Genomic DNA, 72089 nt, shown 5'->3' with positions numbered 1-72089 from the left:
GTCAGACCCCTTCTTCACAGTTGGACCTATAGATCACAGACACCTTTTCACAGCCTGCCTCAGGGACACCACTGAACTCATGACCTGACAGCCCCTTTGTCAGCTGCTTGTCATCGGTCATGAGGTTTATCCAGATCAAGGTTCCCCCAGACAGGGTTTCCCTGATCACATTTGGTGGCTACGGTTAGTTCACGAGGCCCCGCTCACCACCTCAGAGACCCAGAGGGCCTAGACTCTTCCCACCCCATTCACAGCAGGACTATTTCTCTTCTGCATCAAGAATATAAAATATCCAATGTATGTGACTTTGTATTGCAAAATACTAGCATTATGGGATTTGTTCTCTTAAATGTTTCTATACGTAACTCTAGCTCTTCCAAGGTAGAACGATGCTTTCTCACTTAAGGAAAAGGAGTTACCTTCCCAGATAATTGATGTTACTTCTTCCAGAGATTTAGACTTTGACTTACAGACTTAAATGTACCTTTCTCCCCATGTCACCTGTAACTCCTTCCCACAGACCTGTATCCTCACCTGTTACCACTTCAGTTCACTGTCACTATCTTGTCCCCCTCAACACCACTCCCTCCCTGACAGTCATTCCTGAGGTCACTCCCGTCTCCTCCAGTGCCCTCTCCTGACCATGTGCTCCTGCACTGCCGTTGGCTCTCATTTGATTTCTCTCTTCAAGGCGTCCTCGTAGTTTTCGCAACAACAAGGTTTTGCCTTATTTTCCGATGAAGTTATATCCTTACTCATTTTTTGTATCTTTTTACATCCTAACAATACTCTTTAAGGATTGGATCAGGGAAGAGAAACTAGCATATAATAGGTCTGTTGTTGTATTTAGAAGTCTCCAGTAACTTTTCCACTTACACGACTTTGGAAACTTTAAAGGAAAAAACTTTAAAGTTCTAGTCTCTGGTTCCTGACAAATTAGCACTGCAAGGTAAAATGAGAACACTTCTAGCAAATCTGTGCAGGAACTGTGGCCAATCCTGCTGTCTGCTAACTGGTGTACTTGGGTCTATATGGTCACCAGTGGGACAAGCCATGTTACCCGCAGAACAGGGAACAACGACACCTTGTGTTTGTGCTGTGGGAGTAGAAACCTGTGGGGTTTCCATGTAGCTGGAACTCAGCACCAGTAAGCAGGAGTGTGTGGAGAAGGCACCAAGCATAAGATTACATGTATGTCCCCACACTCTGCCTTCTTGACCTGGAAACACAAGCAGAAACCGGTCTCCATGTCTACCGTGACACCCTCTACTCATTAGGAAAAGCACAGCATGTCTCCATCCTGATGAGTATTCAAGAGAAAAACCAATGCACTATGGCCACTGCAATCATTTCACTACCGCCACATCCCATGTGTGTGTTCTGGAACTCAGAGAGGGGCGGTGAGGCCCACATCACAGAGCTGACCAATGGGAGGGCAGGTCTATGTGTCTCATATATGCACTCGTGTTGCTGTGTCATGGCCCCTTTGACCACACAACATGGGCTCATCCTATACTCCCAGTTACTTCTCTTTCTGTAGAAGGCGGTGGTTTGGCACAAAGAAGCAACAAATCCTGTGGAAGGAAAAGGGGTGGACATCAGAGGCTCAGCCACAGGTGAGAAACTTTGCGGTTCATGTCATGTCGAGATCCACCCAAAACAGATTCCCAGTTGTAAAATATCGTCTAAGAAGAAAAAAATCACCAACGGGAAATCAGAGCTGAGGACACCGGTCACAACTTTGTCTCTTGATGCCAATGGCTATCTTGAATGCCATGCCATTTCCATAAAAGTGGAAATAAAATAACTGATTTATTCTGATTGTTTTCTACACAGTGGACATTTTTAGACTGTAAACTGCTCATTTTTATTCTCATCTTCAAATCTGTGTTAGGAATTATTTTTCCCTGACCCTGCTCGTCTAAAAACTTTAAAAATGACAAATTTCTCCAGTTTCAGATGGCTTCTGCTTGAAAGGCTATGTGCTTCTACCAGCTCTCTGCTGAAACGAGTGAGAAGACTCTTGGAGGCAGGGAAAGCTTACCGTGGGACTAATGATCACTCACTCCTGGACACAGGGAGGAATTCTCTCAGCACGAGGCCAAGGGAATTTGATCTCACGAGCACCCACGTACACACATGCAGAAGCACACACACAGAAGCACACACACATACTCAGTCGCCAAACCATCTGACCACGCGATGCCATGGAGATAGACTGGGCCTGTCAACCTGAAGACAGGAGAGCATGTTCTTCACCCTCCCCTATGGCTTCCTCACAGATGAGGAACATGAGACATGATTGTACCTGAAAAAGGGACTTGACCCATCTCCCTACGCTGTTTGCATTCTGAGTCAAAGTGAGCTCTCTCAACCTCATCCCATCCTCGCTCGGTGCCTTCTTCTCAGTCTTTCTTAGAAGGCACCACCCAAACACCAGCTGTACCAGAACAAAGTCCAATGAGGGCATAGTCATTTGGGGGTTCCAGGTTTATGAAGGGAGAACCATTAATCGGTCTCGCATTTTGGGGATGGTCTGAGCTTTTTCTTCTCTTTCTGATTCCTGTGAAGCTGTGGAAAAACAAGGTCCTGGCACTTATGCCCTGTAGTCTTGAACTGTTAGTGCACTTGTGTCTGTGTTTCCTCTCAGTTCGAACTGCCGGTAGGCAGGTATCATGTATTAAGCCTCTTTCTACCCCCAAACTTCTAACAATAGTGCCATGTCTGGCAGGGTTGGTATTCCATAAACACTTTCTGAATAGATGGACAGGTGGATGGATGGATGGACACACAGATGGATGGTTGGATGGAATAATGGAGAGACAGACAGGTAGATGGATGGATAGAGTAACGAATGATGGATGGATGGGTAGGTAATGGAGTAAATGAAGGGAGGAATGCATGAAAAGGAAATGGAAGGCTAGGTGGATAGATTGATCAAGAGTTCATAGATGAAAGGATGGGATGATGGATCAGGATGGATGGATGGGGAGGGAATGAATGGCAGTATAGATGGTTAGATGGATAGGTTGGTTGGTCGATGGTTGACATTAGATGTCAGGTTAGACCTGTAAACGTTATCCCAACTCTGATTTGGGTTTAGGGAAGGTGGTTATAGGCAGTCACGGTGCCTTGATCATGTTGTCTTGGTCATGGAATTTCTTGGGTGTGTTCACTGAATGAGACAGCTTGACATTAAGCTTTTCTACTCCATTGATTTTCTTAAGAACAACAACAAAAACCTGTTGCTGTGGAGTCAGTTTGGACTCATGGTGACCACATGTATTGCGGAATAGAACTGAGTTCCCTAGTCTATAAATCTTCAAAAGTAAAATGCCTCCGAGGGGCGGAGCCAAGATGGCAGACTAGGCAGACGCTACCTCGGATCCCTCTTACAACAAAGACACGGAAAAACAAGTGAATCGATCACATACATAACAATCTACGAACCCGGAACAACAAACACAGATTTAGAGACAGAGAACGAACTAATACGGGGAAGCAGCGATTGTTTCCAGAGCCTGGAGCCAGCGCACCAGTCAGGTACGGCACAAACACAGAGACCTGCTCCACCCCCCTGAACTAACCCCGGGAGGGGAACCAGCCAGTTCCACGGGCGGCGTGGGACGCAGCCGGTAGGAGAAGTCCCCGGGAGGCAGTGACTGGTCTTGGAGCAGAAAGAGCAGCATCCAAGCCGGGGAACTGTCCCGCAGGGATTTGGACTGGACGCAGAGGATTTTCTGGAAAAACTAGTTTCCCAGAGATGGCTCGGAGACAACAATCCATATCAAACCACTTAAAGAAGCAGACCATGACAGCTTCTCCAACCCCCCAAACAAAAGAATCAAAACCTTTCCCAAATGAAGATACAATCTTGGAATTATCAGATACAGAATATAAAAAACTAATTTACAGAATGCTTAATGATATCACAAATGAAATTAGGATAACTGCAGAAAAAGCCAAGGAACACACTGATAAAACTGTTGAAGAACTCAAAAAGATTATTCAAGAACATACTGGAAAAATTAATAAGTTGCAAGAATCCATAGAGAGACAACATGTAGAAATCCAAAAGATTAACAATAAAATTACAGAATTAGACAACGCACTAGGAAGTCAGAGGAGCAGACTCGAGCAATTAGAATGCAGACTGGGACATCTGGAGGACCAGGGAATCAACACCAACATAGCTGAAAAAAAATCAGATAAAAGAATTAAAAAAAATGAAGAAACCCTAAGAATTATGTGGGACTCTATCAAGAAGGATAACCTGCGGGTGATTGGAGTCCCAGAACAGGGAGGGGGGACAGAAAACACAGAGAAAATAGTTGAAGAACTCCTGACAGAAAACTTCCCTGACATCATGAAAGACGAAAGGATAGCTATCCAAGATGCTCATCGAACCCCATTTAAGATTGATACAAAAAGAAAAACACCAAGACATATTATCATCAAACTCGCCAAAACCAAAGATAAAGAGAAAATTTTAAAAGCAGCCAGGGAGAAAAGAAAGGTTTCCTTCAAGGGAGAATCAATAAGAATATGTTCTGACTACTCAGCAGAAACCATGCAGGCAAGAAGGGAATGGGACGACATATACAGAACACTGAAGGAGGAAAACTGCCAGCCAAGGATCATATATCCAGCAAAACTCTCTCTGAAATATGAAGGTGAAATTAAGATATTTACAGACAAACACAAGTTTAGAGAATTTGCAAAAACCAAACTAAAGCTACAAGAAATACTAAAGGATATTGTTTGGTCAGAGAACCAATAATATCAGATATCAGCACAACACAAGGTCACAAAACAGAACGTCCTGATATCAACTCAAATAGGGAAATCACAAAAACAAACAAATTAAGATTAATTAAAAAAAAAATACACATAACAGGGAATCATGGAAGTCAATAGGTAAAAGATCACAATAATCAAAAAGAGGGACTAAATACAGGAGGCATTGAACTGCCATATGGAGAGTGATACAAGGCGATATAGAACAATACAAGTTAGGTTTTTACTTACAAAAATAGGGGTAAATAATAAGGTAACCACAAAAAGGTATAACAACTCTATAACTCAAGATAAAAACCAAGAAAAACGTAACGACTCAACTAACATAACGTCAAGCACTATGAAAATGAGGATCTCACAATTTACTAAGAAAAACGCCTCAGCACAAAAAAGTATGTGGAAAAATGAAATTGTCAACAACACACATAAAAAGGCATCAAAATGACAGCACTAAAAACTTATTTATCTATAATTACCCTGAATGTAAATGGACTAAATGAACCAATAAAGAGACAGAGAGTCACAGACTGGATAAAGAAACACGATCCATCTATATGCTGCCTACAAGAGACACACCTTAGACTTAGAGACACAAACAAACTAAAACTCAAAGGATGGAAAAAAGTATATCAAGCAAACAATAAGCAAAAAAGAAGAGGAGTAGCAATATTAATTTCTGACAAAACAGACTTTAGACTTAAATCCACCACAAAGGATAAAGAAGGACACTATATAATGATAAAAGGGACAATTGATCAGGAAGACATAACCATATTAAATATTTACGCACCCAATGACAGGGCTGCAAGATACATAAATCAAATTTTAACAGAATTGAAAAGCGAGATAGATACCTCCACAATTATAGTAGGAGACTTCAACACACCACTTTCGGAGAAGGACAGGACATCCAGTAAGAAGCTCAACAGAGACACGGAAGATCTAATTACAACAATCAACCAACTTGACCTCATTGACTTATACAGAACTCTCCACCCAATTGCTGCAAAATATACTTTTTTTTCTAGCGCACATGGAACATTCTCTAGAATAGACCACACATTAGGTCATAAAACAAACCTTTGCAGAGTTCAAAACATCGAAATATTACAAAGCATCTTCTCAGACCACAAGGCAATAAAACTAGAGATCAATAACAGAAAAACTAGGGAAAAGAAATCAAATACTTGGAAAATGAACAATACCCTCCTGAAAAAAGACTGGGTTATAGAAGACATCAAGGAGGGAATAAGGAAATTCATAGAAAGCAACGAGAATGAAAATACTTCCTATCAAAACCTCTGGGACACAGCAAAAGCAGTGCTCAGAGGCCAATTTATATCAATAAATGCACACATACAAAAAGAAGAAAGAGCCAAAAGCAGAGAACTGTCCCTACAACTTGAACAAATAGAAAGTGAGCAACAAAAGAATCCATCAGGCACCAGCAGAAAACAAATAATAAAAATTAGAGCTGAACTGAATGAATTAGAGAACAGAAAAACAATCGAAAGAATTAACAAAGCCAAAAGCTGGTTCTTTGAAAAAATTAACAAAATTGATAAACCATTGGCTAGACTGACTAAAGAAATACAGGAAAGGAAACAAATAACCCAAATAAGAAATGAGAAGGACCACATCACAACAGAACCAAATGAAATTAAAAGAATCATTTCAGATTATTATGAAAAATTGTACTCTAACAAATTTGAAAACCTAGAAGAAATGGATGAATTCCTGGAAAAACACTACCTACCTAAACTAACACATTCAGAAGTAGAACAACTAAATAGACCCATAACAAAAAAAGAGATTGAAACGGTAATCAAAAAACTCCCAACAAAAAAAAAGCCCGGGCCCGGACGGCTTCACTGCAGAGTTCTACCAAACTTTCAGAGAAGAGTTAACACCACTACTACTAAAGGTATTCCAAAGCATAGAAAATGACGGAATACTACCCAACTCATTCTATGAAGGCACCATCTCCCTGATACCAAAACCAGGTAAAGACATTACAAAAAAAGAAAATTATAGACCTATATCCCTCATGAACATTGATGCAAAAATCCTCAACAAAATTCTAGCCAATAGAATCCAACAACACATCAAAAAAATAATTCACCCTGATCAAGTGGGATTTATCCCAGGTATGCAAGGCTGGTTTAATATCAGAAAAACCATTAATGTAATCCATCACATAAATAAAACAAAAGACAAAAACCACATGATCTTATCAATTGATGCAGAAAAGGCATTTGACAAAGTCCAACACCCATTCATGATAAAAACTCTTACCAAAATAGGAATTGAAGGAAAATTCCTCAACATAATAAAGGGCATCTATGCAAAGCCAACAGCCAATATCACTCTAAATGGAGAGAATCTGAAAGCATTTCCCTTGAGAACGGGAACCAGACAAGGATGCCCTTTATCACCGCTCTTATTCAACATCGTGTTGGAAGTCTCAGCCAGGGCAATTAGGCTAGACAAAGAAATAAAAGGTATCCGGATTGGCAAGGAAGAAGTAAAGTTATCACTATTTGCAGATGACATGATTATATACACAGAAAACCCTAAGGAATCCTCCAGAAAACTACTGAAACTAATAGAAGAGTTTGGCAGAGTCTCAGGTTATAAAATAAACATACAAAAATCACTTGGATTCCTCTCCATCAACAAAAAGAACACCGAAGAGGAAATAACCAAATCAATACCATTCACAGTAGCCCCCAAGAAGATAAGATACTTAGGAATAAATCTTACCAAGGATGTAAAAGACCTATACAAAGAAAACTACAAAGCTCTACTACAAGAAATTCAAAAGGACATACTTAAGTGGAAAAACATACCTTGCTCATGGATAGGAAGACTTAACATAGTAAAAATGTCTATTCTACCAAAAGCCATTTATACATTTAACGCACTTCTGATCCAAATTCCAATGTCATATTTTAAGGGGATAGAGAAACAAATCACCAATTTCATATGGAAGGGAAAGAAGCCCCGGATAAGCAAAGCACTACTGAAAAAGAAGAAGAAAGTGGGAGGCCTCACCTTACCTGACTTCAGAACCTATTATACAGCCACAGTAGTCAAAACAGCCTGGTATTGGTACAACAACAGACACATAGACCAATGGAACAGAATTGAGAACCCAGACATAGATCCATCCACATATGAGCAGCTGATATTTGACAAAGGACCAGTGTCAATTAACTGGGGAAAAGATAGCCTTTTTAACAAATGGTGCTGGCATAACTGGATATCCATTTGCAAAAAAATGAAACAGGACCCATACCTCACACCATGCACAAAAACTAACTCCAAGTGGATCAAAGACCTAAACATAAAGACTAAAACGATAAAGATCATGGAAGAAAAAATTGGGACAACCCTAGGAGCCCTAATACAAGGTATAAACAGAATACAAAACATTACCAAAAGTGATGAAGAGAAACCCGATAACTGGGAGCTCCTAAAAATCAAACACCTATGCTCATCTAAAGACTTCTCCAAAAGAGTAAAAAGACCACCTACAGACTGGGAAAGAATTTTCAGCTATGACATCTCCGACCAGCGCCTGATCTCTAAAATCTACATGATTCTGTCAAAACTCAACCACAAAAAGACAAACAACCCAATCAAGAAGTGGGCAAAGGATATGAACACACATTTCACTAAAGAAGATATTCAGGCAGCCAACAGATACATGAGAAAATGCTCTCAATCATCAGCCATTAGAGAAATGCAAATTAAAACTACAATGAGATGCCATCTCACACCAGCAAGGCTGGCATTAATCCAAAAAACACAAAATAATAAATGTTGGAGAGGCTGCGAAGAGATTGGAACTCTCATACACTGCTGGTGGGAATGTAAAATGGTACAACCACTTTGGAAATCTATCTGGCGTTATCTTAAACAGTTAGAAATAGAACTACCATACAACCCAGAAATCCCACTCCTAGGAATATACCCTAGAGATACAAGAGCCTTCATACAAACAGATATATGCACACCCATGTTTATTGCAGCTCTGTTTTCAATAGCAAAAAGTTGGAAGCAACCAAGGTGTCCATCAACAGATGAATGGATAAATAAATTGTGGTATATTCACACAATGGAATACTACGCATCGATAAAGAACAGTGACGAATCTGTGAAACATTTCATAACATGGAGGAACCTGGAAGGCATTATGCTGAGCGAAATTAGTCAGAGGCAAAAGGACAAATATTGTATAAGACCACTATTATAAGATCTTGAGAAATAGTAAACCTGAGAAGAACACATACTTTTGTGGTTACGAGGGGGGGAGGGAGGGAGGGTGGGAGAGGGTTTTTTATTGATTAATCAGTAGATAAGAACTGCTTTAGGTGAAGGGAAAGACAACACTCAATACATGGAAGGTCAGCTCAATTGGACTGGACCAAAAGCAAAGAAGTTTCCGGGATAAAATGAATGCTTCAAAGGTCAGCAGAGCAAGCGCGGGGGTCTGGGGAACATGGTTTGCGGGGACTTCTAAGTCAATTGGCAAAATAATTCTATTATGAAATCATTCTGCATCCCACTTTGAAATGTGGCGTCTGGGGTCTTAAATGCTAACAAGCGGCCATCTAAGATGCATCAATTGGTCTCAACCCACCTGGAGCAAAGGAAAATGAAGAACACCAAGGCCACACGACAACTAAGAGCCCAAGAGACAGAAAGGGCCACATGAACCAGAGACCTACATCATCCTGAGACCAGAAGAACTAGTTGGTGCCCGGCCACAATCGATGACTGCCCTGACAGGGAGCACAGCAGAGGACCCCTGAGGGAGCAGGAGATCAGTGGGATACAGACCCCAAATTCTCATAAAAAGACCAAACTTAATGGTCTGACTGAGACTGGAGGAATCCCGGCGGCCATGCTCCCCAGACCTTCTGTTGACACAGGACAGGAACCATCCCCGAAGACAACTCATCAGAAATGAAAGGGACTGGTCAGCGGGTGGGAGAGAGACGCTGATGAAGAGCGAGCTAATTATATCAGGTGGACACTTGAGATTGTGTTGGCAACTCTTGTCTGGAGGGGGGATGGGAGGATAGAGAGAGAGGGAAGCAGGCAAAATTGTCAAGAAAGGAGAGACTGAAAGGGCTGACTCAAGAGGGGGAGAGCAAGTGGGAGTAGGGAGTGAGATGTATGTAAACTTATATGTGACAGACTGGATTTGTAAACGTTCACTTGAAGCTTAATAAAAGTTATTAAAAAAAGAAAAAAAAAAAGTAAAATGCCAGGCCTTTCTTCCACAGTGCCACTGAGTGGGATCAAACCACTTGCCTTTAGCTTAGCAGCAGAGCGAAAACTGTTTCTGCCACCAAGGGAACTATAACAAAAATTTAAACACTTATTAAAATGGTAAAGGCCCATATGCACTAATCATTAGTTATATTTTTTAGTGAATTTGATTTGTAGAAAGATTTCCAAAAAAGAAAACTCTGTTTCACATTCACCTGTAGCTGCCTTAACCACTGCTTTGTCTGAGTCAGTTTTGCTCTCAGGTATGAGCAGGACACCTGGTTCCCGGCTGGCCCAGCCCCACTTTTGGAGCCACTGAGAACCCAACCTGTCAGCACCTTGGCGTGGTGATTGTGATCTTCCAAAGCTGTCCCAAGTCTGCACACTCACGTCCATGTGAGCAGAGCCTGAAGGCACATTCCCTTTTGAGTCAGCTCCCTGACTGCTCCTCTGCCTGGGTCATCCCTCTACCCTACCTGGGGTCCAGGAAACTGACCTCGGCCCAAGGCAAAGTCTCGGGGACCTGAGGCTTTCACCAGTCAGAGAAGTCATGGTGAGTAAGGAAAAGGCCCCACACAGTCCCCCACCTGCCGTTATCTGTCCCCAACCCCAGTGAGAAGGAGATTTGCTGGGGGATGGGGTGAATGGTAGCTCCCTGAAAGAAATGTCCAGCTGGATCCTGTGAATGTGACCTTATTTGAAAACAGCGTCTTTTCAGATGTAATTAAGGTAAGGGTCTGAAATGAGGGGAGCATCATGGATTAACCTAGTGGGCCCTAAATCCAGTGAAAAGCCTTCTTAGAAGAAAAGAGGGGGAAGGAGACACAGAGGAGAAGGCGATGTGAAGGCAGAGATAGAGATGGCCATGATGCAGCCACAAGCCAAGGATCACCTGAGTCTACCAGAAGCTGGAAGAAGCAAGGCAGAATCTTCCCCTAGAGACTCTGGAGGCAATGTAACCCTGGTGACACCTGGATGTTGGATTTCCGGTCTCCAGACAGTGAGAGAATAAACTTCTGCTGTTTTTAGTGCCCAAGTTTGAGGGCTAGGAAACTTACAAATCTGGGAAGTGAGGACAAGGCAAGTGGGAGGAGGAGCCTTTTGAGACTCAGACAGCCTCATGTGGAGGCCAAATTCCAGGCAGGGGAGAGAGCAGGGGATGTGGCTAGGGGAGGGGAGGAAGAGAAAGGGTGAAGTCTCAGGAGAGAGCAGATGGAAGGTGCAGAGAAGTCCTTACCTGGCTGGTTCTTTCCAGTCTGGTTTTGAATTCCCTGGACCTGGAAGAGGATTAAAATGACTCTTTATCTCATGGGAAGTGTTTGAGTGTTATAAGAGACACCCTTGCTACAGCTACTCCCTGGACCCCTCAGCTTTCTCCTGGGCCCCCTGTCCTGGCAGGGCCTTCCTGAGCACCCTGGGCAGACACCATGGGGTGGGGCAAGGAGATTCAATTCCCAGGACTGGGGGCAGTTACTGCCCAGGCTCAGAGCCGCCATGGCTTGCAGTGGTACCATCTCCGGCAGATGCATGTTCAGTCCCCCGGGTCCACTGAGGCCCCTCTCAGTATCAGGGGTCACACCCTTTTCTCCACCACCCATAGTCAGAAGGAGGGTAGCATCCCAGACCTCTTGACCACCAAAGGCCTCCAGGATCTTTTCCACAAACAGAGAACAAAGATGTCCCTGGGACATGCTGGGGCCCCACCTCCATGGCTCTGTCCCATGTCCCGAGATAGGAAGGGTTACTGAAGGAGAAGGACAGGGCGTGGAGCGCTCCATCGGACAAGGGCCCAGTCAGGGGCCTTATCACTGTGAAGAGGGCTGAGGTAGACCAGTATGTGGACATCTGAGTCAGGGAAGAGGTCAGGGCTCAGGACAGATGGGGCATGGAGAGCTCCATTTGACAAGGGCCAAGTCAGGCGCCTTTATCACCGAGAAGAGGGCTGAGGTGGAGCAGTGTGTGTACATCTGAGTCAGGGGATAGTTCAGGGTTACAGAAGTCAGATGTGGTGTCATGGGTGTGTCAGGGGGCAGAACGCACCAGAGGTGATAGGGCCAGAGGTTGGGAGTGAAAGGCTGGGAAAGAGGAAAGGGCCAGAATACACCTGAGGCTCCACCTCCCCAGGTGAGGAACTGGAGGCAGTAGGAGCAGCCAGTGAGGGAGGAGGAGGTGCCCTCCTCCCCCAAAGCTCCAGAGCATCATTCTTGGGGGGCATGCAATGTCCAATCCAGCCAAACCTCCAAGGAACAGCAAGAGCTTTCTGCCAACGGGGGAGATTGGGGGTCTTGGGTAATGCTGACAGAATAGAGGGAGAGGTGGAGACAAGCACCCCAGAGGGAATGGGGGAGAGGAAGACCACGGACAGGACAAAATAGGCAGGAGTTTGCCTACAAACAAGATAGAGAGTGAGGGTAGCTATAGGGTTGGTGGGCACAGGACCTGGTGTGGGGGACAAGGGCAAGAATCTCAAGGCAGACCCCTTAGAGGACTGGAGGTGGCGAGTTCAGACCATAAGTGAAGAATGGCTGTCTCACCCCCAAGCTCTGGGAGGGACTTGATCTGATGGTCTGTTGAGAGGACACAGGTATGGCTCCCTCCCTGCACCAACTTCCTTTCCCCAATATCCCCCTTCCAGGATAGTCCCCAGAGAAGCTGGGAATTGCCTGAGGTCTTGTAGCCCCTTCCCACAGTGAGAGAGAGCAAACTTATCAGCCCCTCCCACAGCAGGGACAGGCCCATCTTGCTCCAAGCTCCCATGGTCAGAGGAGGCTTGGTGGTAGCCACACTCAAGTTCCTCTTCTTCCCACCCTGCCCTTCCCACTTTGTCCTGGGTGTGGGTCCCGAGAGCACCCGAGGAAACCTGGCACCCAAGTTTCCATCTCCAAGTCTGTTCTTGGAGCCCTGCTTGAGACAGAGCTTCAGTGCTTGCGTGTTAGTCCCAACAGGGCATGTGTAGCTTGTAGACATGAGGTAACATGGGACCTGCCAGAGTGTGGACTAAAAATTACATGGGACTGTTAGAACCTGACACCCAACTGCAGTGATTTCAACAAGAGAGGAGTTGTTTCCTCCATGACATATAGCTCAGAGGCAGGCAGTCCAGGGCTGTTTTGACAAAGGACCATGTGCCTTCTCTCTCTGCTCCACCATCCTTCCTATGTGCCTCCATCTTCAAGCTCAATTCTTAGTGTCAAGATGGCTGCTGAAGGCCCTGCCATTACATCTCTATCCTAGGCAGGAAGTACGATCAACCCAGGCAGGAAGTATGATCAAGCCAAGCATGAAGGAGCACCTACTCTCCTTATTGAGTGATTCCCTTCACAGAGCTTCCCAGATGGCCCACCCAATGACTTCTGCTCACATCTCTGGCCACCTCAACTGCAGGTGGGAATGAGATCTTTGCAAATAACACCCAGATTGTTTCCTAAGAAAGAAGGAGATGAGTCCTAGACGGGTAGTAGACAACTCTGCCCTGTCCCAGGGTGTGTTTTTCTCCAGCCAGGATCAGCTGCTCAGAGAGATGAAAGCGGCAGGGGTAAGTTCCCACCTGGGCTGGGGCTCGGCCAGGTGAGTTTACTGCAGGGAGAAGGTGGGGGGAGGGAGGAGGTGTTCTCCCCGTCACCCCTTCCTAAACCCTCCCCTTCTTTCCTCTTCCTCTTCCGCTTGCCTCCCTTTCCTGTTCCACTCTGTCTTCCCTTCTCCTCCATCCACATCCCTCTCCTCTTCTCTCCCCGACCCCTACGTTCCTCCATTTCTTTCACCTTCCTTCACCCTCCACTTCCCAACTCCTTCCTTCTCTCGCTCACTGCCCCTCCCCATTTTCCATGTATTTCAGGCCTCTTGAGCTCTGCAACAGGGTGATTCCTCCGATTGGACAGTGCTTTATGAGGTGTCCTGGGATTCCACGGCTGCCATGTCAACCAGGGAGGAGGTCACTTTCCTCTTTGGCCTGGACCGATGAGGAAGGCTCTCACTCTGCTCTGTCTGTTTGAACCTGTTCGGAGGTGAGGATGGCGTGGCGGGATCTAGTGGTGAATGTAGTAGAGCTGAATTTACTCCTGCCTGTGTCCTGGCACCTTTAATCTCTGGACTTCCTAAAGCCCGTTCAGGACCAAACACGCACACAGGAAATAACAACTCAAAAGCCATTGAGTTTCCTGTGGGATGGTTGGACCACTGTGGAGAGAGCTCATGAGGGTGGCGTTAAGGGAAGAAGCCTGAACCGTCCCCCAGGAAGCTTGGGCTGGGCTGGAAGGACAGAGGAGAAAGAACTCAGAGAAAGCCACCTGCTCACAGGGCCTTGGCCAGTCTGGGCGAGACAGGGCATCCAGAGAGCATGGGGGCTTGGTGCCAGAGGAGCCCAGAATTCCAGGGCTCAGGTCCCAGGTAGGGGTGGGTTCCTTAGTGGTAAAGGCCAAGGTCTTCTACGCAAAGCCTCCCACAGCCAACATACTGAACAGTTTTATAATGTTTGTCAGTTCGATAGGCCACCAGTCCTATCTCATTGTTTCCTCAGGTTGCACTTATTTATGGGTGAGGGTAGGCTTTTACCTGCTTTGGATTGTTTGGATAATCCCATTGGCGAATGGCCCGTTCATATGCCTTTGTTAATCTCCTTGATAGTAGTGGGGATGCTGATCCAGCCAGCCCCAAGTTCCCCTGCAGGACACCCCAAGCAGGGCGGGAGGGGCAAGCACTTGGTTAGCAGTACTGCAGGGAGGATGGCTCTGGGGATAAGGGCAGAGACTACTTGGGGCCTATGGGTGACAAGTGGAGACCCCTTAAGTGCAGTTCCATAGGTAGAGACAATGTGGGGGGCTGGGACTGAAGGTGAGACCTCCTGTGGGTCTGGTGGCTGTGGGCACAGACCCCCGTGGGGTGTGGGTAGCTGCAGGTAAGACCCTATGGGGGAACTGGGGCCTGAGGCTAAGATGTGGGGGTGGAGACCTAGGACTTTAGGCAGGCTCTCGGTGCTCTCCCTGCCCCTTCCTGCAGATGGACCTCTGTGGCTGGACCAGTCGACGGGTCGCCCCGGAAGCTGGCTCTAGCATGACAAAGCCCAGATCTCCACCACCTCGGCCCAGAGTGAATGGCTGGTCCCGGCCGATCCACACCCCACCGGTGATGGTCTGGACCAGTCTGCTGGCCTTGGCCTTCACCAGCTTTGGCATCTTCATCCCCCTGCTGCCCTATGGCCTGAAGCTTGTTGCATACAGTGTATCCTTTTCGCTGGTGAGGCTCACCCCGGCCACCTATCTTCTAAGAGTCGGGGAGGGGTGTTGAGGGTGCCTCTAACTGAGCCGGTGCTGGGACCACCGCCTCAGACCCAGAGCTGTGTGTCCCTAGTTATCCCTCCTAGGCCGGACCACCTCCCCAGCTGCTGCAGGGCCCTCTGTCATTCTCTGTGTGCAGAGCCAACCTGCAGGTGTGATTCCACCTGGCCTCTGACCTCAATGCCCCAATTGTCCCTTATCCTGGACAGCCCCAACAGCATTCCTTCTCTGGGCAGCTCATGGGCTCGCGTCCTGGTAAAAAGGACACACTTTCATGTGAAGGGACTGCTCCTCATCTGCCCTCACCGGATCCTGAACTTGGGTGACAGGAGAGGGAGCATGATGTGGGTGAGGGGCAGGAGGGGACTGGGCTGGGGACAAGGAGCTCGAGGAGAGGGAGGAGACAGCCGCCTTTTCCACAGTAGATGGAGCACTGAGGCACATTTGTATTGTCCCATGAAGACTAGGATGAATCACCCCATGAGCTGAGCTTCCCACTAGGCCCCTGGCCTTTACCACATCTCACATAGAACCCTTGTGGCCCTGCAGGATGTCTTTCCCAGCCAGTTCTCACACACTGAGTGCCTACCTTGCCTGTGGTCACAGTGGGATGAATGCATCGTGTCCGAGGACAACTCCAACCTGCCTAGACTGGAGGTCTCTCCCAGAGGGAAGGGGAGGTGGCACTTATCAGGTCTCTTGGGAGTACCAGGGGATAGGGCTCCTCGTCCCCCCAGCGGTGCTCGGGTCCCAGTTCCAAGTTGCCACATTCTTGCCTGTATGGGATACCTCCTCCCAAGGCTCTGCACTGAGAAGACCCCCCCCTCCGTCATAGCTAGAAATCTCTGTGAGCAGATGATGAGATGGGTGGGGTCATTTTTCGCAGTGCCCTGGGGACTGGTGGGAGAGCAGCATTCCTTCTGGCTTTGCCTCACCTCTGGCCCCCATCTGCAACGAGGACACTCCCTGCCCTGCACTCAGGCTCTCCTCTGACATCACCCTGGGGCTGTGGGATTCATAACTCCCAGTTCTCACTCCACTGTCACCATTCTCCTTTGACCCCTATCATAGCCCTCTGTCCCACGGGGTTCTCTAGAGCTGCCCTGTGGCCCTTGGCTTCCTGGTCCACCTGCTACCTATACCTCTGTACACACCTGGAGTCAAGTTTCCTCAGCAGCCCAGGCCTGAGTCCTCTCCCTGCCAGAGGGAGGCTCAGCACCAAGTCCTCAGTGATTGGACTCAGGCTCAGTTTCCAACAGAATCACTCCTACCATGGATCTGGGACTCCAGAGCCCAGTGTCACCCCACTGTCCTCCCACTCCCATGATGTCCCCCAGTCCCAGAGACCAGGAGACCCTCCCACAATACCCTGGCCACTGGGGGGCACCAACATCCATCTGAGGCAGGAACAGGGTGGGTAGGAGAGGTGACCACCCAGACCCACAGCCCAGCCGTGCCCCGAGGAGGTGGGGTCAGGTCAGGCTCAAGACGCAGCCCTGTTCTGAACAGACTTCAGAGGGACCACGCCTGGGATCCCCAGGGCTGGTGGAACATGGAACAGAAGCAGACAGATGATCACAGACCCGCCTCCGTGCTGACACTCAGCAGAACAGGCCATCTCTCTGTGCCTCAGTGGGAGTCCTCAGGGTCTCCTCACAGTCACGGCTGTGACCTTCGGGTGTGGGGACAGCTAGGGAACCTGGCCATGGGCAGTCTTGCAGGGTTTGCTCATTACGCCCAGCCTAGAAAGGACACAGACTTTGTCAGGCCACCAGCACTTAGGCTCTGTGGCCCCTGATGCAGCCTCACAGGCCTCTGGAGCAAGAGGTAGGGCGGCCAGTCTCCTTGTGGGCCCAGGGAGCGGAGTGTGGAAGCCCTGAAATCTAGGAGAAGGTGGTGTTGCTACAGGTCCTGGAGACAAAGGGCACAGGCAGCTTCCCAGTATAGGCATCAGCTGCCCCGAGGAGTGGCCACGATGAAAAGGTGGATGAAGCAGGTCAGAGTGCCTAGGGGTTGGGGTCCTCCACTCGGGGCAGCTGATGCCTATACTGGGAAGCTGCCTGTGCCCTTTGTCTCCAGGACCTGTAGCAACACCACCTTCTCCTAGATTTCAGGGCTTCCACACTCCGCTCCCTGGGCCCACAAGGAGACTGGCCGCCCTACCTCTTGCTCCAGAGGCCTGTGAGGCTGCATCAGGGGCCACAGAGCCTAAGTGCTGGTGGCCTGACAAAGTCTGTGTCCTTTCTAGGCTGGGCGTAATGAGCAAACCCTGCAAGACTGCCCATGGCCAGGTTCCCTAGCTGTCCCCACACCCGAAGGTCACAGCCGTGACTGTGAGGAGACCCTGAGGACTTCCAGGAACCTCACTTCTACTCCCAATCCAACCTTTCTCCATTCATCCACACCATCTCATTGCAAGCAGTCACTGATGCCTCTGCCCAGCCATCCCTGTCCCACCCCTCTGCACTGCAGAAGGAGCCACACTGGGGCCCACAGTGGACTTCCTGCCCATCCAGCCCACCCAGTCCTACCGTCTTGCCACTCTGGACACACTCCCAGTGTCCTATGACCACACACACAGGGGATCTGAGGGAGCACAGGGACGATCACACAGGTTCCATCTCAGTCACGTAACTACCTCGAGCAGTGACATGTGAGCAGCGAAAGGGTCTGCCCTGACCCCTAACCTAGGACAACCAGACCCTGGAGACCGAAGGACAAAGTAGACAGGAGACACCAGGGTTCCTGTCAAAGCTGCCCTCAATTGTGTGAGGAATACCCACGTCACAGCCAGTCTCTCTGACTTGGACTGACCATGCTGGGATGCTATGGCCAGCCTCCCCCTTTGCCCCCCTCCTCCCTAGGGAAAGCAATGGAAAAGGTGATTTTCACGGGCCTGCGGTCATGCGCCCTTGGGTCTGATTGTGGCCAAGGGAAGGTGGGACAGAAATGTCAGGGGTGTGTTGGCCAGCATGTCCCTGCCAAGAGGGTTGCCCAAGGACATTTGGAGGAGCTTCCCAGGGATGAAGCTCCCCAAGGAAACCACCTTCCATCCAGATTCACAGAAACACATAGAATGATCAGTCCTACGAGTCCCAGGACCACGACTCACAGTGTTAATCCATTTCATAGCCTTGGTCACACCAGGCCAACTCACACAGGCGTCCACAGTTTCGAAAGATTGTTGTCCTAAAAAATCTCATTGATTTCGCTGTTTCAACCATTCATTCATTCATACAAGCATGTATGCGTTCATTTCTTCTTGAAATAATTCTATCTTCAATCCACTCCTACATGAGGTCCCCTCAGGGAAAGACACTCCACTCTAACATCGCGGTGTGACAGGACATGCCTCTGTGTCACTGTGGCCTGCCCAGGTGTTACTAATCCAGGTGGAGTCTAGACCTTCATCTGAACAGTCTGTCACTGTCCTGGTCGGTCATTTCAGTTTAGAGCACCATTGCTCAACAGACTGCTGTCTTGGGTCCTAGAAGGAATCGCCTGCTGGCGAGCTTGGAGTGGAGGTCGAGGCCTTTGATTTCTATCCAAGACTTGAGGACGAAGCATGTGTCTGGGTGGGCAGTTTGCCACTCCAAACCACATGGGGATTTAGCTGGTTGGGGATTCTTGGCCACAGGAAGGGGAAAGGAGGGCTGCCACTAGATCCAGACATCACTGAGATGCTCATACTGAGCCGAATGTGGAGGGAGCTCCATCTACAGCCTGGACAGACAGACAGGCCCCAGCACCACTTGCCATCTCAGACTTGGCCCCCAGTGTCCAGTCTGACCACAGCCAGAGGCCAAGTTTCCTTGACACACCCTCAGGTGACCGGTGGTCTCCTCCTATTCCATCTAGTAGTTCTTGTGGCTACAATTACCATCGATCCAGCGGAGCCCAATGTTCGCCGCAAGAACTACAGGAGGCCCGGGACCATCTTTGACCGGTCTAAGCTCTCGCTCTTCACTAAGACCCGCTACTGCCACCTCTGCGGGGTCACTGTGTGAGTCCCCCAACTCTTGGCCTCCCTGTGATGTCCTGGTCATGTCCAGTGCTCTGGAAGCACCGCCATCCCGTGCGGTGGCCCTGGGAGGGACCAGAGCTGACATTTAGGGGACTCTTGCCTGGCATAGACACTGTGTCCCCACTTTTTAAAGACTTCCACATTTAAAGTCTCACTTCCCCACATGAGTGGATACCACCGTTGTCCCCATTTTACGGATGTGGAAGCTGATGCTGAGAAAGGTTAAGGACTGCTTTGTGGGGGCCACCCATTTTTGTGCCCTTCCAAAGAGGTGTTTCCTCTTAAATGAGGAACAGGGGTCCTTAGAAAGTGTTCCCGTATCTCAATGTCTTCCTGTGCAGGACGGGTTCCTCTCTCTCTCCTGGAGCCAAGGAGGAGGGAGCAGGCTGTCTTCCCTGGGTTTCTTCAACCCCCATGGTGAGGAGGTGGAAGGAATCATAAGCCCGTGGCCTAGCCAGGTCTGAGGTCTCCAGATGCCATGACAGTCTACGGGATGTGGTCCTGGGGGCCAATCTGACTGATTTGGGATGCAGGAAGCCCAAGGGGCTTAGGTTGGCATCTGAGCCCAAAATCCAGGCCCTGGAAACACACGACATCATCACCTCCACTGGAGGCACCAGGCTGCCCAGAACACTCATGCCTGAGGCTGATGTAGGGAGGCTCTCAGGGTTTCAGGGTGGCCCTCAACTGCTCTAGGAACCCGTGGATGCTTCTGCCCAGAACTGTTCCTAATTCTCCTCCAGGGTCCTCATTCTTTCTTCCCGGAAGCTAGCTCAGGAGAACTGAGAGCTGACAGTGTCTGTGCTAGGGTTTGAGGAGGAGGAGCCCAGAAGCAGGACATCCCCTCCTCACCTGCACAGCTCCTGCTGGTGGGACCCCACTTGATCCCACCTGGCCCTCAAGTGCAGGGTGACAGATCCTTCTCCCGAACCCTTTCTTCCAGGAGCGCGAGAGCAAAACACTGTAGGGCCTGCAACAAGTGCACTGCAGGTTTTGATCACCATTGCAAGTGGCTAAACAACTGCGTGGGCAGCAGGAATTATTGGTGAGCCTGGCCAAGGGCGAGCGGGCAGGGGCTCAAGGGCCAGACCCCACATGGCAGGAATTCAGCTCCACACCCAGCAGCCTCCTCTGTGGGGTCCTGAAACCCATCCTGAGTGGGATTCTTGGACATGCTCAGTTAGCTCCTTAGTACCACCGGCGTTTGTGTTCAGACCACAGGAACGCAGGAACTCCCCTGACTCCAGCCTGGAAATCCCTGCTAGGGGTCCTCTCCCCTGGGGGCACAGAAAGAACAGGAGCTGAGGGCTGCTGAGCTCATTGTCGTACTGTGTCTGCTTCTGTCCAAACAGGCTGTGAGCCCCTAGACCAACAGTTAAATAGACACACAGTTAACCTGTTAAAAAAAAGGTGGTTATTGGACACAGAGCTCACAGAGAAAGTGGCCACACGGCAGAGGGAGCTGGTCGACCATCGACTGCTGTCCCAGGCTGGGTGGGGATGAGAATCTCAGCTCGGGGTGGGAGGCAGCTCCTCTCTGAGGAGGGGCTGGTCTGTTGGTCTAAAGGACCCTGATGCTCTAGGCTCAGTTTCTGAACACCTCCAGGCATCAGAGACCTGCAATTTCCCTGACAGTCAGCCACCTTCTCTGTTCACCTATGCAATACTACGAAGAAAAGACCATTGCTGGGGGCCTGGGACTAGGCCTCTAGGGTGCTGTGCAGCTGGAGGGTGCCTCCTGAGGACCATGTATCATGACATGTTCCGTGGAGACTCGAATCTATTTGCTCCTCTGCCATTCTGTAGCAGACATGGTCTCAGAATACCTGTGATCAGACAGGGTACTGAGGCCATATGAGAACACAGATCCCTGCTTCCTGTGATAAGGTTTGTGCCCTTGTTGAGCAGTAGGAAAGCCAAGGCCCTGACAATTGAACCAGCACCATCAGAGCTGCCTGGGGAAAGGACCTTTTGATGCCTCCCCAGACCCCTGCCTCCATGGGGAGGAACCCCAGGACACTTGGTCACCGTGCAGGGTAGGTCCCACACTGGTATTGCAGCCCCTCCTGCATGGACCTTGAGGAACCTCTGTCGGCACTGCTTGTCACCACATGGCTCAGGCCCTCAGGCCCCAGACACCCTTTGGGAGGGTTCTGTCTAGGAACAAGGTGGGGGTGTATGGCCCTGTCATGAGGGGAGTGGATGGGTCCCGAAGCTGGGCAGTGCCAGGTTGGCAGGACCTCAGCTGAAGGCACAGGCTTGGCCCCTGGGCATCATAGGAGTGACGGGAGCATACCCCTCACGACCAGAAGAAGCCCTGGTTTGTACAACATGGGAGGCAGGAAGGACAGTGAGGCCATGAGCTGTGGAGCCAGAGACCAGTTCTGAATCCTCATGCTGGCATGTTTCAGCGCAGTGAGTTCGGCTTCTCTCACAGCTCTTGTCTCTGGTTCTCTTTCTCAGGTGGTTCTTCACATCTGTGCTGTCAACCGTGGCCTGCCTCCTCTGCCTAATGGCCATTGTCACCCATGTAATGATAATATACTGGGTGGACCAGGAGGCACTTCGCTCGGACCCCCAGTTTCAAAGTATGTAGTGGCCCATTCTTGTATTACTTCAGCTTGGGGTGACTCGGGGTTTAGAGCTGGCCTCTTAGCCCTACCCTGTGACCATCATTCCAGGCAAAACCTTCCTAGTGTGAGAGCCAGACAGCCAGGCTGGCCCCATGCAGGCAAGTTAGCCAGGCATGGCCTGAGCAGAAAGATGTCCTGGGGCTCCTCACCCATGCTCCCTGGCAGGCTCCCACCCTGATCTGGGGGCAGCATCAGTGTCCAACCTTCATCCCAAAGCTCGTCAAACATCCATGAGCTGGATGGAGGCTGTGCTGGTCAGGCTGGGTCAGTTACAGGAAGTGGGGCCTCTCTCCCTGCCCACTGCCCTCCACTCCCTACCCACTTCCCGCCTACTTCTCTCCACCTCCATTACCTGTACACCCTGCTACGTGTGTCTCCAGCCCCATCCACTCCTTGCCCACCTCCATCCACTGGTCATCAACCCCCATTCTCCCCTGTGCATCTTCTTCCACACCCCATCCACACCCCGTCCTCGTCACAGACACTCCTTGTCCGCTCCCTGTCCACTTCAAATCAACACTCTCCACTCTGTGCACTAACCGCACGCCCTCTTCCACTCTCCATTCTACTCCACATCCACTCCTCGTTTATCCTGTTCATTGCCATTCACCTGCCCACATCAGTCCACTCTCTGTCCACTTCTCATCCACTTGTCAATTCCCTGTCAGACCCGTCTACTCCTTTTTCCACTCCTTATTTACCCTTGTCCACTCCCTGCTACCCTACCCACTCCTCAGTCCACTTTCTGTTCACTTCTCATCCATAACTCTACACCCCTTCCATTCCCCATCGAGTCTCCATCCACCCCGCCCACACCCTGTCAACCTCTGTCCACGACATCCACCTCTGACCAGTGTGAACACACCCATCCACTGCCTGTCCACCCACACTCACTCCCTTTCTACCCAGTCCTCCTCCATCCACCCCATCCACCCGTGCCCAGTCCACGCTGAGCCTACGTGGTCTCTCCCTTGTCTCTGACAGAGATCACGGATGAGAACACCTGGCTGCTCTTCCTTCCCTTCATTCCTCTAAAAGTTAAGGCCCCAGTGCTCCTGACCATCGGGGCAGCCGTGCTGGTGCTGGTCTTTTCAGGCCTCCTGATCCTGGGGTATCTGTTCGTGTTCCACGTGTATATCCGTGAGTAGCGCCAGCCCACTCCAGGTCGGGTGAGGTCTGTGCCCCTCCTGTCCACATAGGACCAGTGCATGACGAGTGGAAGCAGTGCCTCTGCTCCTGGAACCCCATGCCTGGACACACTTCTGGAGCCTGGTGACCTGGGAGGCAGGTGCCCACAGCCCCTTGGGGGCACGTGACTGAAGACTATAGTTTTAGGAATTCAGTTAGGGCTGAGAGTGCCAGGAGTCAGCTCCTGTCCCCAGATGCAGCACTATTCTGCACACTCCCTGGGGGCCTGCTCAAACTGTCCTTGCTCTAGGCCTGGCCGGGTCCCTCTGGAAAACACAGGGGGAAGTATAGGTGAGCAGGTGAGACACTGCGTGAGCCACTGGAGCAACGGGCAAATTGTGGACACATTCAGCAAACTCCTCTGCCTGGGGCTGTTTGGCCGTTGAACTTCTCCATGCAGGCTGTGAGGCCTTTCTCTGAGATGTCCCTCAATCCTCATTCGCACTCCCCCAGGTTTCTGCATGGTCCTCCTAGGCTGCCCCAGGGCAAGGCCTAGGGGCCCAGGGAGAGGTGACCACGGACAGGCTTCTCTTTTCACACCCCCCTGGAAACACGGACTTAACAAGCTGTTGTTTGTTGGGGCCACAGAGCACAGACTTGTCCCCCCAAGATGCACAGATTCCCCCTACTACCTCCTGCTACTGAAACTGGCTGCTGGGTCAGGTAATGAGGCGGGACTGCATCGCTGTTCCCAGGCCATGGGGCACTTGCCACTCCCAGCCCTGCCTCACTTCATAGTCCTGTGAAATCTGCAGAGCAGGCTGAGCCCACATTGTGGGGAGTTTAAACAAGAGGCTTAGAGAGGTTAAGCGACAGGGTACACAGAGACCATGGTGACCGCACTGCTGGAGAGTTTGGGGCTGGGCCAGCAGGTAGGACAGGTTAGAGCAGGTGCTCTCAAAGGCCAGCTGGGCACTGGAGTGGCCAAGGGTCACTCCTCCATCGCACGCACCCGGAAGTTCAGCAGGGCCACAGTGTGTCAGTTAGGAATCCAGTTCCAATGCTCTCAGATGCCTGGGGCCAGTCCAGGGAGTGTTGGCCTCGCTGAGAAGTCATGCCCACACGTGCCCTCTGATGGGGGATGGTGACTGTCGACCCTTTTTCTTCTCTCTTCTTCCTAGGAGCTAAGGGGTTGACCACACTGGAGTACCTAAAGCAAGGGCGCAGTAAGAGCAGGGAAAACTCAAGACCTAGGAAAGAGCCATTGGCCCAGATGGAGGAAGGCCATGCACAGGTACCACGTGTTCCTCTGTGTCACCACTGATGTCTATCGTGGCTGTGGACACAACCCACAGTGGTCACAGGTCCGGAATTACCTAGCTTGGCTCGTTGCATTGCTACACGGATGATTGTGTGTGTGTGTGAGTGTGCGTGCACACGTGTGCATGCATTTGTATGGGTGTGACTGAGTGTGTGTGTGAGGCTGTCTGTGTGTGCATATGCGTGCGAGGGTATGTGTGTGAGGGTACATGAGAGAGTGGGAGGGTTGTGAGTGTGTGTTTGTGAGTATATGTGCATATGCATGTGTATGAGTATAATCTTCAGTGTGTCAGTGTGTTTGTGTGAATATGTGTATCAGAGTAAGAGAGTGTGTGTACAGGAGTACATGTGAGTGTGTGTGTGTGAGTGTGAGTGCATGTGGCTAAGTGTGGGTGTGAGTGTGTGGGGGTGTGTGACTGCATGTGAGTATGTGTGTAAGTTCATGTGAGTGTGTGTGGGTGGGTGTGATTGCATAGGGGTGTGAGTGCATCTGTGTGTTTTTGTGAGTGTGGGAGTGAGTGTGAGCGCATGTGAGTGTGAATGTGTGTGGGTGCATGTGAGTGTGTGAGTATGGGTGTGAGTGTATGTGAGGGTGTGTGGATAGGTTGAGTGCGTGTCAGTGTGAGTGCATGTGAGTGTGAGTGTGGGAGTGAGTGCATGTGAAACTGAGTGTGAGCACCTGTGAGTGTGTGAGTGTGGGTGTCAGTGCTTGTGAGGTTCAGTGTGAGTACATGTGAGTGTGGGTGTGAGTGCACGTGAGTGTGTGTGCATGCATGTGTAGTGTGCTCTGTGGTTTCCGTGTCCACTCTTCATTCAATCAAGCCAGGAGGGCCGGCTCCTTTTGGGCGCACCCTCCTCTGCACCCATTCCAGATGACTGTTTCCCGGGGCTCTGGTTTTTGTTTAGGGCAGGTTTTTTTTGCTTTGTTGGTTTCTGAAGGTTACGGGTGGCTCCACCTTCCCCGCGGTAGGAGTTTCAGCCACCACAGTCCTTGTAGGGATCAAATAGAAAGGGTTGTTTGTAATGAACGACAAACGGGAAAGGAGGTGACATTGCAAGCAACGTCTGTTCTATTGAAAATTTGGAGACCCATTTAGTGGAGACTGTCTATGATGACTTCACCTTGTCAATACACAGACTCAGCCACAAAAACTTTCCCTCACTCCAAACCTTGAGCAAGAGGCTATAGTTTTTCCCAGCTACCATTATACCCATTATAGCCGGAAACCCTGGGGGCATAGTGGTTAAGTGCTAGGGCTGCTAACCAAAAGGTCAACCGTTCAGAATCTACCACGTGCTCCTTGGAATCTCTATGGGGCAGCTCTACAATGTCCTATAGGGTCACTATGAGTGGGAATTGACTCGATGGCAATGGGTTTTTTGGGTTTACCTTGATAGCCAGAGAGAACCTATGTTCTGTTTGCATGGAAACGCCCCAGTCCATACCTGATATCCTGGAGTGATCATTAAATGTCCCCTTGACTCTCAATGTATCTCGGTTTGGGTGATGAATTATACAGTTAACACACGTTTTAAAAAAATAAAACATAAAAACCGTTACCATCGAGTCAATCCCACTCCTAGTGATCCTATAGGACAGAGTAAAACTGCCCCATAGGGTTTCCAAGCAGGGCCTTGTGGGTTTGAACTGCCAACTTCTGGTTAGCAGCCGTAGCTCTTAACCACTACAGCACCAGAGTTTCCAACCTACATTTAACCTACCACAATTTCCTGTCTGAGCCAGAAAAGTGAGGTTCTCGCTATGACTCTCACCCAGAGTCATCACGGAATCCAGGACAGGCTATGGAAAGGACACTTTGTTCAGAGTTTGTAGCTTTGAAAAGAACTCCATCTGAAAATAATGGGACTTTACTGAGCAAAGCCTCTCCTAGCAGAGAGCACCATCTTTGACTCTGCAAATCCCAGCGGCAGTTGTCTTTACTCCTAAAATGCCAGATTTATACAGAAAAGTTTGTTCAAATAAGTCATCACGGAGGTTCCTAGGGGTCCAGTTAAAATTGATTTGAGGAGGGAAAGAAGGTTTTCCAAAGTGAGTAATGAATTCGCCTAATCCCAAACTGTTAATTGAACTCCTGAGAAAAGGGTGGGAACCGGCTATCCTCCGGGGGAAAATGACTGGCTGGTCGCTCTCAATGAAATCACTGCATCATCAACAAAGGTCAGGAACACGGCTCCAGTGGGCAGGTCTTCCATGTAGAAATGTGTGCATCCTCCTGACGTCACTTGGCCACATCCGAGCTAGAGTGCTGTCGTTCAGGTCCGTGTGACCCATGTGACCTCAGCACCCCTTTATGAGGGCAGTGGAAAGGCTCCCATGAGAGTCTCTCAAGTCAGGGAGGGACAAGAGTCCAGGTCTGAAGGAACACGCCAGGACAATATTGTCACCTGCTGAGTCATGTAGAGGTGAGTGCTGGGGACACTGTGGTGGCTGAACCAGTCAGAGCCTAAGTCCATGGCCAGACTGATCCTTCCTCCTACCTTCTGCAACCTGGGGTACCTTTGTGTGGGGAGCCTCTTACTTCCATGACTGGAGCTGAGCCCAGAGCCAGCCCACGAGGAGGATGAAGACAACGCTCCACTCCAGGCCCACAGAAGTAGCCACGGCTGACCCAGTGTCCATTAGTGCCCTGCGCAACTGGCTCCTCACCTCTGTAAGGCTGAAGGACAGGGTCCTCGGAGCTACAGGAAGGATGGCTCTGAAAAAGCAAGTGATATGATCCTGCTGAGCCTGCTCTCTGCTGAGCTGTAAAGGTACATTAAGGGGAAACGTTGTTAGACCCCTTCTTCACATTTGGAGTGACAGTACACACTCTATGAGGTGTCACAGAGTCAGCTCGCTGACACCTTTCCACAGCCTGCCACAGGGACACCACTGAACTCACCACCTGGAAGGCTCTTTGCCAGCTACTTATCATCGATCACGAGATTTATCCCGCTCAGGATTCCCCCAGACGGGACTCACCTCCCCTCATTTGGTGGCCACGCTTAGATCACAAGGCCACGCTCACTGCCTTAGAGACTGAGAGGGCCTACACTCTCCCCAGCCCATCCTCACCAGGACAATTGCTCTCCTGCGTTCAAGAACACAAAGTATCAAATGTAATTGACTGGGTAATGTAAAATATTAATATTATGGGCTTGGCTTTCTTAAAAGTTTCTACACTTAATTCTAATTCTTCCAAGGTGGAACGATGAGTTCTCACTCAAGGAAAGGAGCTACCTTCCCAGTGAATTGATGTTACTTCTTCAAGAGATTTAGACCTTGACTTACAGACTGAAACGTACCTTTCCCACCATGTCACCTATATGCCCTTCCCACAGACCTGTATCCCCCCTGTTACCACCAGTTCACTGTCACTATCCTGTCCCCCTCGACACCACTCCCTCCCTGACAGTCATTCCTGAGGTCACTCCCGTCTCCTCCAGTGCACTCTTCTGACCATGTATGTGCTCCTGCACTGCCATTGGCTCCCATTTGATTTCTCTCTTCGAGGCATCCTCGTAGTTTACAGAAAAACAAGGTTTTCCCTTCTTGTTTTCCTGTGAAGTTATATCCTTACTCATTTGTGCATCATTTTACATCCTAACAATACTCTTTAAGGATTGGATCAGGGAATGGAGACTATAGCATACGATACGTCTGCTGTTATATTCAGAGCCTCTTGGTAACTTTTCCACTTACAGACCTAGTCTCTGGTTCTTGCCAAATTTAGCACTGGGTTTTGTTTTTGTTTTAGTTTTTTTTAAGTTAAAATGAGAACAACTTTAGCAAATCTGTACAGGAACTGTGTTCAATCCTGCTGTCTGCTAGGTAGGGTACCTGGGGCAATACAGTCATCATTTGGATGAGCTGGGTTAACTTCAGAACAAGGAACACTGACACCTTGTACTTCAGATGTGGGTGTAGAAACCCATGGAGTGCCCACGTAGCCAGAACTCACCACCAGCAAGCCTGAGTGTGTACAGAAGGCACCAGCATAAGAAGACCTACGTGTGTACCATGCTCTTCTCTTCTTCAGCCTGAAACACAAACACAGAAAGGGATCCATGTCTACCATAAGAACCTGTGCTCATTAGGAAAAGCATAGCATGTCTCCATCCTGATGAGTACACAGAAGAACAACCAACACACTATGGCCAATGCAATCATGTTACTTCCCCCACAGGACATGTGTGTGTTCTGGAACTCAGAGAGGGGCAGTGAGGCCCACGTCCCTGAGCTGACCAAAAGGAGAACAAGTGTATGTGTCTCTAAAATGCACTCTTGTTGCTGAGTGTTGGCCCCTTTTTCTGTACAACATGGGCTCATTGTATACTCCCTCTTACTTTTCTTTCTGTAGAAGGTGGTGGTTCAGGCCCAAGGAGCAAGAAATCCTGTGGAAGGAAAAGAGGTGGACGACAGAGACTTGGCCACAGGTGAGAAACTTTCAGATCTACCCTACACAGGTCTGCCCAAGACAGGCTCCCCAGTTTTAAAATATTATCTAAGAAGAGAAAATCACCAAAGGGAAGTGAGAGAAGTGGACACAGGTCATGTCTTTGTCTATTGATGCCAACAGCAATCTTGAAATGCCATGGCTTAGTGTCCATTTCCAAAAGAAGTCTCTTGCAGAAAATAGTGATTTCTTTTCATTGTTTCTACCACAGTGGACATTTTGAGATTGTAGTTGCTGATTTTTATTCTCATCTTCAAGTCTGTGTTAAGAATTATTTTTCCCTGCTCCTGCTGATCTAGGAACTTTAAAAAATGACAAATTCCTGCAGTTTCAGGTGGCTTTGCTTTCTGCAAAAAAAAGTAAGTAGAGCCATAGGATGCGGGGAAAACTTACTAAGGAAAGCTTACTCTCAGACACAGGGAGGAATTCACTCACCATAAGGACAAAGGAATTTGATCTCACAAGCACCCACATACACACACACACAAAAGCACACACACATACACAGTTGGCAGACCATCTAGCCATACGCTGCCATGGAGATACCCTAGGCCTGTCAACCTGAAGACAGGGGAACATGTTCTTCACCCTCTCCTGCAACTTGTTCCCCGTTGGGGAACCTGAGATAGGATTATAGCAGAAAAAAGGGACTTCAGCCCTCTCCCCATGCTGTATGTATTCTGAGTTAACATGAACTCCCTGACCCCACCTACCCCCACTCAGCACCTGCTTCTCAGTCTTTCTTAGAAGGTACCACCCAAACAACAGCTATAGCTATAGAACAAAGTAGGGTGTACTTTATCCTGAGGGATGTCATCTCCACAGGAGAAGCCAAAGGCCAGGAGAAAAAATCAAGACAGTGGTAAGATTCCATGTTCTGTGCCCTGGGCAGCTGCCCCAGCAGGGCAGATGTCTCAGAGCCTGGAGCAGGTCAGGGGTGCTCTTGACATTCCAGGTTGACCCCCAGGAAAGCCATGTTTGAGACGCCAAACGCACAGTGACCAGGAAATAGGAAGCGAAGTCATTAAGTGAAAGATATGTGAGACAAGTCAGTCAAGCTGAAGGCGAGATGTGTGAGAATGGGAGGATTGTAAGACACTGTACACGAGGCAGCAGAAAGACAATCTTGGGAGCACAGCAGGAGCAGATAGACGCTGCAGGGAAATAGCTGAGTTGAGGGAGGACAAACATGAGAAGGCGCAGGTGGAGCTCGTGGGAACATCGTGGGGGCAAAGGAACTAGCTCCCCTGCCCTCACTGTGTGCAACAGGAAGGGGTGAAAGCAGTAAGGCTACAAAAACATGAGAAGCTCCCAATTAAAAATGACTAATTACGCACAAAAACACAAACTTCAACAAAACAGACTCACAGATTTCAGATATTGGATTTAGAAGAACAAAACATGGAATAACAATGATTATTTCAGTTAACTACATAGACGACACACTTGAAAACATGTAAAAGAATACAAAAGAAAAAATATCAAGGACATTTGGAAAAAATAATAATAATAATGAAAAAAATCATTGAAATTTAAAAAAAAAAAAACCCTAACTTGATGGATTTAAGAACTTTTTTTTTTAAGTAGAGTTGAAAATTGAAGTGAACTGGAAACTCAACCTGAAGAAATTACTTAGCCAGGTATAAAGAAGCAAAGAAATGCTAACTGTGAAGGACTGTGATTGAGAATAGTTTCACATTCTGATAAATCTAATCAGGTCCCAGAAAGAAAGAAGAGACAGAACTGGGAAAAGGCAATATCTGAAGTCATGTTAGCTGAGAATTTACCAGCAAATCTCGAAGGCACCACTGGTAAATAAAACATTCCGGTGAACCCAAGAAGAGAAGAAAATTCTCGACACTCTATAATTAAACGGCTCAACACCTGAGACAGTTTTTTTTTTTTTTAATATTAGGTGATAAATGACAGATTTCCTTCTAAGGAGTAATTGATTAGTTAACTTCATACTAACGGAAGGCAAAACAGAGTATGATCATATTTTTAATATGCTGGGGACAAGGTCAACATAGAACTCTATGCCTACCTAACGTAGCCTTTAAGAATGAGGACAAGGATGAAAAAGGCATTTCTACATACCAGGAAGAAATGTTAGAAGACGAAAATCAAGAAGATCTCTCCCAGCATTGTGCATGATGGCCCCAAACTAGGAACAATTACAACGCCCAGCACAGGAGACCTGAAAAGCAAACTGTGGTGCATTCACATAATAAAAGAGGATCCCAAACAGCTCAACACATCAATGTGGATGAGTGTTAGTAACAGATCATCACATGGAGTGAAAGAAGCAAGTCCCACAAAAACTCACAAATTCTAAGCCCATCTGTTTAAACTTCAACTGTGATCCCCCAAATGTGGGTGGTGAGGAGGGTAGGCGACACATCCAGGTGTGTGTAGGGAAGTGGCAATGCAGGGGAGGAGATGTGACCCCCTGGGTGGTACTCAGGGGAACAGGATGTGGTCACAGGAGTGGGAATGGAGGGAAGGAATGTGACGTCCAGGTGAGGGTGGTTGGGAGAGAAGCCTGAACACAGGGGCCTGAATGTAGTGAGGGAGGCATCGCTCAGGAGGAGGGCAACCCGCTAGAAACTAGGTGAGAGTGGGCGTCTGGGTCTAACTTTGGAGCCCTTTCAGGATATTACCCCTCACCTGCTCAGGCACAAGGAAGGCAACTATTCTCATTTCATAATGGTAAATGACAGCAAGAGCAATAGAGCAGTCTTTATCACGCTTCCAGTGAATCCCACACACTTGGACCTAGGTCTGGTCTTCAGTAGTGTCTTAGGATGGGGCTCCCACTTCTGCCATCTTCTTGAAGTCTCTCATAGTGATGCTTCTTTTGCTCTGCAGGAGTGGAGTCGTTCATGTTGTCTGGGTCCTTCAACTTGGACACCTTAACCATCAGGATACCGCCCGGTGACCTGAGCCACTCCAGCCTCATGCCCCAGTACTCAGCCCACTCGGGCATCAGCTTCTCCTCCACGAATCTCCAGAGTGTCCCGCAGAGGAGCCAGAAGCCCTGCAACTCCATGTCCAGAACCCTTAGTCCGAGCAGCCACCCAGAAGAAGAGCAGGTCATCCGCATTGTGGACCCCCTCCCCCACGACCAGCCGCCAGAAGACACTGAGGAGGAGGCTCTATGCAGGGCCACATCAGCCAGCCCAGTGGCCGCAGGCCCCCTGGGAGCTCAGGGGCAGTCAAGCATCCGCCTCTGCCCTGTCCTCAATCCGAAGCCCAGCAGCCCCTCAGGGGAGGCCCCTGAGCCAGGTGCCAGCACAGTGCTGCGAATCCAGGTTATCCCCATGGACAATGCTTCTGAGATCTCAGATGAAGGGAATCTGCCAACTGTGTGAAGACAGGAGCAGCTACAAAGAGCTCTCAGCTGCTTTGGCTGCCCCAGCCCCTCCTCCCTGCACAGACACATCCATGGTGCTGGGTCCAAGACGGAGGGGAGGGTGGTGGGCACACCGAGACACTGGTGGGGATTTCTAGCCTGGTGCCAGCCTCCCTCTTTGAAAAGGAAGAATTGAGAGAGAAAAGAAGGAGCAGTGGTTCCTCTTTTGAACTATCAGCTCACTGTTAGATCATGATGACCTCTGTGTTCCCACAGCTAAGGGTGCCCTGCCTCTACTGGGAGAGACACCTCACTCCCTACCCCACACAGCATAGCCCTGTTCTCTCCTCCTGAGACATCCCACCAGCTGCTGCTCTCCTATCTGAGACTGTGAAGCGTCTCCCAGTTCAACACCAACTGAGTCGTCCTTGGCCTTTGTGTCTTCCTCACACCGTGAGCTCTATCCCCACTGTTCCTCTGTTTCACAGAAGCTCCCAGCAGCTGCTGTTCCTAAGGTGCTGCAGGTAAAGGGGACCTCAAAAATGAGGCCGTTCCATAATGAGCTCTCCCCCAAGCGACGGTCCTTCTTTGCGGATAGAAGTGCCTTTCTATCTTCCTGTCCCTTCCAGCAGAAAGAAGCCCAAGGAGTCCCTGCCACCTGTCAGTGGCCCTAGTCTGTGCTCCAGCTACGCCATCCACTGAGAGAACTCAAGGCCAAAGGGAAGCCCACAGCTGCCAGGTCCTGCACATGGACGCAGGGTGAGTGCCAGATGGAGGACCAAGGCTCGCCCCAAACCGGAGGTAGAACAACGTTCTGAGTTGCTTGTCTAACTGCACTTATAGAGAACTCAATGATGTTACTCAAACTGGGACAGGGGTGGATGAGGAGTAGAGGAAAAGTAAAGTGAGGGACAGAAACTGCTCTTGACTGTGGGGCAGGTATGTGGGAGAAACAGATGGAGTGTAAAATGGGGTGTCTTAGTCATCTACCACTAAAAAGAAAACCCACCGCTGTCGAGTGGATTCCTTAGCGCTGCTATAACAGAAATACAAGTGGATGTCTTTACAAAGAGGAGTTTATTTCTTCACCGTGAAGTAGGCTATGGAGATGAAGACGTGTTTGTGTTTATAAGCATGTGTGTGAGTATGTGTGTGGGTGTATGTTTTATGAGTGTGGATGTTTCAGTGTGTGAATGTGTGTGCATGTGAATCGTATGTATGTGAGTGCGTCTACATGTTTGTGTGAGTGTGGAAGTTGCATGTGTTTTTGTGTGTGAAAGTATCTGTGTAAGTGTTGAGTATGTATGTGTGTGTGTGTGTGTGTGTGTGTGTGACCAATGGTAAAATGAGGGAGCAGTGAGTGTGTGTGAGAAGCACCAGGTCAAAGGTGGATGGAGGAGGAAAGCAGAAAATGAGGCAGGGTGGTAGTCACGCCAATAACGTGCAACACAGGCTGTGTGAGTGGGACTTAGTGGCTCACACAGGGGGCCTAGGAAGAAAGAGGTGCCCTGGGAAACATGACTGCCATAGGGCTAAGGGGGTCTGGGACCCCAGACCCCTCAGAGGCTCCCCTCTGAGGGACCTCTGTGGCGAGGGGTAAGAGTTGTCTGTATGATCCTATTCTTTTTTTCTTCATATATTTTGCCATACAACTCACTGCTTCCTGAATCTGCCTACTGACTTTAGCAAAGCAATCAGCTTTTGGGTCCATGTTTCAAGCAACTGATGCCCCGATTTAGTTTAGAACTCCAGCTAATCCTTTCACTAAAATTTTTGGACAACTTCTCTTTCCTCTTCCTCATTATTTCCTCTTTAGAATTTCTTTCCTCTTCAAAATCCATTAAGTCCTGATCAGTCAATTCCCCTTCTTCCTAACCAATGAGTTATTCCACACGGGCAGTATCAAGTTCCAAATTCAGCATTCTTGCCATATGGACAATTTTTCCATTGATCCCTTCCATCACATTATTTTAATCAAATGTTTGGAGCATGTTTACATAACTCAGCAATTTTTTCCATATCTCCTGCATGCATTTTCCATTAACTTCCTCCCAGGAAGACCCAATGATCCAGACACACTGATGGTAGTAAGTGCAGTTAGTTGTAACTTGAGAAACCATACGTCGAAGAGTACCTATATGGTAAAAGAAACACCCAAACATTTCAGATATTGGATTTAGCAAAACAAAACATTGTTTAAACAAATAAAACCCAACATGAGAAAATACCTGAAAGGAACAGAAATGTGTAAAGGAAAAGAAATGACCAAGAGATTTTTTTTTTTAATACTAATTTTTATTGAGCTTTAAGTGAACGTTTACAAATCAAGTCAGTCTGTCACATATAAGCTTATATACACCTTAAGAACCAAATAGTATTTATATAAGTGTAAAATATCAATGAAATAAAAAAATAATAATAACTGGTTGCTAACAACAGATTAGCCACAGTTGAAATTAGTGTACTGGAAACTAGCCCAGATGACTCTGCTTAACTACATAGACGGAGACAAAGAAATGCACACCTTGAAGGGAAGGGAATGAGGATAGACTTTGAAGTCTATGAGGAATCTAGTAAGAGTCCCCCAAAAAAGGGACAGCATGGGAACTAGGCAATACTTGAAGTGATAGTCGAGAATTTTCCAGCACGCAGAAGACACCACTCACAGATTCAAAAGTCTAATGATTCCAAAAAGAGTAAATAAAATTCTAGACACATCAAAATTAAGCTGCTGGACACCTGGGACAGAACACTTTATTTTAATATCCAGTGGTAAAAGTTTTCTTTCCAAGGCATTTTTTAAAATTTTTATTGTACTTTAAGTGAAAGTTTACGAATCAAGTCAGTCTCTAACACGAGACCTTATACACACTTTGCTATATACTCCTAGTTGCTCTTCCCCAATGAGACAGCACACTCCTTCTCTCCACCCTGTATTTCTGTGTCCATTCAGCCAGCTTCTGTCCCCCTTGGCCTTCACGTCTCCCCTCTAGACAAGAGCTGCACACATAGTCTCATGCATTGGTTAATTGTGGCATTTAGATCTTCCATGTCTTTACTGAGCTTCTTTCTGGATGTTCTGTCCTTCACTGAAAGTGGTGTGTTGTCTCCTACTGTAATTGTGGAGCTGTCAATCTCCCTTTTCAACACTGTTAGAGTTTGTTTCATGTATCTTGAAGCCCTGTCACTGGGTGCCAAAATATTTAATATGGTAATATCCTCCTGGTATATTGTCCCTTTAATCATTCTATAGTGTCCTTCCTTATCCTTTGTGGTAGATTTCAGTTTGAAGTCTGTTTTGTCAGAAATTACTATAGCCGCTCCTGCTCTTTTTTGAGAGTTGTTTGCTTGAAGTATTTTTTTCCAACCTTTGAGTTTTAGTTTGGTTGAGTCTTTAAGTCTAATGTGTGTCTCCTGTACTTGCCATATAAACGGATCGTGTTTTTTTTTTTTTATCCATTCTGCAACTTTCTGTCTCTTTATCGATGCAATTATTCCACTTACATTCAGCGTGATTATAGGTAGGTATGAGTCATTTTGATGCCTTTTTGTATGTGCTTTTTTTTTAATTTTCATTGTGCTCTAAGTGAAAGTTCACAAACCAAGTCAGTCTCTCAAACAAAAGCTTATAAACACCTTGCTGTATACTCCTAGTCGCTCTCCCTCTAATGAGACAGCACACTCCTTCCCTCCACCCTCTATTTCTGTGTCCATTCAGCCAGCTTCTGTCCCACTCTGCCTTCTAATCTCCCCTCCAGACAGAAGCTGTCCACATAGTTTCCTGAGTCTACTTGACCCAAGGAGCTCACCCTTCACCGGTATCATTTTCTGTCTTATACTCCCATCCAATCCCTGTCTGAAGAGTTGGCTTTGGGAATGGTTCCTGTCTTGGGCTAACAGAAGGTCTGGGTACCATGACCTCTGGGGTCCTTCCAGTCTCAGTCGGACCATTAAGTCTGGTCTTTTTACAAGAAATTGGGGTCTGCATCCCACTGCTCTCCTGCTCCCTCAGGGGTTCTCTGTTGTGGAAAGTAAAGATTTATTATTGAATAAGCATTAAACCAGTATGTAATGTGTCACAGGCAGTCTGCTAAAGAGATTGCAAAGACAGAAATCTTCACCTTTATATAGCTGAGTAGATACCACTCAGTGCATTCATGTTTAAGACACTATTGCTAATTTTCCAGTTTCTTTCTAGCAGGGTACCTGAAGTTATACTGATTTCCTTCCAGGAATCTGGGAGGTATAGGGTGTGAGCTTTCTGGATGATTACATTTCAAAAAAGATGGCTCCCAGATTTGGGGAAACATCCTTGATTTATATACTTTTCCGGACAAAGATTCTGTTGTTACCAGTTATCTAAAGTGAATTCTTAAAGAATAGGGGAAGATGGGATCCTTCCTTGTCCTTTATTTTCTTTTATAATTTTTATTGTGCTTTAAGTAAAAGTTTACAAATCAAGTCAGTCTCTCACACAAAAACCCATATACACCTTGCTAAAAAAAAACCTTGCTACACACTCCCAATTACTCTTCCCCTGATGAGACAGCCCACTCTCTCCCTCCACTCTCTCTTTTCGTGTCCGTTTCGCCAGCTTCTAACCCCCTCCACCCTCTCATCTTCCCTCCAGGCAGGAGATGACAACATAGTCTCAAGTGTCCACCTGATCCAAGAAGCTCACTCCTCACTAGCATTCCCCTCCAACCCATTGTCCAGTCCAATCCACGTCTGAAGAGTTGGCTTCGGGAATGGTTCCTGTCCTGGGCCAACAGAAGGTCTGGGGGCCATGACCACCAGGGTCCTTCCAGTCTCAGTCAGACCATTAAGTGCGGTCTTATGAGAATTTGGGGTCCGCATCCCACTACTCTCCTGCTCCCTCAGGGATTCTCTGTTGTGTTCCCGGTCAGGGCAGTCATCGGTTGTAGCCAGGCACCATCTAGTTCTTCTGGTCTCAGGATGTTGTAGCCTCTGGTTCATGTAGCCCTTTCTGTCTCTTGGGCTCATAATTGCCTTGTGTCCTTGGTGTTCTTCATTCTCCTTTGATCCAGGTGGGTTGAGACCAATTGATGCATCTTAGATGGCTGCTTGCTAACGTTTAAGACCCCAGATGCCACTCTTCAAAGTGGGATGCAGAATGTTTTCTTAATAGATTTTATTATCCCAATTGACTTAGATTTGTACGTGTTTTTGACAGTTTCATTTTTCCACTTACTTTTTTTGTGCTGAGAGACTTTTCTTTGTAAATTGTGTGTTCCCCGGTTTCATTGTAGATGAATTTGTTTTTGGTGAGTCTTTATGTTTTTCTTGTTTTTTATTTTAAAGTGTAGGATGATTAGTCTTCTTTGTGTTTACCTTAATATTTATCCCTATTTTTCTAGGTTTAAACATAACTTGTATCTCCCTATATCACCTTGATTTCCACAACATATGGAAGACCTATGCCTGCTTTATTTAGTCCCTCTTTATTGATTAAATGTTGTCATCTTTTATGTATGACATCACTGATTGCCTGTTCGAGCGTTTTGTTATCTTGATTTATTTTTGTGAGTTCCCTATCTGAGTTGATATCTGGTTGCTCTGTCCTGTGTTCTAATGTGGGGTTGATAGCTGATGTTATCGATTTTCTTACCAGAGAATTCTCTTTAGTATTTCCTGTAGTTTTGGTTTGGTTTTTGCAAATTCCCTAAGCTTCTGTTTGACTGTAAATGTCTTATTTTTGCCTTCATATTTGAAAGACAGTTTTGCTGGATATATGATTCTTGGCTTGCAATTTTTCTCCTTCAATGCTTTATATATGTTATCCCATTGCCTTCTTGCTTGCATGGTTTCTGCCGAGTAGTCTGACCTTTTCCTTATTGATTCTTCTTTGTAGGTGACATTTCGCTTATCCCTGGCTGCTCTAAAAATAATATTTCTCTTTATCTTTGTTTTTGACAAGTTTGATTATAATATGTCTTGGTGATTTTCTTTTGGGATCTGCCTTGTATGGGGTTGGACGAGCATCTTGGGTAGAAATCCTTTCATCTATCATTATGTCAGAGGAGTTTTCTCCCAACAAATCTTCAACTATTCTCTCTCTATTTTCTGTTATCCCTCACTGTTCTGGTTTTCCAAACACTTGCAAGTTATTCTTCTTGATACAGGCCCACATGATTCTTACGATTTCTTCATTTTTTTTTAATTCTTTCACATGATTTTTCTTCAAGTATATTGTTGCCAAGTGTTTTATCTTGAATCTCACTAATTCTGCCTTCCACTTCCTCAATTCTGCTCCTCTGCCTTTCTGTTGAGTTGTCCAATTCTGTAATTTCGTTGTTAATCTTCTGAATTTCTGGTAGCTGTCTCTCTATGGATTCTTGCTGTTTATTAAATTTTTCATTATGCTTTTGAATCATCTTTTGAATTTCTTCAACTGCTTTATTTGTGTGTTCCTTGGCTTTTTCTGTGTGTTGCCTGATCTCATCCCTGATGTCGTTCCTGATGTCTTGAAGAGTTCTGTATATTAATCTTTTGTATTCTACATCTGGTAATTCCAGGAATACATCTTTCATCCAGGAGAGTCCTTGATTCTTTGTTTTGGGAGTTTGTTGCAGCAATCATGGTCTGTTTCTTCACATGATTTGATATTGACTGTTGTCTCCAGCCATCTATAAGTTATTGTATTAATTTATTTTTTCTTTGCTCTCTGTGCCCTGGTTTCTTGCTTTGTTTTGTTTTGATATACTCAGATAGACTACTAGAGTGAGCTAACTTGATTATTGGAGTCTTTGAAGCACTAGTGTCCTGTTGCCAGATGGCTAGAGCTATTACCAGCTTTATATAAGCCTAGGAGTCCATTCACTATTCTTGGATAGATTCAGCTCAGGTGTCCTTATAGTCAGTCATCTAGTGTGTGGTGTAGGCTCTCACTTACTATCTTAGAGGAGCACTGGTGATGGGTGTATGCACAGGTTTCTGGTAGCAGCAGGGGGTCACACTCTGAGGGAGGCAGGGGGCTGGCAGGCTTCCCCCAAGTGTCAGTGAGGAAGGAGCATCCCTATTCTCTAGAGCACTCTGGAGGGTGGGCTCTGCAACTGTAACTTGGGCACTCAATGCGTATACCTGTAAGGACTGGAAGGTACCACTATCTTTGGACCCCTTTCACAGGTGGCTATGTGAGTGGATGGAGCCTCCAGTCCTCAGGCCCCGGCTGTGGGTAGGTGAAGGCCCTGTTTCATAGGTATCAAACCTCCAAAATGTGGCTCTCCACCGCACAGCTGAAACTGTTACAGTCAGAGGTCTAACAGATTTGCCCTTGCAATACAATAGCCAGGTAATATTTGGTGTAGTCGAGCCACCTGGATCAACGCAGGGGTGAATGACAAAGCCTGTGGATCACTTGTGCCCGGCTGGAGCCACTTCTGATCTGAGCTTCCAGATTAGGACTATTTTTCCCCCGTTCATTAATTTGTTCCTTCTCCAAAGCCAGAAGAATGATTCAGGGAACACAGCAGGAACTATCTCAGGCCCAGGGAAATCAACTGTTAATGAAGCCGGCTGGGGCAGAGGAAGGAGGGAACAGATAGATAGGAGAGAGTTCTTTCAAAAGAAGGAGCTATTAGATCTGAGTGCGGTAAATTAGACAAAATCAATTATCTCAGCCGAGAGTGCTGTTTTATCTCAGATTCCAGATGCATGTGTAGCTTATGTGCTGGGTCACCGCCAAGATCACCCCAGGGGGTTAGGGTTGCATTCCCCGCTTGCCTTCTTTCCTTGAAGCAGTTGTATCCTAAACCCCACCTCCAGTCACACAGCCATCACACCAGGGGGTCAGCGGTGCTGGCACTTTGACTGCCTTCTTTCACTGAAGCAGCCACATCTTAAACGCCAAGACCAGCCCCTTTGTAGATAAACCACAAGGTCAGGGGTGCACCACTCTGCTTGCCGTCTTTTGCTGAAGTGGCTGTGTCCCAGGAAACTACCATCAGCCCTGCCGAACTCGTGCCGAGGAACGTGCCAAGGAACGGGAACTGAGGCCTTGCCACAGAATCAACAACTCCTTGCTGCTCCTGTACCATCTGTCCCTCCCCCTTCACTCAGTCCAATTCCTTAACTTTGCCTTTGATGCTCAGGTTTCCTAGCTTGTCATATATAGAATCGATTCACTTGTTTTCTCGGGTCTTTGTTGCAAGAAGGATCCCCGGAAGCATTTGACTACTTCGCCATCTTGGCCCCACCTCTCCAAGGCATTATTGATTAGCTAACTTCATACTAATGGAAGCCAGAACAGAGGGGAATCACGTATTTAAAATGTTCAGGGAAAGTCAATCTAGAATTCTATGCTTAGCTAACGTAGCTTTTAAGAACGACGATCTAATAGAGATTCTTACTTATCAGAAATAAACATTAGAAAATGAATCACACCAGGATAATCACCCCAAACTGAAAACAATTAAAATGCCCATCACAGGAGACTGGATAAGAAAACTGGGGTAAAATCGTATACTGAAAGATGACTGCATAGTGACACAAGGGAGCTACAGCCCAGAATATCAGTGTGGACAAGTCTCACTAATGGAACCTCACATGGAGTAAAAGAAACAAACCACACAAGAACATGCCTCCTTTACTCCATCTGTGTAAACTTCATCTGTGACTCCTGGATGGGGGTGGAGGAGAGGGATATGAGCCCCTGGGTTGAGTGAAAGGGTGAGGATGTGATCTCTTGGGTGGAGAGCAGTGGGAGTGGATGTGCTCACATGAGTTGGGGTAGAGAGAAGGAAAGAGACTCCCAGTGGCTGGGAGGGCAGCCTGTGCAAAAAGGGCCCACGTGTAGAGAGAGGGGCCTTGCTCAGGAGGAGGGTGACTTCCTGAGACCTAGCTGAGAGTGGAGACTTTGGATCTGCACCCAAGGATTCTTCCAGGACATTAGCCCCACCTGTCCAGGCACAAAGACACTTTGATAAAAGGTGCACCAAGGGCCCACAGGCTGGCCTTCCTCACATCCAGAGGCTGTGGTGGCCTATCAGGTTAGGTGTCCTGTTTCTATCACCTTATAACCTCACAGAGTGATATTTTCTTTGCTCTGCAGGAGTGTTGAACTTCTCCTACATTGAGATCTCACCCAGGACTGACCAGGGAGAGCCCTAGGCTGCTACACTCACTCCACCTGGAATGTGTCCTCGCAGAACTTTCAGAGTCTCCTCCAGAGGAGCTGGAAGCTCCACATCTTCAGTACCCAGCTGGAGGAGGAGCAGAATGTCCACAAGGTGGATCTTCTGCCTGCACGGCCAGCTGGATAAGGCGCTGAGGAGGAGGCTCTGTGCAAGGATTCCAGCCCAGCAGCCACAGCGACTCCTGGAGCTTGGGGAAGATGATCATCGACCTCTCCGTTATCCTGGGTTCAAAGTGCTACTGCTCCTCAAGGGAGAACTTCAAGCTTGTGGCAGGTGTGCAGGTGCGGCTCCAAGTTATCCCCAGAGATGAAGCAATCTCAAGTGAAGGCAACCCGCCAACTTCATGCCATCCAACCCAACCTCTCCTCCTTGCACAGACACACCCACAGTGTCGGACAGGTGGCCACTTCCCAAGGGAGATTTCTAGCCAGGCACTGGCCTCCTCTATAAGTGAAGACAAAGAAGAAGAAGCCATCCCTCCTCTTCTGAGCTTTCAGCTCACATTGAGATTGTGATGACCTTTGCGTTGCCACAGCTGAGGCTGCTATACACTTCCTGGGGTAGTGCCCTATTCCCTACCCCACCCCAAACAACCCTGTCTTCTCCCTCTTGACTCCCCACAGCTGCTGCCCCCCTGGCCAAGGCTCTGAGGTTTCTTCCCATTCAAAACAAACTGAGTGCCCCTCGATATCTGTCTGTGCCCCACACTGTGACCTATATTCCCACTCTTTCCATGTCACACACAACCTCCCAGGAGCTACTGGTTCTCAAGTTTCTGTAGGTAAAAGGGACATCACAAGTATGGGACTCATCTGTGATGAGCTCTACCCCAAACGAGGGTCCCCCTTTGCTCATGGGTGTGTATTTCTTTCCACCTGCCTCATCAGCAAAAAGAAGCCCATGGGGTGCCTGACACCTGTCAGTGGCAGTACTCCATCTTACAACAACACCTTCCATCCAGAGACCTCATCAGCTCAAAGGTAAGCCCAGAGATCCAGGCACTGTGCACGGACACAGGATGAGTGCCTGATGGAGGTTCCAAGGCTTCCTCCTGACTTGAGGTAGAACAACCTACTGAATTGCTTATCTGACTGCATTCATAAGGGAGCCAGATGCAACTCAAACTGGAACAAGGGTGGGTGGGGAGTAGAGGAAAAGAAAAGTAAGGGACATATACTGTTCTTATCCATTAGGCATGTATGTGTGAGACAGAAACACATGGAGTGCAAAACTGGTGTGAAAACTGAACCACATGAAACCTGTGGCTGGCTTTGATGCACCATGAACACAAGTCACAGTGGACAGTACTGTGACAAAGGATATAGTACAAAATGTCAGCAGTTCTAAAATCTAGGTAATTGGTGTGTGGTTGTTCTCTGAGCAACCCTTCCAACTTTTCTGTATATTTAAAATTTTTCATAATGAAACATCAAAGAGTAACTATACGTGTAGGGAATGGATAGGGATAAGGAAACGTAAAATAATGAGTGTGTGTGTGTGAATGTGCACATGTATGTGAGTGTGTGTGTGTGAGTGTGTGAGTGTCCCTATGTTTATTTGATTGTATGTTTGTAAGTGGGTGTGTGTGAGTGGTGTGTATGTGTGTGAGTGTATGTGTACATCTTTGTGTTTGTATGTAAGAAAGACTGTGTGTGTGTTTCTGTATGACTGTGTTTTCTCGTCCTTTTTAGTGGGCATATCCCACTCTTCATATTGTGTGGAAGCATTTGTATAAAATTGGGATGTTCTTTTCCTTGAAGTTTTACAAAACTTGCATATAGGCGAACTTGCAGCCCTAGACGGGTACACTGTGCTGTGCCTCTGAAGCAAAGACCTGAAAATGAACTAAAACAGATACAACTGTCAATCCTGGGACCCTAAGCATCAAACGAAGAGACAAAGAATAGATCAAATTCCAAATGGAAGAAGAAAATGAGGGAAAATGGACAATGAGGAGGGATACAGAGTAGAGGTCACCTACCAACTAACACAGCACAGCATCACCGTTTTGGAATATAGTCAGCAATGCCCCAGATCGGGGGTACTATTAGGCAATTTCACAGAGATTCCAACAGGAGACAAAGCAAGGGGTAACCAGAAAAATGTGTTTCCCCATCCCTTGCCCTTCTGGTGAGTTGAAGCAAGAACTCCCTGTCTTAGTCATCTATTGCTGCTATAACAGAAATACCACAAGTGGATGGCTTTAACAAAGAGAAATTTATTTCCTCACATTAAAGTAGGCTAAAAGTCCAAATTCAGGACGTCAGCTCCAGGGGAAAGCTTTCTCTCTGTCGGCTCTGGGGGAAGGACTTTGTCCTCAATCTTCCCCTCATCAAGGAGCTTCTCAGGTGCAGGGACCCCGGGTCCAAAGGACGCACTCTGCTCCTGAAGCTGCTTTCTTGGGGGTATGAGGTCCCAACTCTCTGCTTACTTCACTTTCCTTTTATCTCTTGAGAGTTAAAAGGTGGTGCAGACCATACCCCAGGGAAACACCCTTTACAATGGATCAGGGATGTGGCCTTGTAAGGGTGTTAAAATCCCACCCTAATCCTTTTTAACATGAAATTACAATCACAAATGGAGGACAGCAACAGAATACTGGGAATCATGGCCCAACCAAGTTAATACACACATTTCTGAGGGGGACAGAATTTAATCCATGACACTCACCACCTCAGCAGTCCCTATATTTGGGGTCCACAATACGAGCCCACCCAGGCCCAACCCGACAACTCCTTCAGCCTGCCTTTTCTTTTTCCTATTCCTTCCTTTCCTTTCTCTCTCCCACCTAGCCCCACACATCACTAATCCCTCTCCCCACAAAATGTGCATGCAGCCTCATCAAGAGAACCACCAGTTAGCCACTGCCCAAGTCTTCCATATCACAAGGCACTGGCTCCTGCAGAACCATCATTTTTTTTTCTTCTCTTTCTAAGTCCCACTTAATGCTGTATACCACCTCCCCCTATTTCTGTCAGCCCTAAAGAGCTGCTACAGATAGAGAGCCACCAGCTCACAGCTGCCCTGGTTCCACCTGGCCCCAACCCATAGACCCACTCTATGCTGCCACATTTTTTCTTTCATTCTTCCTTTTCTTTCTTCCTCCCACCTAATTCCATACACCATCTCCCCTTCTTCCCACTGGCTCCCACTCCACCACCATAGCTAGAGAGCCAACAACTCACTGCTTCCACAGGTTCACTCCACCCAACCCCTCAGCCTCCACTGTCCTAACTTTTTTGCTCCTATTTTCTCCTATTTCATTTCTTCATTTTCTTTCTTCCTCCCATCTAGCTTGGTATACCACCACTCCCCTTCCCACTAGCCCCTGCTGAACAGCCATAAACAGAGTGCTGCCAAAGCATTGGCCAGCTGCTGCCCTTGGCCTGCCCCAACACTACACTCAGGCCTCCGCCATGCAATCATTTATTTTATTTTTTTTTTCCCTTTTCTTATTTTCTTTAGTTTCTCCCTCCCATTTAGCCCCATACAGCACACTTTTCTTGGCCACTGAGACCGCCCCACCAACACTCACAGGCTGCCACCACACTGCGCATTATTTTCTAATTTTTCCTTGTCTTTTCTATCCTTTCTCCCTCCCCCCTAGTCCCTTGTGGCCTCCCCCACACTTCCTGCTGGCCTTCACCACTACACAGCTAGAGCATCCCCAATACTCATTCTTGACATTGAACCAGACTCAGTCCACCCCTCAAATCCAACCACCTATCTAGTTGCTAGACAGTGGGAAGTGGACTCATACAACTCCCCTCTGACACCCCTGCCCATCTAGTGAGGGGCTTTGAATGTTTCCATACTGATGGACCAACATCAAGAGGCACACAGCAAATTCTGAGTCTGCCCTCAGCCACCTCTCCAAACCAGTGTACAGTGAAGCAGGCTAGATATGACTGCTGGTGCCCTGCCTACCTGTACAAGGTGGAAAGAGCTATCATGTCCAAAGGTGACCAACTAGTAAAGCACACCAGGCCCGCCCACACTGACATATCAAAAAAAACAGGATGAAACTAACAAACATTAAACCAATACATAAAATATTACCTTTATGTCTCAGGCATAATACGAAAACATATTTAAAAAGCAGGACAAGATGGCTCCAGCAGAGAACAAAACAAAGAATCAGATAACCTGACGGTAAAAGAAAAGGCAGTAGAAGTACCTGATATAGAATTCAAAATACTCTTCTGTAGGGCTCTTCAAGAGCTTAGAAAAGAGATCAAGGGAAACACAACCAAACCAACAAAAACATAGCCAAAATCAAGGAAAACACAGATAAAGCAATAGAACTCAGGAAAATAATACAAGGACAAAATGTCAAAAGAAGTAAACACTTAAAAATCATACAAAAACAGCAAGTAGAAATACAAAAGAGAAAACAAGAAAATTTCAGAAAAGGACAACTCAATAGAAAGCTTTGGGAGCAAATTTGAAACAATGAACGGCAGAATCAGCAAAACTGAAGACAAATCCATGGATGTCACTTTCTTTGAGGAAAAATCAGAGAAAAGAATGTAGAAAAACCTGAGACTTGTGTGGGACACAATCAAGACCAAAACTTTGCTTGTGATCAGGGCTCTGGAACACAGAGATTGATGAAAGTTTGCTGGCAGAAAATTTCCTTCATATCATGAAAGATGAAAAGCTGACCATTCAGGAAGCTCAAAGAATCCCATATAGGATTGACTCCAAAAGAAAGTCACCAAGGCATATCATAATCATGCTTGCCAAAACCAAACACAAGGAGAGAACCCTGAGAGCAGCAAGAGAAAAATGAAAAGGCACAAACAAAGGCGAAAGAAAACCACTAAGGGCTGATTACTTGACAGAAACTCTACAGGCAAGAGGGCAATCTGAAGATATATATATTAAACTTTGAGAAAAAAAAAACTGACAACCAAAAAAATATGATGGCAAATTTAGTACATTTCCAGGTAAAGAGAAATTAAGGGAAATCATCAAAACCAGAGATTCCTCTAATCTGCAGAGTTAGTCCTTCATTCCCTTGCCATTCATCTCCCAATAATACATGGCCAGCTCTCACTGTTTGCCTCTGCTTTCTGGTTCTCCACATCTCTGTGGCTTTCACCCATTGATATTCCTTTGCTGTCGTTTCAGTGGTGTTTCTGAAGGGAGTGTACAAACATATGTGCCCGGTCTCCACAAGTGACTGGAAGTTCCTGCTCTGCATCTTTGAGGTACAGACTAAAGGTGCCTTTCCCAAAATGCCCTCAAGATGTCTTCCCCACAAGACTCTATCCCCACCTACCACCATTTTACCTACCCTGCTCTATCTCCTTTTTTATTTTCTTGACAAATTCCTACTTTATTTCCCCTTATTTTCAGTCATTTGTAGCTTAGTTTGTTACTACCTTACTTCTCGAGTCTCATTACGCTCTTCTGTTTATTTTCTCCAGCACTGTCCTGCCCTCCCCAGATATTTATTCCCACTGCTTCCACCTAGAGGCAGACACCCTATGTATTCAAGGAGTAATGTAGCAGCAGTCCATTGCCTCTCTTAGCCTGCGATTCACCCAACACCCTGCCATCGGGGACCCTGCCCCACCTCAGCACCGCTCCCTTCTTCATGGTGATTCCAGAGATCACTCCTGTCTCCTAAAGCGCCCTCTTCTAACCTCATCCTTCTCCAGGTGGCTCCCATTTGCTTTCTATCCTTCAGGGAGTCCTCGAGATTTCCACTTCAAGAAGGGTTTCCCTTCTTGTTTTTCTGTGAAGTCATATCATCACTCCTTTACGTATCTTTTTATATCCTGAGCATATCTTTTTATACTATTGGATCAGGGAAGGGGGAATATACCACAAGATAGATCTACCTTTTTGATTTAGAAGTCTCATAGAAACTTTTTTATTTGTAGGTGTGTCAATATTTTCAAGGAAAAATTTTACAAGTTTTAGTCTCTGCTTCCTGCCAAATTCAGCACCTCAAATCAAAATGAGAACACCCCTGGCCCTGGCATGTCTAGGCAGAAGCTGTGGTCAGTCCTGCTTCTTGGTAGCTGGCGTTCGTCCGTTAATAAACTCTCCGTTGGAGATGCCAATGTAGCTTCAGGACAAGGAACAAAAACACCTTGTATTTGACATGAGAGTTTAAAAACACTTGGGTCCCCTGGTATCCATTACCCAACAGCAGCAATGAAGACATGCATGGAGAAGGTACCAGGCAGGGTGTGACCTTCCACATGACTCATGCTTCCCCCACTGTTGACGCGAAAGCCCAGGGAGTTCTCCTTGTCCACCACGTCATCCTCTAGTCATTAGGCAAAGTGTAGCAGGTCTCCACCCTGACACACACTCAAGAAGGAAAAGCCAGTGGTCTGTGGCCAATTTCTGTCAAGCTCAGTGTCTATTTCCAAAAGGAGTTGTGTGGCAGAAAATATTGATTTAAAAGAAGGAAGCACATTGATTTAGGAGAAAAGAAGTAGGGTCCTAGGCCAAGTCTGACAGCAGGTGGCCGACCTTGGACACAACCTTGGAGCAGCACTTGGAGGACACAATGAAGAATTCTTCCATTGTTGGAGTCCTGTGCACAGATTCACAAGGACTTAATCTGGGCTGCTGTGGGACCCTGTCAGATAGCATGCTGGGGTGATATACGTTCTAGCCTGGCAAACAGCTAAGCTGACCTCTGACCCCACTGCTATTCCTGTGGTGCGTCTAGAATCAGGTAACAGGAACATTAGGATCCAGGAACCCAATAACACCACAGTGGCAGTGCACAAAATGGCCTCTTGACCTGCCATATCACTTCTCCAGGCTGTCACAGGGACTCGAGCCTACCATGTTTATGATCTTGTGGAACTATTAAAGGTCCGGGAATTAGGCCATTCATTTATTATGCACTGGGCATTTTTCTATTTATTTTAGAGTAAGCTGCTTTTGGCACTCTATGAAGTAAGTAACCTATCAAAATATTGGTAAGAAAGATCATGTTTTGAAGCAACATGTCCAGATTACTTTGTGTATAAAATTGTATTGTATCGAATAAATCTGGTTGGAGACAAAAGGAAAATATTGGCTTATTTTTATTGCTTTCTACACAGTGGACATTTTTAGGCTGTAGACCTCTCATGTTTATTTTTATCTTTAAGTCTGTGGTAAGATTATTTTCTCCTGATCCCAGTGATCTAAGGGTTTTTATAAAAAAGATGAACACCTGCCATTGAACATGGCTTTTGGTTAAAAGGCCCTGGCACTGCCTGTCATAGTTCTCTGCTAAAACATGAAAGAAGATGCACAGAATGCAGGGAACACTTACTGTAGGACTGTTGTTGTTGTTGTTGTTAGGTGCCGTCGAGTCAGTTTGGACTCATAGCAACCCCATGTACAACAGAAGGAAATGTTGCCCTGTTCTGCTCCATCCTCACAATTGTTGTCATGCTTGAGCCCATTGTTGCAGCCACTATGTCAATACATCTCATTGAGGGTGGTCCTCTTTTTCATCGACCATCTACATTACCAAGTATGAAGTCCTTCTCCAATGACGGATCCCTCCTGACAACACATTCAAAGTGAGTGAGATGAAGTTTTGTCCTCCTCGATTCCAAGGCACATTCTGGCTGTACTGCTTCAGGACAACACACTGACAGCCACCTGGGGACTGTGGGACTAATGATCACATTCTCCTAGAATCAAGGAGGTATTTCACTCAATATAAGGCCAATGGCATTTGATTACAAGCACAATTAGAAATAAATACACAAGGACACATGCATAGACACACACATGCACAAACGTGCACACACACACAGGTGGCAAACCATCCAGCCCTGCACTGCCATGCGGTAGAGTGGGCCTGACCACCTGAAGACACGGGGACATATTCATCACTCTCCATATGACCTGCTCCCAGCTGAGGAACAGGCGACAGAATTGTACGTGAAATTGGGACCTCAGGCCTCTCCCTGAGCTGTTTGTGTTCTGAGGCAAAGTGAGCTCCCTCAAGGCCACCCATCCTCACTCAGTACCTTCTTCTCAGTCTTTCAGAGAAGGCCCCTCCCCAAAGCCAGCTGGATGGGCAGAAGGTAATGTGCTCTATATCCTGAGAGGCACCAAGCCCATGGGAAAAGACCTACATGTGTAGGAGAAAACCACTAGCCTGCTCAGCTCAGGTTTCCTGTGCTCCACACAATTCCCCAACAGGGGGCGTCACAGAACTCAGCCCAGGTAAGGGCCTCCTCTCAGCACTGCAGTGTGAGTGTCTGGGAAACTCTTAGCAGCACCAGCAAGATGAGCCTGCAGGGTGGGGCGTGCTGTGTATCTGTGCAAATGCCGCAGAACTGGCCGGGGAGCATCAGTGTGGAAGCTCAGAGAAGCTGTCCTGTGCGAAGTTTCCCCAGGTGAACAGTGTTTGAGACGCACGACACAGAGTCTACAGGAAACCAGAACCAAAATCCTTATGTACCTGTGTGCACATCTGTGTGTGTGATTCTAGCACACGTATAGGTGCTTGTAACAGCCACCACAGTCACCACAGGGTCCCTCCTGTTCCCCTTTTTAGGCACAGCTGCCTCCTTCGACATCCCTCACTAACCATCTGCCCACAGCTGCCTCCTTTGACATCCCTCACTAACCGTAGGCCCACAGCTGCCTCCTTCGACATCCCTCACTAACCCTCTGCCCGAGAACTTCTATGTGCGTGCATGGTGAATGTGTGTGTGTGTGCTTTAGGTGAAATTTTACAGCACATATTAGTTTCTGATTCAAAAATGTATACACAAATTGCTTTGTGACATTGGTTGCGATCTCTGCAATGTGTCAGCACTCTTCCCCTTTTCCTTTCCACCACAGTTTCCCTGTGCCCATTTGTCCTCTTTTCCTGTCCCTTCCTGGCTTCTGGTCTTTGATTTAGGGCAAGTATTGCCCATTTGGTCTTGTATACGTGATTGAAATAAAAAACACGGCCCTCAAGTGTGTTATGGTTTGTTCCGTAGGTCTGTCTAATCTTTGGCTGAAAGGTGGACTCTGGATGTGGCTACAGTTCTGAGTTAGAAGGGTACCCTGGGGCCATAGTCCCCAGGAATCCTGCAGTCTCTGTCAGACCAGAAAGCCTGGTCTTTTTTTGTGAATTTGAATTTTGTTTTACATTTTTCTCCAGTTCTCCCCAGCGACTCTCTATTGTGATCCCTGTCAGAGCAGGTGGTGGCCAGGCACCATCTAGTTCTCCTAGGCTCAGGCTAGTGGAGGCTGTGGGTCATGTGGCCCATTAGTACTTCGGACTCATATTTTCCTTGTGTCTTTGGTTTTTTTCATTCTCTTTAGCTCCAGACAGGATGGGACCAATAGATGTATCTCAGATGGCCACTCACAAGCTTTTAAGATCGCAGAAGCTACTCACCAAAGCAGGATGTAGAACTTTTTTATTTGTGTGTGTGTGAACTATGTTGTGCCAATTGAGCTAGATGTTCCTGGAGGCTATAGTCCCTCGTTCTCAGCCCCAGTAACTCAGTCCCTCAGGGTGTTTGGCTGTGTCTAGGAAGCTTCAATGGCTTAATCAAGTTGTACTTACTTCTGCTTTACTGTGTGTTGTCTTTCCTGTCACCAAAGTTAACACTTGTCAGCTGTCTACTTAGGATTTATCTCAGTTATCTAGTGCTTCTATACCACAAGCCAATGGCTTTAACAAACAGAAATTTTTTCCCTCAAAGCCTAGGTGGCCAGAATATCAAAACCAGGGCTCCATCTCCACAGGAAGAAGGCTCTGTGTTAGGGGACTGAACACTGATGTAGGCACTTTTGTAGACTCCAGAGTGGTTATCACCCCACAGAGGCTCTCAGAATTCATGGTAAAATTTAGTAGAAATGAAAAGAGGTCTCTGAAATGCTACTCTGGTAGCTTAAAATCACGTTAACCAAGCATGAGAGACACAGATCAGGTGGGCCATGCATTTCCCACCAGGTTTCTCCTCCATGACCCCTTCACTGAGTCCCTAAGCTCATGCCCCAGGAAAAGGGGAGGAGAGTGCAGACAGGGAGGAGGAGGAGGCAGCAAGGAGAGAGCAAGTTGGTTCTGAGGAGTTAAACCCTTACAGCTCTGCAGGGCTGCCACACACCAAGGTCTGGAAGGGACTGAGCTGAGGCCTTTGGAGAGGATCAAGGTTTGGCACCCACCCTGCACCACCTTTCTCTGTCCCATATCCACCTCCCTTACCCCCACATGTAGGAATAGGCCCTGGTCCCTCAGGAGAGAAAGGGGTGAAGTCTGCAGGAGGCACCAGGTGTATTTGCAGGTAGGTCCTTACCTGGCTGATACTTGTCAGTCTGGTGTTGAATTCTCTAGGCCTGGAAGAGGTTTCAAATGGCTTTTTACCTCATGGGGAATGTTTGAGTGTTGCAAGAGACCCCCTTGCGGCAGCTACTCCCTGGGCCCCCTTGGCTCCTGTCCTGACGGCCTTCCTGAGCACCCTGGGCAGACACCAAGGGTTGGGGTAAGGAGCTTCAATTCCCAACACTGGAGGCACTTACTCCCCAGACTCAGTGTCACCATTGCTTATAGTGGTACCTTCTCCAAGGGACGCATGTTCAGTCCCCCGGCCCGCCGAGGCCCCTCTCAGTGTCAGGGGTCACACGTTTCTTTCCCCCAGCCATAGCCAGAAGTGGGGTAGCATCCCAGACCTCTCTGACCACCAGAGGCCTCCAGAGTGTTCTCCAAAAACAGAGACCAGAGAAGCCCCTGGGACATGCTGGGGCCCCACCTCCATGGCTCTGTCCTATCTCCTGAGACAGGAAGGGCTACTAAAGGGGCAGAATGGGGCCTGGAGAACTCCATTTGACAAGGGCCAAGTCGGGGGCCTTTATCACCACAAAGAGGGATGAGGTAGACCAGTATGTGGACATCTGAGTCAGAGCAGAGGTCAGGGCTACATAGGTCAGATGCGGGGGCGGGGGGGGACATCATGGCTGTGTTAGGGAGCAGAACCAACCTCAGGTGAGAAGACCAGAGGTGAGGAGTGAGAGGCTGGGAAAGAGGGAAGGGCCACCACACATCTGAGGCTCCACCTCCCAGGTGAGGAAGAGGAGGCAGAAGGGACAGCCAGTGAAGGAAGAGGAAGAGCCCCTCTCCACCAAGCCCCAGAGCAGCATTCCTGGAGGGCATGCAAGGCCCTGTCCTGCAAAACCACCATGGCCCAGCAGCTTTCTGCCAAGGAGGGGAGGTTGGGGGTCTTGGGTAATGCTGATGGAAGAGAGGGGCAGGTGGAGACAAGCACCCTTTGAGGGACCTGGGGAGAGGAAGACCTCGGACAGGACACAACAGGCAGGAGTTTGCCTTCCATCAAGGTAGAGCGGGGGCAGCTTCAGGGTTGGTGGGCACAGGACCCGGTATGGGGAACAGGGGCAGGAATCTGACGACAGACCCGTTAGAAGGCTAGAAGTGGGGAGCCCAGGATGCCTGCCACATATCTGAGGTCTGGGGGTGACTGGCAAATTCTAGTGGTGAGTGAGGCAGTGCTGAGTGTGTGACTTCTGACCTGTGACCTGGCACCTTTCATCTCTGGAATTCCTAAAGCCCATCCAGGACCAAACACGCTCATAGGACATAACTCAGGAGCTACTGGGGTACCTGTGAGATGGGGGTTTGAATCCTGTGGTCCACTGTGGAGGGACCTCACGAGGGTGGCATTAAGGGGAAGAAGCCTAAACCATCCCCCAGGAACTTTGGGCTGGGCTGGAAGGACAGAGGACAGGGAGCACAGAGAAAGCCAACTGCTCGCACGACCTCGGCCAATCTGGGTCAGGGCATCCAGAGAGCATGGGGGCTTGGCTCCAGAGGAGTCCAGAATTCTAATGCTCAGGCCCCAGGTGGGGGTGGGCTCCTCGCTGGTGAACGCTACAAGGTATAAGCAAAGCCTTCCACAGCCAAAATAGTAAACGGTTTTTTGCATCCAGTGTATCCTTTTCACTGGTGAGACTCACCCTGCCGCCTGTTTTCTAAGTCTGGGGGAGGGGTGCCGAGGGTGCCTCTAATTGAACTGGTGCCAGGACCACCTCCTCCGACCCTGAGCTGTGTGTCCCTAGTTGTTCCTCCTAGCCAGACCACCTCCCCAGCAGCTGCAGGACTCTGCCATTCTCTCTGTGCAGAGTCAGCCTGCAGGCATGATTCCACCTGGCCTCTGACCTCAGTGCCCCAGCTGTCCCTTATCCGGGACAGCCCCATCAGCATTCCCTTCTCTGGGCAGCCCGTGGGCCTGGGTCCTGATAAACACACTTTCACGTGAAGGGACTGCTTCTCATCTGCCCTCACCAGATCCTGAACGTGGGTGACAGGAGAGGGAGCATGACACAGGTGAGGGGCAGGAGGGGACTGGGCTGGGGACAAGGAGACCAAGGAGAAGGAGGAGACAGCCGCCTTTTACACAGTGGATGGAGCCCTGAGGTCATGTTTGTATTGTCCCACAAAGAATACACACAAGTGGTAAAAAGAAAAGGAGTTTTACAAACTCTGAAGCCTTCACCCCACAGGCTGAGGTTTCCATTAGCTCTGGACGCCGTTATCACATGGCATACAGAATCTTTGTGGCCCCACAGGACATATTTCCCAGCTAGTTCTCACATTCTGCGTGCTAAACTTGCATGTGCCCACACTGGAATGACTATGTCCTGTCCTTGGACAACTCCAGCCTGGCTGGACAGGAGAGTCTGTCCCAGAGGGACAGGAGGTTAAGCTTCTCAGGTCTCTCAGGGGCACCGGGGGTAGGGCTCCACAATCCCCCAGATGTCTCTGGGTCCCAGTTCCAAGTTGCCAACATTTTCTCGTGTGACCTTCAGGTGTAGGGATGGCTAGGGAACTCAACTGTGGGCAGTTCTGCAAGGATTGCTCATCAGGTCCAGTCTAGAAAGGACCCAGGTTTTGTTGGGCCACCTCCCCCAGCCCAGCACAGAGGCTCCGTGGCCCCTGATGCAGCCTCACAGGTCTCTAGTACAGGGGGAGGGACAGCCAGTCTCCTTGTGGGCCCGGAGAGCAGAGTGTGGAAGCCCTGAAATCTAGGAGAAGGTGGTGTTGCTACAGGTCCTGGAGGCAAAGGGCACAGACAGCTTCCCAGAATCTGCCTTCAGCTGCGCCGAAGGGAGGACCCCGAACCCCTAGGCACCCTGCCCTACTTCAGCCATCTACCCAGCAATGGCCACCCCTTCTTTCCCAAGAAACCCACTTCCACCCACAATCCATCCTGTCCCCATTCTCGCCCACAATGTCATTGTAAGCAGTCATTGATGCCCCTGACCATGGTCCCCAGGGACAGCAGAGGAAGAGGCGATATGCTCAGGCTTGGGCTGGTGGGTGCTGGGGTCTGATTGGAGCAGAGGGAGGGAGACGCAGAAAGATAGGGGTGGGGAGTTTCTGGTCAACATGTCCCTATGAGGAAGATTGCCCGAGGGTGCTTGGAGGAGCTTCCTGGGGAAGAAGCTCCCCAGGGAAACAAACGGTTTTCCATCCAGACTCATGAAAACACAGGGAATGGTCAGTCCTAGGATTCCCAGGACCACCACTCGCCATGTCATTCCATTTCTCGGCCTTGGTCACACTGGACCAGCCCACACACATGTCCCCAGATCCTGAAGCTCGTTGTCCTAGAAATTCTCGTGATGAGAGTTTCAAACTTTTATTCATTCATTCATGCCTGCATGCATATATTCATTTCTTCTTCTTGAAATAAGTCTCTCCCTAACTCTTTCTGCATCAGGCCCCCTCTGTGGATAGACACTGCAGCAGCACGGAGTGACTTGGACATGCCTCTGTGTCACTGTGCCCTCTCCCTGGTGTTACTAATACAGGTAAAGTCTAGACCTTCCTCTGAACAGCCTGTGACTGTCCTGGTCGGTTGTTTCAGTTTAGAGCACCTTTGCTCAGCAGACCTCTCTGTCTTGCGTCCTAGAAGGAATCGCCTGATGCCCAGTGGGCGAAAGGTCAAGGACTTGGCTTCTGTTCAACTCTTGAGGCTGAAGCCTATTTCTGGGTAGACGCCTTGCCACGTCAAGTCAAGTGAGGAGTCAGCAAGCCATGAGGATTCGTGAACACAGGACTGGAAAGGAGGGCCATCATTAGTCCCCATCATCTCCCCAATGTTCAGATGAAGCCGGGTACAGAGAGAGCTCTGATCTGCAGCCTGGACAGGCAGACAGGGCCAGCACTGCCTGCCACCTCGTACCTGGCCCCTCAAGTCTAGGCTGACCACAGCCAGAGGAGTTTCCTTGGCGCATCCGCAGGTGACCACCCTGCTCTTCCTTTCCCGTCTGGTAGTTTTTGTCGCTGTTGATGCAGTGGAGCCAATCTTTCGATTCAAGAACTACAGGAAGCCTGGAACAATCTTTGACCATTCCAAGCTCTCACACGTCACTGAGAACCGAAGCTGCCACCTGTGAGGGGTCACTGGGAGAATCTCCCAACTCCTGGCCTCCCTGTGATGTCCTGGTCATGTCCACTGTTGTGTAGGTGTTGCCGTCCAGTGCAGAGGTCCAAGGAGAGACCAGAGATGACATTTAGGGAACATTGCCAGGCCCAGACACTGTGTCCAAAATGTTTAGAGATTGTCACCCTTTTAAGGCTGACTGCCCCCATTGTCCCCATTTTACAGATGCGGAAGCTGAGGCTCAGAGAGGTTAAGGGCTGGTATGTGAGAACCATAGACTTTTTTGTGCAGTTCAAAAGAGACATTTCCACTTGAACGAGAACCAGGGGCCATTATACAGTGTTCCCCTATCTCAATGTCTTCTTGTGCAAGACAGGTTTCTCCCTCCCTCCTAGAGCCAAGTCGCAGGGAACAGGCTGTCTTCCCTAGGTTTCTGGAACCAACATGGGGAGGGGGTAGAGGGAATAATGAGCCTGTGGCCCACCTTGTGAAGTCTACAAATGTCATAGGAGTAACGGGGGGTATGCTGGAGGACAGGAAGGCTGATTTGGGATACAGGGGGCCCAGGGAGGGGTCTGAGCCTAACCTTCAGGTCTTGGAACCACGGGGCAGCTTTACTTCCACTGGGGGCACTGGGCTGCCCAGAGCCCTCATGAACAAGGCTGGATGCAGGGGGGCTTATGGGGGTTTCAGGGTGACGCCCACACACTCCAGGCACCCATGGGCACTGCTGCTCACAGCTGTCCCTGATTCTCCTCAGGGTCCTAACTCTGCACTCGCTGGGCCTGGATCAGGAGAGCTCAGAGTTGGCCGTGCCCTGGCTGTGGTTGTGGTGAGGGGGCCAGGAGTGGGGCATCCCCTCCTTGTCTGCACAGGCAGCCCCTGCTTTGGGGACCCTGCTTCACCCAACCTGGCCTTCAAGTACAGGGTGACAAACGCTCCTCCCAAACCCTTTCTTCCATGAGTGGGAGAGGCAAACACTGTAGGGCCTGCAACAAATGCACTGCAGGTTTTGACCATCACTGCAAGTGGCTAAACAACTGCCTGTGAGCCTGACCATGAGCTCCACACGCAGAGGCCTCCTCTGGGGCTTCTGCAACCCATCCTGGGTGGAGTCACTCTTGGACATGCTCAGTTAGCACCTTAGTACCAGCGATATTTGCATTCAGACCACAGGAGCACAGGAAATCCCCTCTCTCCTGACTGGAAATCCCTGTTAGGGGTCCTCTCTGCAGGAGGCACAAAAAGGCATGAGCTTAAGGGCTGCTGAGCTCACTGTTGTAGTGTGTCTGCTTCTGTCCAACCAGGCTGTGAGCTACTAGAGCACCACTTACACAGTTAAAAGTTTCAACAGTTAAGGAAAGCAGTTATTGAACACAAACCATGCAGAGAAGGTGGCCATTGAGCAGAGGGGCCTGGCCAGCCATAGTCTGTTGCCCCAGGTTGGGAGGGGAAGAAAAATTCAGCCCATGGTTGGGAGGAAACTCCTCTCTGAGAAGGGGATCAGACTTTTGGTCTAAAAGACCTGGATATCTGAGGTCAGTTTGTGAATCCCCTCTGGCCATCAAAGAGTTGTACAGCTCCCTGACAGTGTCAGTCACATTCTCTGTGCTCAACTACAGTTCACCTACCCTGAGAAGACCATAGCTGAGGGTCAGTCTGAAGCCTCCAGGGTACTTTGTGGGTGGAGGTGGCATCCTGAGGACCATGTATCATGGCACATCCCATGGAGACTCGATTCCATTTGAGGGGGTGAGTTTGGCATATCTCACAGCTCCTATGTCCCTGTCACTCAGGTGGATCTTCCCCTCTGTGGTCTCAGTCGTGGCATGCCTCCTCTGACTGATGGCCTTCTTCATCTACATGATGATACAATACTGGGTAGACCAGGAAGCACTCCACATGGATCCCCATTTTCAAAGTATGCCTTGGTCCTATTCTTGCATTACTTCAGCTTGGGGTGACTCGTGGTTGAGAGCTGGCCTCTTAGCCCTACCCTGCAACCGCCATTCCAGGCAAAATCTTTTTACCTTGGGACCTGGGCAGAACAAAGGTCCCCTACAGGCAAGTTAGCCGAGCATGGCCTAGCAGAAAGATGCCCTGGGAATCCTCATCCAGGCTCCCTGGCAGGCTCCAGCTCAAGCTGAGGGCAGCATCAGTGTCCAAATATCATCCCAAAACTCAACAAAAGTCCGTGAGTTGGATGGAGGCCATGCCGGTCAGGGTGGGTCAGTGTTAGGAAGTGGGGCCACTCTCCCTGTCCACTGTCACCCTCCACTCACTACCCACACCCCACCTACTTTCTACCTCCATTTCCCTGTACACACTTGTACGCGTGTCTCCAGCCCCAACCATTCCTTGTCCACCTCCAACCACTGGTCATCAACCCTCATTCTCCCCTGTGCACCCTCACCCCCATCCCCATAAAAATGGCATCCTGTTCACAGACACTCCTTGTCTACTGCCTGTCCAATCACCACACACCCTCGTCCACTCTCCAATCTCCCCCAACCCACTCCTCATCCATTCTGTTCATTCCCATTCAACCTGCCCACACCCCTTCCACTCTGCGTCCACCTCCATCCACCTCTGACCACCCCAAACACCCCCATCCACTGCCTGCCCACCCAGGCTCCCTCACCATCCACCCCAGTCCTCCTGGGCCCACCCCATCCACCCCTGCACACTACACGCTGAGCCTGCGTGGTCCCTCCCTTGTCTCTGACAGAGGTCAAGGATAAGAACACCTGGTTCTCTTCCTCTACCCTTCATTCCCATAAGATTGAAGGCCCCCGTACTCCTGACCATCGGGGCGGCTCTGCTGTTGCTGATCTTCTCAGTCTCCTGATGCTAGGATATCTGTTCATATTCCACATGTACATTTGTGAGTACTGCAGCCACCCCAGGTCGGGTGGGGTCTGTGCCCCTCCTGTCCACACAGGACCCGTGCACGACGAGTGGAAGGAGTGCCTCCACTCCCAGAAGCCCGTGACTGTGCACTGTTTTGGAGCCTCATGACCTGGCAGGGAGGTGGCCATGACAACTGCTGTGCCCACAGTCCCTTAACCTTGGGGAACATGACTGAAGGCTGTTGTTTTAGGAATTGAGTTAGGACTGAGAGTGCCAGGACTCAGCTCCTGTCCCCAAATGCAGCATTTTCCTGCACAGTCCCTGGGGATCTGCTCAAAATGTCCCTGCTCTGAGCTTGGCCGGGTCCCTCTGGGAAACACAGAGACAAGTACAGGTAAGCAGGTGAGACACTGCATGAGCCACTGGAGCAATGGGCAAATTGTGGGCACATTCAGCAAACTCCTCTGCCTGGGGCTGTTTGGCTGTTGACCTTCTCCATGCAGGCTGTGAGGCCTTTCTCTGAGCTGTCCCTCAAGCCACACTTGGCACTCCCCCAGAAGGTTTCTGCATGGTCCTCCTAGGTTGCCCCAGGGTAAGGCCTAGGGACCCAGGGAGAGGTGACCAGGGACAGGCTTCTCTTTTCACATCTCTCTGGAAACACTGTTAAAGAGCTATTGTTGGGGCAACAGAGCACAGACTTGTCCCCCCAAGATGCAAAGATTCCCCCCCACTATCTCTTGCAACTGAAACTGGCTGCTGGGTTAGGTAACAAGGCTGGATGGCATCACTGTTCCCAGGCCATGAAGCACTTGCCACTCCCAGCCCTGCCTGGCTTCATGGTCCTTGAAATCTGCAGAGCGGGCCGAGCCCCCACTGTGGGGAGTTTAAACAAGAGGCTCAGAGAGGTTAAGCGACAAGGCACACAGAGACCACGGTGAACCTCGCTGCTAGGGAGTTGGGGCTGGGCCAGCAGGTAAGAGCAAATGCTCATTAAGGCCAGGTGGGCACTGGAGTGGTCAAGCGACTCACCCCTCCCCCACACATGTGGCAGTACAGCAGGACCCCCGTGTTTCAGTTAAAAATCCAGTCCTGATGCTCTGGGGTTCCTGGGGGCCAGTCCTCAGAGTGTTGACCGCTCTGAGGAGACAGGTCCACACGTCCCTCCTGATGGCGGATGGTGACTCCCAGCTCTTTTCCTTCTGTCTTCTTCCTAGGGGCTAAGGCCTTGAGCACATTTGAGCACATAAAGCAGGAACAGAAAAAGTTTGGAAATACTCAGCCAGCGAGAAAGAGCCATTCATCCAAACGGAAGAAGGAAATGCAGAGGTTTCAGATGTTGCTTTGCATCCTTGTTGGTGTCCATCATGGCTGGGGACACTGCCCAGAGTGGTCACATGTCTGGAGTCCTCTAGCCTGGGTCTTTCATTTTACTGCTGCTTGGACTCTTGTGTGTGCTGTCTGTGAGGGTTTGTGCCTGCGTGCCTGAGCATGTGTTTGTGTGAGTGTGTGACTGTGTGTGTTGTGAGGCTATGTCTGATGGTGTACGTACATATGAGAGAGGGTAAGAGTGTGTGGGAGGGCACGTCAGAGAGTGTGAGAGCTGCGAGTCTATAAGAGTGAGTGTGTGAGTGTTTGTGAGTGTATGTGCATATGCATGGGTGTGAGTGTAATTTCAAATGTTAGTGTGTATGTGCACAAATGTGTGTCACAATGAGAGGTGTGTGTGAGTGAGTGAGTGCATGTGAGTGTGGGTATGAGTGCATGTTAGTGTGTGAGAGTCTGTGTGTGCCTGCGTGTGTAGTGTGCTGTGTGGTTTCCATGTCCACTCTTCACACAGTCAAGCCAGGAGGGGCGACTCCTTTTGGGTACACCTTCCTCTGAACCCGTTCCAGAAGACTCTTTCCAGGTGCTCTGGTTGTTATTTCGAGCAGGATTACTACGTCAGTTTCTGAAGGTTATGGGTGACTCCATCTTCCCAGTGGTAAGAGCTTCATCTCACCTCAATCCCTGTGGGAGTCAGAGACAGAGTTCCTTGTAATCACTGACAAATGGGAAGCGAACTTACACCACATTTAGTGACAGCGACATTGCAAGAAATGCCTTTTCCCTGATTGCACTTCTGTTGAAAAGCAGGGCACACATTTAGTGGAGACTGCCTGGCATGATCTCACCTTGCCACTACCCGGACCCAGGTACTAAAATGTTCCCTCACACCAAGCCATGAGCAAGAGGCCATAGTTTTTTCCTGCTGCCATCATAGCCAGGGTGACCCTGTGTTCCTTCTTGCCTGGAACTGTCCCAGTCAACAGCGGCTTCCTCCTGGTGTGATCGTTAAGTGTCCCCTTACCCTCAATGTGTCTTGGTAAGAATGATTAATTGTATAGTTACCCTATGTTTAACCTATTATAATTTCCAATCTGAGCCCAAAAAGTAAGGTTCGTGCCATATTGAGCTCCTACCCAGAATCATCATGGAATCCTGGAGGAGACTATGGAAAGGACACTTTGTTCATTGTTTGTAGCTTTGAAAAGAACTCCATCTGAAAGTAATGGGACTTTACTGGCAAAACCTCTCATAGCAGAGAGCACCGCCCTTGTCTCTGCAAATCCCAGTGGCAGTTCTCTTTACTCCTAAGATGCCCAATTCATACAGAAAGTCTTGTTCAGATAAGTTATTGTGGAGATTCTTAGAGGTTGAGTTAAAATTGATTTGACGAGGGAAAGAAGGTTTTCAGAAGTAGGTAATGAGTTCTACCAATTGTGAACTGTTAACTGAACTCCTGTTTAGGGGGTGGGAACCAGCTGTACTTGGGGGGGAGAGTCCTTGGCTCGTTGCTCTCAGTGAAATCATTGCATCATCAGCAAGGGTTGTGAACATGGCTCATGTGGACAGGTCTTCTGAGTACAGATGTGCATGCTCTTGTTGGCACCTGGCCACCTCCATACTAGGGTGTTCTCAGTCAGGTCTGTATGACTGGAGTGGTCTCAACACTACTTTATGACCGCAGTAGAAAGGCTCCCATGAGAATCTCTCATGAGATCCTGGCGTGAGAGATCAGTGCTAGACACACTGGGTGTGACTGAACAAATCACAACCTAAACCCACGGTTAGCCCGATTTTTCCTCCTGCCCCCCACCATTCATAGTGACTCTGGGAGAGGAGCCCTTTACTTTCATGGATAGAGCTGAGCCTGGAGCCAGCCCATGAGGAGAATGAAGACAGCACTCCACTCCAGGTCCACAGAAGCAGCCACGGCTGACCCAGTGTCCATTAGTGCCCCATGTGGCTGACACTTCACCTCTGTAAGGCTGGAGGACAGGGTCCTTGGAGCACCATGAAGGATAGCTCTCAAAAAACAAGTGATACGTGTGCTCTTGCTGACTCTGCTCTCTTCTTATCTGGAAAGGTACACTCAGGAGAAACATGGTCAGACCCCCTTCTCCATGTTTGGAGTGACTAGACACACTCTATAAGGTGTCACAGAGCTAACTCGCAGCCACCTTTTCAACAGCCTGCCTCAGGGACACCACTGAACTCACGACCTGACAGCCCCTCTTCCAGATGCTTGTCGTGTATCATCAGGTTTATCCAGCTCATGATTCCCCCAGATGGGACTCCCCTGCTCCCATTTGGTGTGCATGGTTACTTCACAAGGCCACATTCACCACTTTGCTGGTTGCTTGTCACGACTAAGTAATGTAAAATATTAATGTTACGGAATTTGTCCTTTTAACTGTTTCTATACTTAATTCTAAGTCTTCCAAGGTGAAACAGTGCTTTCTCACTTAAGGAAAATAGTCACCTTCACGGTTAATTGATGGTACTTCTTCCAGAGGTTGAGACTTTGACCTACAGGCTTAAATGCACCTTTCCCCCACATCATCTGTATGTCCTTCTCACAGACCTGTATCTCCACCTGTTACCACTTCAGTTCACTTTCACTATCCTATCCCCATCAGCACCACTCTCTTCCTCACCATCATCCCTGAGGTCACTCCCGTCTCCTACAGTACCCTTTTAAGACCACGTGTTCCTGCACTGCCTTTGGCTTCTATTTGATTTCACTCTTCAAGGAGTCCTCTAGTTTCTGCAACAACCAGGTTTTCCCTTCTTGTTTTCCTACAAGGTTATATCCTTACTCATTTGCTTATCTTTTTACATCCTAACTATACTTTTTCAGTATTTGATGAGAGAAGTGAGACTATAGCGTATGATAGATCCGCTGTTTTTATTTAGAAGTCTCCCTATACCTTTTCCACTTATAAATCTTTCAAAAGTTTCACGGAAATATTTTGAAAGTTCTAGTCTCTGGTTCCTGCCAAATTAGCACTGCAGGTCAAAATGAGAACAGCTCAGTAAAAACGAAATCCACAAAAACAAAAAAAAAAATGAAAAAAAAATCCACAAACAAAAGGAATTCAGCACAGGAGAGCAAGAGGAACAAAGAAAATGTCAGCACCACAAATAAAAGCGCTGCAAGATGACAGCAATTAACTCACACCTATCAATAATTTTTTTTTTTTAACACTGAATGTACGTGACCTAAATGCACTCAAAAAAAGACAGAGACTGACAGAATGGATAAACAGCAGCATCCATCAATATGCTGTCTTAAAGACACACCTTAGAAACAAAGATGTAAATTTATTAAAAATCAAAGGATGAAAAATAAATATATCAGGTGAGGCAGGGCTGAGATGGCGGAGTATTCAGGCTCTTCTGGTGATCCCTCTTAAAACAAAGCCACAAAAAACAAGTGAAACGATTATATCTAGGACAAGCTAGGAGCCCTGAACTTCCAAGAGAAAGTTAGGAAATCAGACTGAGTGGCAAAGGGAGAGAGAGATGGTTCAGAAGCAGCAAAGAGTTGCTGGACCTGAATCGGTAGGAATCGGTACCACTCAGGCATGATCCCCTGCAGTGATCGTGGCTGGGCTAGCAGTAGTGTTCAGGATGAGGTTTGCTCAGGGAGAGGGAGTGAGCCACACAGTCTACTCACACCTCTAGAACCAGAGAAGAACAGAACTCTTGGCAAAAGCTAAGAACTTGTGTTTATTTTACTGCACCCCATGCCCCAGCCAGCTTCAGTGGCTGCTGATTTCCCTGGGCCTGAGATAGGTCTTGCTGCATGCCCTGAGCCATTCTCCTGGCCTTGGAGAAGGAATAAACTAACAACTGGAGAAAAGATAATCTGCAAGCTCCACTAAGCTGGGGAGCTCAGGACTGAAGCAACTCCTGTCCAGGCACAAATGGCCCATGGAATTTGAATACTTTTCACCCCTGCGTGGAACTGTGTGGGTCGATTTCAGGAGATTAGGCCCATTTTGGCAGATTGCAATGGTGTATGTGCTTGAGATCTGACTTCAACTGTTTCAGCTGTGCGGTGGGGGGGGTGGGTTTTGATGTTTGACGTTGGTTTTCCTATTAAACCTACCCGCATCAGGTGCCTGAGTACTGGTGACTCACCTAGCCATCCATGACAGGGATCCAAGGACAAGTGATGCCTCCCAATCCTCACAATCAAAAGCATTGGGTTCCCAGGTTTTGGCTGCAGAACTCAGCCACCTGTGCACTCTAGGGAGCGGGGACATGTTTTCCTCACAGATGCTGGGGGATGATTGTCAGCCCAGTGCCTTATTCAGAGCATGATCCCCTGCTGCAACCAGGTACCTGTGCCTACACCAATCAACCCTGCCCCCCTAAGACTGTAAGACAGAGCCTTTACCACACACTTGATGACCAAATACCTGGACACCTGAGCTGAATCCATACAAGAAAAGTGAATTGAGCCCTATCTAGGCTCATATACCTGGTAAGAGCTCTAGCCATTTGGTGACAGGATGTTAGAGCCTCAAAGGTGTAAATAATCAAGGTAGCTCACTCAAGCAGCCTATTTGGGCATATCGAACAAAACAAAGTGAGAAGCTCAGATACAGTAAGCAAACATACAATAAAGTAATACAATAACTTACAGATGGCTCAGAAACAACAGTCAATATCAAGTCACATAAAGAAGCAGATCATAATCATTTCAAAAAGCTCTCAAAACAAAGAATCAAGGAATCTTCCAGATGAAGATGTCTTCCTAGATATACCAGACAAAGGATTAATATACAGAAATCTTCAAGAGATCAGAAAGGAGATAAGGCAAAACACAGAACTAGCCAAGGAACACACAGATAAAGCAGTTGAAGAAATTAAAAAGGTTATTCAACAACATAATGAAAAATTTAATAGGCTGCAAGAATCCATAGAGAGACCCAACCCACATAGAGAGACAGCAATCAGAAATTCAGAAAATTACAATAAAATTACAGAACTAGACAAATCAATAGAAAGACAGAGGACCAGAACTGAGGAATTGGAAGGCAAAATTAGTGAGATTGAAGAGAAAACACTTAGCACCAATACATTCAAAGAAAAAACAGATAAAAGATTTTTTTTTTTTTTAATGGAGGAAGCAGGGCCAAATGGCTGACTAGGTAGAAGGTACCTCGGATCCCTCTTGCAACAAAGACTCGGAAAAACAAGTAAATCAGTCACATACATGACAATCTATGAACCCTGACTGTCAAACACAGGTCTAAAGAGTTGACCTAAGTGACAGGTGAATGAAAAGCTGCATCCTGAAGCAGCAGCTGCCTCTGGAGCTTGAGTCTGGCACCACATCTTTGAGCTCTCACGGCTCCCTGGTGCTGAGTGGCAGGGCTGACTGCGGCTTGCTGAGGCAGGGTAGGCAGGGGACACAGCCCTAACCCCTAGCCCCCTGGGGTAACCTCCGCAGAGACTCAGCCAGTGCAAGCAGGCTGCACACTGATGCAGCTAAGGAGAGAATGAGCAACAATGGGGAACTGCACCTGTTTTCGGAGCCTGGAGCCAGATTCCCAGTCAGAAAACCTTGGCTCCAGGCTTTGGTCTGGGTGCAGGGGAGCTGAGCACAGCATCCAGAGATGGCACAAACATGGGACGCAGCCCTAGCCCCCTGAAGTGACCTCAGGGAAAGCCCAGCCAGTGCATGCAGGCAGAGCAGGGACGCAGCTGACAGAAGGAGAAGTCACCAGGAGGCAGCAACTGGTTTGGAGCCTGGAGTGCAGCGTCCCAGCAGGGGAACCTTGGAGCAGGACTTTGGACTGGGAGTGGAGGAACTGACCACGGCTTCTGAGATAGCACAAGCACAGGACATGGGCTTGACCCTTGGGGGCAATCTCGACCCAGCCAGGGCACACAGGCTACACGCCTCTCGGGAATCTCAGATAAAACAGTCCTCACCAAGCAAGATAAGTAACTTTGTCTATATTCCTGGGTGCTACTCTCTCCTATCTCTCTGATCCCTCCCCTCCCCTTCCCAGACGGCTTCATTAACATTGGAATTTCCTGGGCCAGAGAGTGAAGTCCTCTGGGTTTTATTTTGTTTTGTTTGTCTTTTCCTAGTCCATTCTCCTGGCCTGAGAGAAGCAGCTACAAAAAACCCAGGGACCAAAAAATCCTTCCCTGATTTCCCGAAATTGGAATACAAATACAGAACCAGCTCCAGCCAAGAATATGAGATCCACAGTCTTGGGCTTTCATCCCTACAGGGAACAAGGTGGCTATTATAATTCAAAGGCAATTCTGATAGTGATCTGACTGTAAATGTTTTAGCAGATTACTGGAAAGACTAATTTCCCAAGTCTGATATCTCTACTGATTACACAGAGCCCTCACTGACCCACAACAGGGAACTGAAGGCTGAAGCTCCACCCAAACCACCTAACCTCCTGCCATATGGGCTTGAGGATAGTGACATCTACCAATCTGTAGAGGTACATGCATTGGGTGCCTAAGGTACAGCTACAGAGCCCACCCACCAAAAGGCTTTAGGAATAGAGACACACCTACCTCACTGGCACTTGGGGGAAACCTGTCAGCACCCTGCCCCCCCCGGAATGTGACCCCCTGCTGCTACTACAATCTGTTGCACACACCTATCACCACTACTCCTCTAAGTGAATAGGTGACAATCTACACCACACACTTGGTGACCCAAAATCAGATTCTACCTAAGAATAGTGAATGGACTCTCAGGCTTATATTTCTGGTAACAGCTCAAACCAGCTGGTAATAGGACACAAGTGATTCAAAGGCTACAACAATCTAGAAGCCCATCTACATATATTGAAAGAAAACAAAACAACGTAAGACTCAGTGAGCAAATATAAAATAAATCATTACGATATCTTATAGATGGCTTGGAGACAGCAATCAATATCAAACCATGTGAAGAAGCAGACCATGATTGCTTCTACAACTCCCCAAATTAAAGAATCAAAATCTTTCCCAAATGAAGATACAATCCTGGAATTGCCAGATGCAAAATATAAAAAACTAATTTACAGAATGCTTCGAGACATCAGGGATGACCTCAGAAATGAAATAAGACAATCTACAGAAAAGCCAAGGAACACACTGATAAAGCAGTTGAAGAAATCAAAAAGATTATTCAAGAACACAGTGGAAAAATTAATAAGCTGCAAGAATCCATAGAGAGACAGCATTCAGAAATCCAAAAGATGAACAGTAAAATTACAGAATTAGACAACTCAATATGAAGTCAGAGGAGCAGACTCGAGCAATTGGAATGCAGAGTGGGGGAGGGGGAGGATAAGGCAATTGACACCAATATGGTTGAAGAAAAATCAGATAAAAGAATTTAAAAAAATGAAGAAACCCTAAGAACCACGTGGGACTCTATCAAGAAGAAAAACTTGCATGTGATTGGAGTTCCAGAACAGGAGGGATAACAGAAAATACAGAGAGAATAGTTGAAGATCTGTTGGCAGAAAAATTCCCTGGCATCATGAAAGACGAAAGTATATCTATCCGAGATGCTCATTGAACCCCATACAAGATTGATCCAAAAAGAAAATCACCAAGACATAGTATCATCAAACTTGCCAAAACCAAAGATAAAGAAAAAAATTTTTAAAACAGGCAGGGATAAAAGAAAGGTCTCCTACAAAGGAGAATCAATAAGAAAAAGTTCAGACTTCTCAGAAGAAACCTTGCAGGCAAGAAGGCAATGGGATGACATATATAGAGCACTGAAGGAGAAAAACTGCCACCTAAGGGTCATATATCCAGCAAAACTCTCTCTCAAATATGAAGGTGAAATTAAAACATTTACAGATAAACACGAGCTTAGAGAATTTGCAAAAACCAAAAAAAAAGCTACAAGAATTACTAAAGGAAATTGTTTGGTCAGAAAATCAATAATATCAGATAACAAAACAACACAAGGTCATAGAACAAAACATCCTGATATCAACTCAGATAGGGAAATCACAAAAACAAATTAAGATTAATTTTAAAAAGAAAAAAATGCTCAAAACAGGGAATCATTGAAGTCATTATGTAAAAGATCACAATAATCAAAAAGAGGGACTAAATACAGAAGGCATAGAACTGCCATATGGAGAGGAAAGCAAGGTGATATAGGATGATACAAGCTAGGTTTTTACTTAGAAAAATAGGGTAAGTATTAAGGTAACCAAAAGGAGGTCTAACAATTCCATAACTCAAAATAAAAACCAAAAAAACATAATGACTCAGCAAACATAAATTCAACTACTATGAAAATGAGGAACACACAATTTACAAAGAAAAAGTCTCAGAAACAAAAAAGTAAGTGGAAAAATGAAATTCTCCACAACACACACATAAAGGCATCAAAATGACAGCACTTAACACATACTTATCTATAATTACGCTGAATGTGAATGGACTAAATGCACCAATAAAGAGACAGAGAGTCTCAGGCTGGATAAAGAAACATGATCCATCTATATGCTGCCTACAAGAGACACACCTTAGACTTAGAGACACAAACAAACTAAAACTCAAAGGATGGAAAAAAATATATCAAGCAAACAACAATCAAAAAAGAGCAGGAGTAGCAATATTAATTTCTGACAAAATAGACTTTAAAGTTAAATCCACCACAAAGGATAAAGAAGAACACTACATAATGATTAAAGGGACAATTGACCAGGAAGGTATAACCATATTAAATATTTATGCACCCAATGACAGGGCTGCAAGATACATAAAACAAACTTTAACAGAACTGAAGAGTGAGATAGACACCTCCACAATTATAGTAGGAGACTTGAACACACCACTTTCACAGAAGGATAGGACTTCCAGTAAGAAGCTCAATAGAGACATGGAAGACCTAATTGCTAGAATCAACCAACTTAACCTCATAGACCTATACAGAATACTGCACCCAACAGCTGCAAAGTATCCTTTTTTTTCTACTGCACATGGAACATTCTCTAGAATAGATCACATATTAGGTCATAAAACAAGCCTTTGCAGAATCCAAAACATTGAAATATTACAAAGCATCTTCTCAGACCACAAGGCCATAAAAGTGGAAATCAATAACAGAAAAATCAGGGAAAAGAAATCAAATACTTGGAAACTGAACAACACCTTGCTCAAAAAAGACTGGGTTATACAAGTCATTAAGGAGGGAATAAAGAAATTCATAGAATACAAAGAGAATGAAAACACTTCCTATCAAAACCTCTGGGACACAGCAAAAGCAGTGCTCAGAGGTCAATTTATATCGATAAATGCACACATACATAAAGAAGAAAGAGCCAAAATCAGAGAACTGTCCCTACAACTTGAACAAATAGAAAGCGAGCAATGAAAGAATCCATAAGGCACCAGAAGAAAACAAATAATAAAAATTAGAGCTGAACTAAATGAATTAGAGAACAGAAAAAAATTGATAGAATTAAAAAAGCCAAAAGCTGGTTCTTTGAAAAAATTAACAAAATTGATAAACCATTGGCCAGACTGACTAAAGAAATACAGGAAAGGAAACAAATAACCCGAATACGAAATGAGATGGGCCATATCACAATGGACCCAACTGAAATTAAAAGAATCATATCGGATTATTAGGAAAAATTGTACTCTAGCAAATTTGCAAACCTAGAAGAAATGGATGAATTCCTAGAAAAACACTACCTACCTAAACTGACACAATCAGAACTAGAACAACTAAATAGACCCATAACAAAAAAAGAGATTGAAAAGGTAATCAAAAAACTCCCCCCTCCAAAAAAAAAAAAAGCCCTGGCCCAGATGGCTTCACTGCAGAGTTCTACCAAACTTTCAGAGAAGAGTTAACACCACTACTACTAAATGTATTTCAAAGCATAGAAAATGATGGAATACTACCTACCTCATTCTATGAAGCCACCATATCCCTGATACCAAAACCAGGTAAAGACATCACAAAAAAAGAAAATTACAGACCTATGTCCCTCATGAACATAGATGCAAAAATCCTCAACAAAATTCTAGCCAATAGAATTCAACAACATATCAAAAAAATAATCCACCACGATCAAGTGGGATTTATACCAGGTATGCAAGGCTGGTTTAATATCAGAAAAACCATTAATGTAATCCACCTAAAAAAAAAGACAAAAACCCCATGATCTTATCAATTGATGCAGAAAAGGCATTTGACAAAGTCCAACACGCATTCATGATAAAAACTCTCAGCAAAATAGGAATTGAAGGAAAATTCCTTAACATAATAAAGGGCATCTATACAAAGCCAACAGCCAACATCATTCTAAATGGAGAGAGCCTGAAAGCATTTCCCTTGAGAACAGGAACCAGACAAGGATGCCCTTTATCACCGCTCTTATTCAACATTGTGCTAGAGCTCCTAGGCAGAGCAATTAGGCTAGACAAAGAAATAAAGGGCATTCGGATTGGCAAGGAAGAAGGAAAATTATCTCTATTTGCAGATGACATGATCTTATACACAGAAAACCCTAAGGAATCCTCCAGAAAACTACGGAAACTAATAGAAGAGTTCGGCAGAGTCTCAGGTTATAAGATAAACATAGAAAAATCACTTGGATTCCTCTACATCAACAAAAAGAACATCGAAGAGGAAATCACCAAATCAATACCATTCATAGTAGCCCCCAAGAAGATAAAATACTTAGGAATAAATCTTACCAAAGATGTAAAAGACCTATACAATGAAAACTACAAAGTACTAGTGCAAGAAACTAAAAGGAACCTACATAAGTGGAAAAACATACCTTGCTCATGGACAGGAAGACTTAACATAGTAAAAATGTCTATTCTACCAAAGCCATCTATACATACAATGCACTTCCAATCCAAATTCCAACGACATTTTTTAATGTGATGGAGAAACAAATCACCAACTTCATATGGAAGGGAAAGAAGCCTCGGATAAGCAAAGCATTACTGAAAAAGCAGAAGAAAGTGGGAGGCCTCACTCTACCTGATTTAAGAACATATTATACAGCCACAGTAGTCAAAACAGCCTGGTACCGGTACAACAACAGGCACATAGACCAATGGAACAGACTTGAGAACCCAGATATAAGTCCATCCTCATATGAACAGCTGATATCTGACAAAGGCCCAGTGTCAGTTAATAGGGGAAAAGATAGCCTGTTTAACAAATGGTGCTGGCATCACTGGATATCCATTTGTAATAAAATGAAAAAGGATGCATACCTCACACCATGCACAAAAACTAACTCCAAGTGGATCAAAGACCTAAACGTAAAGACTAAAACAATAAAGATCATGGAAGAAAAAATAGGGACAACGTTAGGAGCCCAGTACAAGGCATAAAAAGAATACAAAACATTACTAAAAATGACGAAGAGAAACCAGATAACTGGTTTCTCTAAAAATCAAACACCTATGCTCACCTAAAGACTTCACCAAAAGAGTAAAAAGATCACCTACAGATTGGGAAAAAATTTTCAGCTATGACAGCTCCGACCAGCACCTGATCTCTAAAATCTATATGATTCTGTTAAAACTCAACCTCAAAAAGACAAACAACCCAATCAAAAAGTGGGCAAAGTATATGAACATGCACTTCACTAAAGAAGATATTCAGGCAGCTAACAGATACATGAGAAAATGCTCTCGATCATTAGCCATTAGAGAAATGCAAATTAAAACTACGATGAGATTCCATCTCACTCCAACAAGGCTGGCATTAATCCAAAAAACACAAAATAATAAATGTTGGAGAGGCTGTGGAGAGATTGGAACTCTTATACACTGCTGGTGGGAATGTAAAATGGTACAACCACTTTGGAAATCTATCTGGCGTTTTCTTAAAAAGTTAGAAATAGAACTACCATACAACCCAGAAATCCCACTCCTCGGAATATACCCTAGAGAAATAAGAGCCTTTACACGAACAGATATATGTACACCCAAGTTTATTACAGCACTGTTTACAATAGCAAAAACATGGAAGCAACCAAAGTGCCCATCAAAGGATGAATGGTTAAATAAATTATGGTATATTCACACAATGGAATACTATGCATCCATAAAGAACAGTGACGATTCTGTGAAACGTTTCATAATAC

General features: G+C 47.3%; 1 pseudogene; it reads left to right on the top strand.

The window, feature by feature from the left end:
• Positions 1–41501: 41501 nt before the first annotated feature.
• LOC126081612 (ragulator complex protein LAMTOR5-like) lies at positions 41502–48187 on the top strand (annotated as a pseudogene).
• The last annotated feature ends 23902 nt before the right edge of the window (positions 48188–72089 follow it).

This window comes from Elephas maximus, chromosome 8 (assembly GCF_024166365.1).
Source record: "Elephas maximus indicus isolate mEleMax1 chromosome 8, mEleMax1 primary haplotype, whole genome shotgun sequence".
Lineage (NCBI taxonomy): Eukaryota > Metazoa > Chordata > Mammalia > Proboscidea > Elephantidae > Elephas > Elephas maximus.
Note: the sequence above shows the minus strand (reverse complement) of the source record. Positions and strands in the feature narration are given on the sequence as shown.